Source organism: Camellia sinensis, chromosome 3 (assembly GCF_055761805.1).
Source record: "Camellia sinensis isolate YWXY chromosome 3, ASM5576180v1, whole genome shotgun sequence".
Taxonomy (NCBI): Eukaryota; Viridiplantae; Streptophyta; class Magnoliopsida; order Ericales; family Theaceae; genus Camellia; species Camellia sinensis.
Window position 1 is genome coordinate 187,407,669 of NC_138963.1, and position 69,832 is coordinate 187,477,500.

The window sequence follows — 69,832 nt, forward strand, 5'->3', positions numbered from 1 at the left end:
CTCTCCATGCTACTTGAGGATTTCCGGACTTTAGAGGCTCGGAACGCCATTTTTCATAAGTTGATAGGTCATGACGGACATGGATATTGTCGCACTTACGAGAGAACTGTTCCTCAGACCGTGTATAAAGATGGTGCTAGGCCATGACAGTCAACACCCTAGCCATCGACTATTGTTCAGATCACCCAGGAGGTTTGGGCAGAGCTAAGGGATGAGTTGAGGGAGGAGCTGAGAAAGGAGATGCGAGCAGAGTTTTATACACATTTATAGTAGATGAGAGCTGAGATGATGGCCATTGTGTCACAGGGGGCGAGTATGGATCTCAACAGACAGGTTTGATATAAATTAAATTGTTTGATAGTTAAATTTTCACACAACATATATATACATATATATAATAAAATTCTAATATGATTAACACATTATGTATGGATTGTCATAGATTCCTGATGCATCGAGTGGCCACCGGGTATTTAAGGAATCTGCAGGAGATGAGGCTCCAAATACACCACCACCAGAAGATCTAGTATAAAATGTATCTTTACATTCTAAGCTAAGAATAACCATACATTAACTGTATACAGCCCAAAAGGATAGAGGCTAATTATATAATTAGAAAGAAAGACAAAGGATTTTCCATTGTTAAGCTTCCCACTTAGAATCCGAGGTGTTGAAGTCCCAAAATCATTAAACGATGTCGGATAGCACGAAACTTGGCACACACGACCGCCTAGGCATGAGAGACTTGTGGGAGAATACGGGACTCAAATCGGGTTCCCGGTTTGGGAGTTAGAGTCGGGCTTCGGTCTAGGCAAACTAGTTCCTTAGGAAACTTAGAATTCGAGGTGTTGACGTCCCAAAATCACCAAACGGCGTCGGATTAGCATAAAACTTGGCACACACAACGGCCTAGGCACGAGAGACTTGTGGAAAAAAATAGGACTTGAATCTGGTTCCCAGTTTGAAAGTTAGAGTAGGATTTCGGTCTAAGCAAACTAGTTCCTTAAAAAACTTAGAATTCGCGGTGTTGACGCTCCAAAATCACAAAATGACGTCGGATTAGCACGAAACTTGGTAAACACGACTACCTAGGCACGAGAGACTTGTGGGAGAAAACAGGACTCGAATTAGGTTCACAGTTTGAGAGTTAGAGCCAGATTTCGATCTAGGCAAACTAGTTCCTTAAGAAATTCAGAATTCGAGGTGTTAACGCCCCAAAATCACCAAACGGCGTCGGATTAGGACGAAACTTGGCACACACGTCCGCCTAGGCATGAGAGACTTGTGGGAGAAGAAGGGACTCGAATCAGGTTCCTGGTTTGGGAGTTCGAGCTAAATTTTGGTCTAAACAAACTAATTCCTTAAGAAACTTAGAATTCGAGGTGTTGATGGCCCAAAATCACCAAATGGTATCGGATTAGCACGAAACTTGGCACACACGACCGCCTAGGCACGAGAGACTTGTGGGAGAAGACAAGACTCGAATCGGGTTCCCGGTTTGGGAGTTAGAGCCGGATTTCGGTCTAGATAAACTTATTTCTTAAGAAACTTAAAATTCGAGGTGTTGATGCCCCAAAATCACTAAATGGCATCGGACTAGCACAAAAATTGGCACACACGACCACCTAGGCCTGAGAGACTTGTGAGAGAAGACAGGACTCGAATCGGGATCCCGATTTGGGAGTTAGAGCCAAACTTCGGTCAAGGCAAACTAGTTCCTTAAGAAACTTAGAATTTGAGGTGTTGACGCCCCAAAATCACCAAACGGCGTCAGATTAGCACGAAACTTGGCACACACGACCGCAAAGGCACGAGAGACTTATGGGAGAAGACAGGACTCAAATCGAGTTTCCAATTTAGGAGTTAGAGCCAGATTTCGGTCTAGGCAAACTAGTTCCTTAAAAAACTTAGAATTCAAGGTGTTAACGCCGCAAAATCACCAAACGGCGTCGAATTAGCATGAAACTTGGCACACACGAATGCTTAGGCACGATGGACATGTAAGAGAAGACGTGACTCAAATCGGGTTCCCATTTTGGGAGCTAGAGTCGGATTTCGGTTAAGGCAAACTAGTTCCTTAATAAACTCAGAATTTGAGGTGTTGACGCCCCAAAATCACCAAACAGCGTCGGATTACCACAAAACTTGGCACACATGACCGCCTAGTCACAAGACACTTGTGGGAGAAGACGGAACTCGAATTAGGTTTCTGGTTTGGGAGCTAGAGCAGGATTTCGGTCTAGGCAAACTATTTCCTTAAGAAACTTAGAACTCGAGGTATTGACGCCCCAAAATCACCAAACGTCATCGGATTAGCATGAAACTTGGCACAAATGACCGCCTAGGCACGAGATACTTGTGGGAGAAGATGGGACTCGAATCAGGTTCCTAGTTTGGGAGTTAAAGCCGGATTTTGGTCTCGGCAAACTAATTCTTTAAGAAACTTAGAATTCGAGCTATTGACAGCCCAAAATCACCAAACAGCGTCGGATTAACATGAAACTTGGTACACACGACCACCTAGGCATGAAAGACTTATAGGAGAAGACGAGACTCAAATCGGGTTCCCGGTTTGGAAGTTAGAGCCGGATATCGGTCTAGGCAAACTGGTTCCTTAAAAAACTTAGAATTCGAGGTGTTGACGCCCCAAAATCACCAAACGATGTTGGATTAGCACGAACCTTAGCACACACGACCGCCTAGGCAAGAGAGACTTGTGGGAGAAAACAGAACTTGAATCTAGCTCCGGGTTTGGGAGTTAGAGTCGGATTTCAGTCTAGGAAAATTAGTTCCTTAAGAAATTTAGAATTCGAGGTGTTGACGCCCCAAAATCACCTAACGGCATCAGATTAGCACAAAACTTGGAACACATGACCGCCTAGGCATGAGAGACTTGTGGGAAAAGACGAGACTCGAATCGGGTTCTCGATTTGGGAGTATGTGCCGGATTTCGGTCTAAGCAAACTAATTTCTTAAGAAACTTTGAATTCGAGGTGTTGACGCCCCAAAATCACCAAACGGCCTCAGGTTAGCACAAACTTCGCATACACGACTGCCTAGGCATGAGAGACTTGTGGGAGAAGACGGGACTTGAATCAGGTTCCCAGTTCGGAAGTTAGAGCCGTATATCGGTCTAGGCAAACTAGTTCTTTAAAAAACTTAAAACTTGAGGTGTTGACGCCTCAAAATCACCTAACGGTGTCGGATTAGCATGAAACTTGGCACACACGACTGCCTAGGCATGAGAGACTTGTGAGAGAAAATGGGACTTGAACCGGGTTCCCAATTTGGGAGTTAGAGCCGGATTTCAGTCTAAGTAAACTAGTTCCTTAAGAAACTTAGAATTCGAGGTGTTGATGCCCCAAAATAACCAAACAGCGTCGGATTAGCACGAAATTTGGTACACATGACTGCCTAGGCATGACAGACTTATGGAAGAAGACGGAACTCGAATCGGGTTCCCGGTATGGGAGCGAGAGCCAGATTTCGGTCTAGGCAAACTAGTTCCTTAAGAAACTTAGAATTCGAGGTGTTGACGCCCCAAAATCACCAAACGGCGTCGGATTAGCATGAAACTTGGCACACATGACCACCTAGGCACGAGAGACTTGTGGGAGAAGACGAGACTCGAATCGGGTTCCTTGTTTAGGAGTTAGAGCCAGATTTTGGATTACGCAAACTAGTTTTTTTAAAAACTTAGAATTCGAGGTCTTTACGTCCCAAAATCACCAAATGGAGTTAGATTAGCACAAAAATTGGCACACATGACCGCCTAGTCACCAGAGACTTGTGGGAGAAGACTGGACTTGAATCGGGTTTTCTGTTTGGGAGCTATAGCTGGATTTCGGTCTAGGAAGACTAATTCCTTAAGAAATTTAAAATCCAAGGTGTTAACGCCTCAAAACCACCAAACGGCATCGGATCTGCACGAAACTTGGCACACACAACTGCCTTGGCACGAGAGACATGTGGGAGAATATGGGACTCAAATCGATTTTCCGATTTGGAAGTTAGAGCCGGATTTCGGTTTACGCAAAATTATTTACGTAATTATCTTTGTAATTGTATAGTAGTTAGATTTTTATGTTTTTTTGTAATTAACATATTAACACATAATTATATTGTCATTAATTTTTTTGTTTTTTGTTTTCAGATATTTTCCGAGTAGGAGTTTGCTTCTTTTGGAATGTATGCCTGTGAAGAATGCGACTAACTTTTTTTTTGTTACCCACAGAGAATGATGAGGAAAAATTTTATTTTTGGTTTATGTTATTTTTAATTGTAAACAACATTATGTATTTAAACATTATATATGTACTATTCAACATTATATAGTGGGGTAATTTTGCAGATGTGTATTTATGAATGCAAGAATATTTTTATTTTGGAGAAATTGTTATTTCTATACAAGATTTTTTTTTATTATGCAATTATTAGTTTCTTTTTCAATTTTTTTCGTTTAATACAGGTAATTTGAATATTTTTAATAATTTTATTGTAGTTTTTTTTTTAAGACGACACCACATCATCTCAAAAAACATTAGAGCTAAAAAAAAAAATTTTTGACGACACATGAAATGCCATCGCAAAAGAATTTTAGCAACAGAGATCATACCGTCGCAAAAAAAAAAAAAAAAAAAAAAACATATCGCGACAGCATTGTGTTGCCGTCTCAAATAAAACTTTTAGCGACGGTACAACATTGCCGTCACAAAAGGTCTCATTCTTTTACATATTATAAGCGACACTAAAATGTCGTCGCAAAAGACCAAATTTGTTGTGATCCCCCTTTTACCGTTGCTAAAAATTATTTGCCGTCACTAAAAGTTTTTTGAGACGGCATTAGGAGTATTAACGACGGCATTTTGCCATCACAAAAAACTGAAATTTTTGTAATGTTCTTCCTTTCCCCTCTCTTTTTCCTTCCTCTTCTTCCTCTCCTCTTTCTGAATCCAAATTCATAATCAAAATCATTTTTCTTTTTCTTTATGTTTTTCCCCTCCCTCTCTTCTTCCTCTTCTTCTTTCCCTCTCTCTTTTTCCTTTCTTCCTCTTCTTGGGTTAGTTTATTAGTTTAAATCAAACACAAACACAAACACAAACATATCATCACCACCAATTTCAAAATCAAACACAAACAAAAGATGTAAAATTAAAAAATCAACAATATTCATCCACAAGCATCTTATATCAGTAAAATCGCAACACATAAACCATCTAATTTTGACTTTTCAGAATCCCAACAATGAATTATATCATAAACACATTTCAATTTGAGGAAGAAGAAAAAAAATTGTGTCCACGAATAATCAATGACCATTTCTAAAACGAAGCACTACTTCCTTAAAAGAAAGAACTGTAATCGGTGGTTTCAACCCTCACTTTCTGTCGATCCTGATTAGATTCTCGATCCTCTACTTCCACCTTCACCAGCCAATGATCTCGATCAGAAAACCACCGATGAAGAGCTTTACAATCTGCAAATTGTAGATCAAGAATCGCCAACGAAGATTTGACAAAGAGCTTCTAAGATCTAGAATCTAGTTTCCAGAGCTCAGCCTCAGTGTCTTACTCTTCACGCATGAAATAAAAACATTGAGCGATGTCGAACTCGCAGTCAAGGTCTATTTCCACCACCGTGAATGTCTGCTCCATCGAATCCTTCATTCTTCATGGCAGAGGAGAAGATCGACGGAGGAGGAGGCTCAAACCCAAATCCGTTGAATGAGAGGAGAGAAGAGGAGAGGAAACAGATAGAGAGTAGAGAGAAAAATTTTCACTTTTCGGACCTCTCGGGCCTGAAAAAGTCGAGCTACGGCTCAAACCCAAATTTGATTTTTTTCATATTAATGCATCGTTGCAATATGGAGGTTGGAGTATTTTGCCCAACAATCGCGATTGGTAGCTCGAGATTTTTGGCTCAAAATTGGCTCGAAAAAGTGAGAGAGAAGAAGGAGGAGGGAGAGGCTGGAGGAGGGGCGGAGGAGGAGGAGGAGGAGAAGGAGGGACTGGAGGGGGCCAACATATCAAGGTGGAGGCGGAGGCGGAGGAGGGGCGGGGGCGGGGGCAGGGGCTGCGAGGCAGAGGCTGCGACGACGATCGGCAGATGCGGGGCTGCGACGATCGGGCAGAGGCGACGGGGGAGGGCTGCGACGGCGGGCGGAGGGCTACGACAGACGACCTGCCTCCTCTCTCCCTCTCTCTCTCTTTCTCTCTCCCCATCTCCATCTCCATCTCCCTCTCCTCTCCCTCTGTTTCAGACCAGCATGACGAAGAAGAAGAAGAAGAAGAAGAAAAAAAAAAAAAAGACAGCCTAAAACGACGTCATTTTGGGCTGTCGAGCCAAAATCGAGCCACAATTTCGAGCTACCAGTCATTTTTCTTTGCCCAGATAGAAAATCAACAGTAGCAAGTATTTGAGTATGCAATCTATTTAAGTTATTCATAATTTATTTATTCGATTATTAATTTGAAAATATATGTGTGTGTGTTAATTTCCGACTACACTGCCAAATTAGTACTTAGCTGGAGAGTACTGGCAGAATAGATTAGTCTCGAACGACCTGCAACAGAAAGAAGAGATTCCGGCGGTGGTTTGTCCACCCAGGGGCACTCCGATGATCAAGTCAGTTATCTCTCAAAGATAGCAAAAGTTCTTAACTCACTATTCAGAATATAAATTGCGTACTTTAGACCCATGGGGGTGCCTCCCTTTTATAGCCAATACAATCTTAGTCCCAATAGAAGCCTAGCTCTAGTGGACTTAGGTTTACTGCTAATCTTGGACTCTCAGTAGGATTGGGATAAACTCTCTAAGAGTCTTATCTTTACCCAAACTGAAATCTTCTCTCATTTTAGGACTCTTGTCCCTTATCCGCTTATCCCGGACTTCGATATCTTCGGAGATAACCTCGGCCTAGCCGAGATCACCTCGGCGTCATGACCAGGACACGTGGCACCTCCGCTAACACTTCGGCGTCACCTTGGCCATGTGTTGGCACTCAGAAAATATGTCCCCACAACTGCCCCCTAGGTTCTATTACCTCGACATCCTGAGGTGATGGAACCTATATCGTCATATCGGATAGGATGTCGACTATCTTGCTCTATCATCCATTACCGAGGTCATCATACGTCCGCTTCACATGACCAGGTCTTGTAGTCTGTCTCATCAAGGCTTTTAGAACCAATAACCTAGTTTATTCAAGTTATTTAGCCGAGATCTTCCTACCAGTCGAGGTCATTGCCTCATTAAACCAAAAACTCCAAGAGTTTTATCACGCGTATGAGCTATCACACACAATATTTCAACTGTTTCTACCACGCGTCTGTCCCCTACTGGACCGTGTCCGATACGCGCCACTAAGTCGCATTGCTCTCGCATGCGCCATCTGACACGCATGTCGTTTTAGGCACATTAATTGCCTTTTTGCCGCCGTTTTGTGTTTCAACAATACTTTCTTCCTCTCTCTTCGTCGTTTCACCTTTGCATCCTCATTCCCGTGCAAGCTCTCTCTCTCTTCGCTCTCCCAAATCTGCCTTTGATTCAAGCGTTCGAGCTCTGCAACTTGCTCCGTTCACCTCCTCCGGCGAGATTTTTACCTCTCTATCGCTTTTACAACCATCGTCTAACTTCGGCGATCCTCACATCACTTTCTCTGGTAAGCCACTGTTCCTCCTGGTTTCAGTTCTTGATTTACTTCAAACTTTGTCATATTTATGAACTTGCTCATGTCTCTGATCGTTTAATCTGTACCTTGATTTCCACCATGTGTTTGAGCATGTTCTACTTCATGATTCTGTTTTTTGCCTAATCCTTTCTTGAATACTCATATTGCTTACATATCTGTTGATTTTTGCCAATGTTCTTGGCTTCACACACTTGCACAAGCTTTACCACTGTGTTCTTTGATGATTCATCACTGTTCTTGACTCTGAATCGCATTCTTGTTTCTGTTTGCCATGTTTTTTTCCAAATTCTTGCCTTCAATCTTCACTTGCCTAGACTTAGGATTGGGATTTTGTCTATAGAACTTGCGAACCTTAGGAAAAACCGACACGAATTCCCTTTAGATCCATACAAACTCTTTCCATAGTACATTTTTAGGTTTTAGCCGAGGTCCCTCAAACCCTTCAAAAACACTTTCTTCTGAAATCCAACTCCTCCAATTAAGCCGACGTCATGGGTATGTGGAAGCATAGGGTAGACACCCCAACTAAGTTAGAGTACTTTAGGCAGGAGTTTTCCATTCTTGCCGACGTCCACCTCAGATTGGCAAGGGAGGAGGATTCCATTATGCCCGACGTGCACCTCATTTCTTTCCCAGTAGTGGCCTTTATCGAGTGTGGACTTAGGTTTCCATTTGACACCCTTTTCCGAGAAGTCCTCCACTTCTACAAATTGAACCCAATGCAACTTGCCATCAACTCTTATCGAGTTATCAATGATATAATCGCCTTAGCCAAGAAAGAAAATACTAGGGTTACACTTGCCGACATCTAGTACTACTACACCATGTGTCGCCTAAAATCGGAAAAAAGCCACATCTATTACCTCAAGCCGAGGTCCACGGAGTACAAGCTTATTGCCGACCTCCCAGACTCAAACAAGGGTGCTGGAGACGATTACTTCATCGTCTCGGGCAACTAGGAGTTTCAACCAAACGATGACCTCCACCTTTATCCCCTAAGCCGAATTGTTTTCAGGGAAGGGGATGGTAAGAGCCAGGTGTCACATTTCCTTGCTTTTTTTCCAAGTTTTCAATACTTTGTTCTAACGTCTGTGCTTTTTTTTTTTTTGCAGTTCTTCCACAACCACCAAAGGGCTTTCACAAGTCCTTCTTCCCCAGCAAGGACTTGAAGAAGCTACTAGATCTGTCAGTTCACAAGCGGAGAGCCCCTTTGCTACTCAACTTCATTCCCACTTACAAGTCAGTTCTTCCCGACGTTCCAAAGAAGAAGAAGAGTCAGTCTCCTCCGTCCGCCACTACTCCTCCCACAACTTCATCATCTCGGCCAGATTAGGGGTAAACCTCTGATCCAACAGAGCAGCCATCTACCTCGACTTCACAACTGATCCCACCATCTCAATGCGGTCGAAAAATGCCAAACTGTTTTCGCTGCTGAGATGGGCCGCAAGAAAACAGTCACTGAAGATCTCTTGGCCGATATCCCATACACCGTCGACGCCCAACTAATGCCATCCCAGCCTCCACCAAAGTCAAAGACAAAAAGATTGAAGAAGGCTCAGCCAAAGGCAACGATGACTCAGATTGACACTGAGAACACCTTGCCAATTTCAAAATTGGCTGAGAGTGAAAAGACCTCTCCAGCCGCTGAGAAGAGGCCCGCCGAGACCCAACCATCCGAATCTACTAGATCAAAAAGGCCGAGGTCGTCCTCTGCGACCACCTCGGGGCCATTAAAACATGATTCCCCCTGGGCCCCGCCAATCACAATCGATGACAAGCCAGTAAAGGCTGGTGATAGTGCCAACGACATTGAGGTCGGCGTTGCCCTCTCCACTGTCTTGCTTCTGCCCGAAGAACTTAATCGTAACGCTAAGATGAGCGAATACGAAAATTTTGCTCTAATGCTGCAGCATTCCGTTCAAGTAAGTTCTTTACACTTGGTATTTTTCTTTCTTTATTCTTTCATACTTTTAGAACTTCTACTAACTTTTGTTCTGTCCATTTTCTTTCAGGCAATCCAGCACGCCCACTCCTTCTCAATGCAAGCTTTTGAAAAGCTTTTGAAATGAGAAAGGAGTTGGCCGACAAGATTAGGGAGGTCTCTGGTTTGTAAAAGACCATCAAAAAGACTAAGGCCAAGATGAAAACTTTGTCCGATCAGGCCGCGGCGGCCATTAAAGCTAAGGATCAGGCCGAGGAAAAGGCTGATGCTGCCGAGGCCATTGCCAAGGTCCTTACGGCCGAAAAGATCGAGGCCGAAACAAAGATGGCCGAGGCCCAAAAAGAACTACAAGATGCCTTGGCCACAAAAGCTGCTGAGATCTAGGCCGTAGATGAAAAGTCATACAATGAGGGGGTGGCCGATGTCACGGCGGACTACAAGAGTCAGGTAAAGCAGGCATGCAACAAGGGTTTCACCCTTGGTTGGATGGCTGCTCTAAAAAAGCTTGACGTCCCCGAGGACTCCCCCCTCAAGAATGCCGACATCCTCTCCCTGCCATTCCCCCCTACTCCAAGCCAATCTGAAGACGATTCTGAGTCTGAAAGGGAAGCTTTGGTGAGGAAATCGAAGGACACTGTTGGGGCCAAGTCCCTACTCCAAATGAGCAAGTCCTAGACTTGACTCAAGATGGAGAATGTGAGGTTTCCAAAGACGCTCCTCCTGAGAAGGCAACATCGGACGCGCTTATTGCCGACAAGAGCCTCGACCAAACTCTTCAAGAAATTGATGCCGAGCTCGCGGCTGACAGGGCCGCCGAGATGTCTTCTCAGCTGTCTTCTCAGCTGTCTTCTGAACTCCAGACCCAACCAGCCATAGACGCCGAAGAGTCTTAGTTTTTTACTTTGTACTTAGTATTTTGTCTTACTTTTTGAATCAATGTAAGCTTGGATCTGGCTGAAGTGCCACTTTTGTAATTTCTGAACAACTACTCTTTTGGTAGGCCGAAGTGCCCTCTTCTTTTTGAACAGATTCTTCTGAATGCAAGTACAATTTCCTTTGTATGACTCTTGTATGATTCTGTACTTAGAATAATTTTGCATGCTTTCAAGCATACACCTTATCTGTGTAATTTCCTCGAGGTGATATACCTCAGTTATACAAACCAATGGTTTACCTTGGCAAGTACATAAGTACTTCTTTTAATACAACCTTAGTCTTAACTTGTTAAAATTTTTCTAAAAAATTTCAACAATTGTTTAGACCAATTTTCTTTTAGTCATAACATCGGTTTAACTTTAACTTGTAACTTCAACTTGTAAATTTTTTACAAATTTCAACAAGTGCTAAACATAACCTCAGTTTAACTTCAACTTGTAAACTTAAGATTTCAACAAGCGTTAAACATGACCTTAGTTTAACTTCAACTTGTAAACTTAAAATTTCAACAAGCGTTAAACATAACCTCGGTTTAACTTCAATTTGTAAACTTAAGTTTCAACAAGCATTAAACATGACCTCGTTTTAACTTCAACTTGTAAATTTAAAATTTCAACAAGCGTTAAACATGACCTCAGTTTAACTTCAACTTGTAAACTTAAGTTTCAACAAGCGTTAAACTAATTTTCGTTTGTAAATTCTACCTTTCCAGGAACCATTTCCCAACTCTCTGCCCCCTAATGTGAACTTAAGTTCCACTTGGGTTCTCATTATGCATATATTCCAAAGACATCGTCAAGTATCTTATCAGTCATAAGTGTAAAAAATCAAGCTAGAACTTTATTATTACTTTGGCTAATAAAAAAGAACAAGAAAGTCCAATGATAAAAAAAATTCCGATTGCAAGTATTCCAGGGCCTTGGTAGCTATTTGCCTTCGCAATCCTCAAGCTGATATGCCCCGTTGCCCAAGACCGAGATGATTCTATAGGGTCCTTCCCAATTTGGGCCAAGTTTACCTTCTCTGGTATCCTTCTTGTTGCCAACAACCTTTCTCAGGACAAAGTCACCAACTTGGAACTCTCGTGGGTTCACTTTTTTATTGTAAGCCCTGGCAAGCTGCTGCTGGTATGTCCCCAGCTGAATTACTGCTTTCTCCATTCTCTCTTCTAGAAGATCCAGATCTCAGGCTAATAATACATCATTAGTTCCATTCTCCACTGCCTGGGTTCTGATCCCTAGGATGCCGACCTCCAGCGGAATGACTGCTTCTGTGCCATAAGCCATGGCAAACGGGGATTCCCCCGTTGATCTTCTCGGCGTAATCCGATATGCCCAGAGTACACTGGGCAATTCATCTACCCACTTTCCCTTTACTGCTTGCAGCTTCTTCTTTATCCCATCTAAGATAACTTTGTTAGATGCTTCTGCTTGTCCATTGCTTTGAGGAAAACTTGAGGTCGAAAACTAATTCTTTATTTTGAACTTTACATAGAAGCTTTTGATTAGCTTACTGTCAAATTGTGTTCCATTGTCTACAACTATTGCTCTTGGAATCCCAAACCTAGTAATAATGTTCTTCCAGATGAAGTTCTTCACATCAATGTCTCGAATCTTGGCAAGGGGTTCAGCTTCTACCTACTTGGTGAAATAATCTGCTGCCACTAGTAAGTACTTCCTTTGTCCAGTTGCTTGAGGTAGTTTTTCGACAAGATCCATGCCCCATTGGGCATATGGCCAAGGAATGGATACTAGGTTCAAGTCAGCTGCTGGTTGATGTATCAAAGGTGCAAACCTTTGGCACTTCTCACACTTCTTCACATAAGCTTCGACATCTTTCTGCATATAGGGCCACCAGTACCCCTGAGTAATGGCCCTGTGGGCAAGTGACCTGCCCCCAGCGTGGCTTCCACATATTCCTTCATGTATCTCATACAGAAAATCTTTAACCTGTGCAAGATGCACACACCTCAAAAGGGGTCCAGTAAATGGTCTTCTGTAGAGGTGTCCTTCTGGGGTCAAACTGAATCTTGCCGACTTCAGTCTGATCTTGTGCGCTTCTTTTCGGTCATCGGGCAGCTTCCCGTCTTTAAGGAATGCTATTATTACATCTATCCAACTTGGTCTCATCTCCACACACATTGCTTCGCGCTCTGTGTTCAGTGGTTCTATGCTTGGACCGGGCAAGTAGTCAACCATTATCGTCCTTGCCTTTCCAGGTTATATTACACTAGTCAGGGTGGCCAGGGCACCAGCGTGACTGTTATCATCTTGGCTAACCTACTGTAGTTGGCAATTCTGAAATAAGGCCACCAATCTGCCGACCTCCTTTACATAGGCCAACATCCTTTCGTCTCGGGCTGCGAACTTGCCTGTTGTCTGGTTGACTATAAGCTGAGAGTCACAAAAGACTATCACCTTATCTGCTTCTATTGCTACTGCCAGTTTCAGGCCTGCAATCAGTGCTTCATACTCTGCTTCATTGTTTGAGGCCTTGAACCCCAAACGAATGGATTGTTCTAGCATCTGTCCATCTGGAGATACCAGTACTACTCCTGCCCCTGCTCCTTGTCGGTTTGAACTCCCATCGACAAACAGTCGAAAGGAGTCGCCGATGTAAATGCTACAGGGCCTGAGTTTTTCTTCCTTCTTTTGTTTTGTTGCCCTCGGCTGGGCTCCTCTTTGTTCGCTTGGACATCGTTCACCTCGGCTCAACGGAGCCCGATGTACAATGGCTCTTGGTGTGAACTTGGCCACAAGTCAGCCAAAACTTGGCCTTTGATTGCTATTCCGGGTCTGTATTCCAGGTCATACTGGCCCAAGGCCACTGTCCATCTAGCTATTCTACCTGTCATATCTCCCTACTGCAATAGGGACTTCAAAGGATATTCAGTTAGCACCACAATTTTGTGGGCTTGAAAGTAATGGTTTAGCTTCTTGGAAGCCATTACTAAAGCCAGCGTTAACTTTTCCAAGGGTAAATGCCTGGTTTCTATATCAGCAAGGGTTTTGCTTACGTAGTAAACAGCCCTTTGTTCCCCTTTTTCTTCTCGGATTACCACTGCACTTACCGCATGTTCCGAAACTGCTAAGTACATGAATAGCTCCTCTCTAGTTTCTGGATTTAAGAGAACTGGAGCCGTGGTCAAACACTTCTTTAAGTCGGCCAAGGCGATTTCGCACTCTTCTGTCCATAAGAAGTCTGTGGCCTTCTTCACTAAGCTGAAGAAGGGTTTGCATTTGTCAGAACTTCTACTTATGAACCTATTCAGGGTTGCAACCCTTCCAGTCAACATATGTACTTGTTTCTCCGATGTTGGCCTTTTCAGTTTTAGGATGGGCTTGATCTGATCTGGGCTAGCCTCAATGCTCCTTCTGGTCACCAAGTATCCCAAGAACTTACCAGATCCCACTCCAAATGCGTACTTTGATGCATTGAGTCAGAGCCGATATGTTTTAAGGATATCAAAGACTGTTGTTAGGTCGACCAGATGACCTTTAGGTTCTTTGGTCTTTACGACCATGTCATCGATGTAAACTTCCACTGTTTTGCCAATTAGATGTCTGAACATCTTGGTTACCAATCTCTGGTAAGTTGCTCCTGTGTTTTTCAATCCAAAAGGTATCACTTTGTAGCAATACAGCCCTTTTGAGGTGATAAACACAGTCTGGCGGGTACATAGCTATCTGATGGTACCCCCTGTAGGCATCCAGCAAGCTCATCCTTCCATGCCCTAAATTGGCATCCACCAATTGGTCAATCTTGGGTAAAGGAAAACTGTCTTTGGGACAGGCTTTATTTAGGCTGCTAAAGTCCATGCAGACCCTCCATTTACCATTCTTTTTCTTCACCACCACTGTATTCGATAGTCATGTCGGGTAATTTACCTCTCAAATGGCTTTGGCCTCCAAAAGTCTGTCTACTTTCTCTTTCACTGCCTCAACATGCATCAACGTCGGTCTTCTTGCTCGTTGGATTACAGGTGTGGCCGACCTGTCTACGTTCAATTTATGGCAAGTGACCTCGGGGTCAATGCCAGGCATTTCGTAAGGCGTCCAGGCAAACACCTCAATGTTTGCTCTCAAGAAAGCCTCCAGTTCTTTTTCCTCTTCTTCGGCTAAGCCCGAGCCAAGAAGGAAGAAGCGTTCCTCATCCCCTTGCTAGACAAGGATTTTCTTCAGGGCTTCTTCACTCTTTTCAGCTGGCTCTTTGCCAACGTCCTCTAGGACCTCCACGTCCTCGTCTTCGATCTCTACTGTCTCTGGTTCTCATATGCTGCAGGTGGATTTCATTGCTGCATGGAGCAGTTCTTTGCCTGCAGCTGATCCCCGCTGACCTCCTCTATCCCATGCTCTGTTGGGAACTACAATAGCTGATGTAACGTTGAGGGAATAGCCCCCATTGCATACAGCCATGGCCTTTCCAAGATAGCATTGTAGGGGGAGGGTGTGTCGATTATGGTGAATTTTGTTTTTATCTTTTTGGTGCCAACTTGCACCTCCAAGCTTGCTGCTCCCAGTGGCCACGTCGGCGTTCCATTGAACCCGACCATTGGGCTGTTGGACTGCTCTATGTCGTCTGGATGAAGGCCAAGCTCCTTGTAACACCTGACATACATGATGTCACAAGAGTTGCCATGGTCAATTAGGATGCGCTTCACTTGGCACTCCCCAACCTGGAGAGATACTACCAAGGCATCGTTGTGTGGATGCTGCACCATCTCAAGGTCAGCTTCAGTAAAGGACACTACTGGTCCCTGGTACTCATCGACCGAGGTCTTTTCTCCTGGACCTGGTACACATGCTACAAGTGCTTTACCTTGTGGGTCTCCCCCCGTATTTCATTTTCGTTGACCTTCGAGTGAATTACATTAATTACCCGAGGTCCACCTTCCTGCGGTTGCTGTGCTGGAGGAGGTGGAGCTGCTAGTGCCTGAGGCAGTCTTGCCTGCTCTTCCCTTGTCCTAGATTCATCTACAAGGTCCCTTAAATGGCCTTGCCTTACCAGGTCTTCCAGGTGTGCTTTCAGCACTACTACAAAAACAGATAAAGATCACACTTTTTTTGTGTGATGTATGTTATTTAATCACACCTTTTAAGTTTTATCAAAGTGTGATATTTGGGAGTGTGATTAAAAGGGGTCATTTTTAATCACACTTTTTAAGTGTGCTTAATAACATTTAGATCACACCTTTTAAGTGTGATTAAAAATATTTTGATCACACCTTTTAAGTGTGATCTTTGGAAGTGTGATTAAAAATTTTAAGTGTGATTAATAACATTTAGATTACATCTTTTAAGTGTAATTAAAAATATTTACATCACATCTTTTAAGTGTGATTAATAATATTTACATCACATCTTTTAAGTGTGATTAATAACTAATAAAATATGTGATAAAAAAAGGATTCGACATATTTGAAAAATAATCAATATTATTTTTGTATGCATATTTGAAGAATGTAATACACACTATATATTATATTTTGAATCATAACCACATATTGAATAGAATAACGTCATATATTTCATAAATGAAAATTAAATATTCAAAAGTATATACAAAAGAATTAAAAAAAAAATTAACTGTGTTTATATCTATTAAAAAATGAAAAAACTTAAAAAACTAAGTTCTTTAATTCTTGGACCATATTTTACATCTCTCCAAAAAAATTTCTGACTTGAAAAATAAAAACACAAATTAATCCAGAAACCACTGATGCATATGAATAAACTAAAAAGTTAATTCAGCAAACTAAAATAGGAACATTAATCATTTCTGTTTGATCTTAATCATTTTGGAAGTAACTTCCCTGTTAACAATTAGATGCCATAGCAGCTCAGTTTCAATGACATTGTAATTAGGAGGTCACTAATGAGCACAGTATTTAAAAATGATAAATCTCAATACAGCTTGTGCACGATCTTTTTCTAAATATATATTATTATTACTGTTGAACCGTAATTTTAGATACCCATAAATAAATAAATAAAAACTCAAGAAACCTTTGGTGCCTTGGGGGTTGCTTGAGCCTTTGAAAACACTATTCCTCCATCCCCCCTCCAGCCACTCCCTCACCCCCTTTAGCTACCCCTTCCCTTCCCGGCGACTACTTCACCCTTCCCGCAACTCACCAAACATGTTTTCTTATTTTTGTTAGTATTTGTTTGGAAAACATGTGTATATTAAACATGTTTTTAGTTTTTTCTTTTTTTTTTTTTTTTTGGGACAATATGTTTCCTGCTTTTTGTTTACAAAGAAGAAATAGAAAATTAGTTTGAGAGTAAAATATAATGTTAAATACTAATTACCAATGGATGTAATGAGAAAACAAAGATGGAGCAGAGTCACATAAAATACCATGGTCATCAAAGTCTCCTGCAGTCATGGTGGCTAACAAACTGTTGTTGACAAACTCAGAATCCTCAAGCTTGGAAAGAGATGTTCTTGCTGAGTTACTATTTGATCCATCTTTTTTCCTCTTATGCTGAGCAGCTGCCCCTATTAGCTTCATCCTCAATTTACTTGGAGATATTATACCACCCTACATTACCCATTTATTTATACCACCAAAAAAAATTTTAAAATCAAATACCACAATCAGGAAAAATACCCAAAAAGATTATAAAAAAAAAAGAAATTCAACATTGTAATAGAATCATTTGAACACTAAAGCCCCCCACTCAAGAATTTCATTCAAACACCATAATGGGTTCTCTAATCTTACTAATTCAAAATTTGAAAGATTTGTTTAAACAAAAATCAAATATTTGGGAAACCCATCAAGAATTTCTCTAAATTTCTTCTCTGCTGTTATTTAGGTCAAGAATTTCTTCTTCTTCTTTATCTAATAATGGATTGGATCACCTAATGACTAAAACTATATATTATTTTCTCTGCTGTTATTTTTCATAACTAATTTACTCTCTGTTAATTTTGTTAGCCTTAAAGCATTGTCACCTAGAGGTCAAGTTTGTGTGTTCTTTCTTGTGTGTTTGTTCTTCTTGTGTTTTGAGTCTTACCGATTATAGTTAGGCATTATGGATTGCTAACACCTTTGACATGTATGAACAAATTAAGTGGCTTTACTAAATGTGTCGATTCCCATCTCTTTCATTGATCATGGTAAACCTCATTCTTCTAGACTTGAGATGAAAGAGCTCAGCAACACTCAACAATCTCCAAAAATCATAGAATTAACATGTCATCTCTTATATCACACCTCTAAGTAGGATTAATCATTGATTGGATTCACCACAGAACTGTTACGGTTCTTGAATAAATGCAATTAAGAACACAATCCCAATCCTACTGCACTCAAGGAAGTGCAAGTGTGTTTCTTTTTCAGATATCTTTCAAATTACAATGATTTACTTTATGAAGTATAAACAAGTTTGTTCTTTCTATAAGAAAAAACACAAATAAATGAGTCAAAATGAAGAGAAAACCTCAAAAAATAAATAAACAAATAAAAGGGAAGGAAGAGAGCAGTTACCGAACTAGATGGTCTGGTCAGAAATATCTCACGAAGCTTTACTCATCCCGTTGAGAATTACTCATCCCTGTTGAGAATAACAATTGTTACAACAACGATAAAAAGAAACTTTGAAGTAGTCAAATGAAATGAATCTAGAACAACATTCGAAACAAGCAAAGGTAGAAATCTATGCATTAGAAAATAATGAACACTTAACTGATTCATACAATTGGAGTGTGATCTATTCAGTTTTACACCTGTACATATGTTCTCCCCTAACAAATTGAAACAAATGCTAGTTATGAAAACTATATAAGTGCTGCAGCCTGCAGGTGCTTTCCAATCCTCAATTAGTGCTACGTAATGTGAAGTTAAAATTGTAATTCAAACCATCAAATCCAAATAAACTTGGTGAAGAAACACACACACACACACTAATTAAATTATTGGTTTCTCCCAAATAATTTGTTGTGCTGTGCTCTAAGTAGCACTGACACGTGACAAGGGCACAGCTTTGACACAAGGCCACATTGATTTTCAAAAAATGCACGACACGATATGTCTGGAACATTTTTAAAAATTATACTTTTATAAATTTATTATATGTCAACTATGTGAATAGCTTATTCAGAGGTAATGAAAAAAAACAAAATAACACTAATTAAAATTAAAAGGTTATAAATTTCATAACCTAAAAACATCAATATATCAATCACATGACAATTAATTGCAATATAAAGAATGCAAAATAATTGTAGAATATAGAAATACAAATGATGAATTCATTTTATTAATATTTGAAAATATATTCAGGTTCCACACGTAAAGCCCCCATTTAGGTTCCACACACATGTTGTCAAAGTAATCGGGACACCATCCAGTGTACCAATTACACTAAAATAATATCCACGAACTGAAATTACAAGCGCATAACCACCAATCAAACATTTCGCAAATGCACTATAATTTAAACTATTCCTTGGCACTTTTAACTCAATATTTTAATTTAAAAATCAAAAAATCATTAAAAAAATAAAAAAAATCAACAACTTATAACAACTTTAAAAAAAAAAAAAGGTCAAATATTGTTTTTTCTCTATACTTTTTGTACATTTTTCTGTAAAAAGTCAACAAGTGATCCCAAATATAATTTTTTTACCTTATATTTTTGTCAAAAAATAAAAAAAAATTACTAAAATAGCATGTTAGGCAGAAAGTTACATATAACTCTAAAACAGGGAAAATTACTCCCTCTAGTGTTTTTGAAATTTTAAAAATTAGAGTTCTAAAAGGAACGAAATGCTCGAGGATTGCTTGCGCATATTTACATTATCTCCATATGGAAGAAACTGAAAAATAAAACAAAATAAATTGATGCATAAATAAATGTAATTTGGTGACACCTATAACAGAAAATTGTCGATCATATGTTGTATCACATCAGCTCCGGTGGAATTCACACAGTAAGTTTTTACCTACACGAACAGAACAAAAGAAAAAGGTCACTCATTAGAAATGTTGATACTACTATCTTTCCCAAACAAGAAGAGATGATAAACTACTTTCTTTCTCTTTTATCTCACTCTTATACTATCCAAACAAGAAGAAGATAAACTGGTACTACTATCATTTCTTTGTTTACTTCTCTCCTATTTTGCCAAATGGACTGAAATCTGATTGTGCTGACCCTCTTTTATCTGGAGGGGAATTCAAACTAGAGAGTTCCAATCCATTTCAAGAGGTTGACCTCCAAACCGCATTTTACTCATTGAGGTTATTATGTTTTTCCTTGATTATGTAGTTAAATTAAAGAGAAAGAAGAAACTTGCCTGAATAGTACTGTGCGCCAAAAGTCTTTGTTTAGTTCCACTGAAGTCAATATCAACCCTTTCCCAGCTCATTTTTGTGAGACCCCTGATCATTGCCTCTACAATTGGACGCAATGAGGAAAGAGTGTGAAAATTAGGGAATAATCAAGAATAAATATTTTACTTACATATAGAGCTCAGAATAATTGGACAATCTGAAATGATGGTAATGAAATCATATTGAACTTCAAATCCTCAAGAGCATAATGAAAATTTCATTTACTTGTATAAAGTTCTTCACCAAATAACTGTTCTAGAACTTCTAGTATTACCTCTTCAATTTCTCTTTTCCATTTTCTTTCCACTTGCTATAACAAATCAGGTTGTGTGTGTTGTGTGTGTGTGTGTGTGTTTTTCTTCCAATTTTGACTAAACCAAGACATGCTAGTTCGAAGCCCAACCTTGTTTCACACTGAAATTCATTTTCAGTTCTTTCATTCTTTTCACTAACTGGTATATGCTAGAACAGTCTGTATGCTTGGAAATTGAGCTAGCCCGATACACCTACAATAATCAGGTACAAACCAGAAAATTAACTGGAACTGTGTTGAGTCTCCATTATTCCAGTTTCCTATTAAAATGGTATGTACCAGCTGGTACAACATGGTGTTGAGCGGGATTCACAATATTGCCAGTAACTTTTTACTCTCTTTCACAATTCCAGAAAAACTAAATATACAAGTGAAATCTACATTTAAAATGAAGGAAAAACCTTTTTTATTTTAATTTTTAACTTGGTTTTTTAATGGGAAGTAATGGTTCTTGAATCTTGTAAGATTAGTGTTGTAGAACATGAATAACATTGACAAAAATTTGGTAACTAACCTTCCATATCAATGGTCTTGCATACATTGACTTGGCCCTCTAAAGACATTTCTTCTTGAGTATTCATAGGTTTTGCTAACTCCACATTTACGACATGCGGGTATTTGTCAATTCTTGACAGATTTTGACGCTGAAAAAAAAAAAAAAAAAAAAAGTAAGAAAATTTGGAAACACAATTCTAAAGCTCCATAAAGATTAAGAATTACCTTTGGGAGCTCACTTCAACGCCGCAGTGATGATGTACTCCATCCAACAAGATCTAAGAGGAAGTGTTAAGTTCTTCACATAAATTAGAGGATTTCAAAAAGAAGAAAATTGGAACAGCCTAACTAGTTTTTCATGTATTGCTTGAGCATATGTTTAAATGTCCTGACATTTTATCTCCAAATATTTTACTACATAAACAAGTAAAAAATAATAAACAAATGTATATAGTATGGTAGGATACGATCATATCGTGCATTAGCGTAGGCAACCCGACGCTTAAAGAACCATAGAGTAGATTTGCAGAGACAAGACAAGGAGTCAAGATAGGTTCTATATCATTTGTAGTCACAAAGAAACATTTGTTTGACTTCTGATCAGAATCTATTAAATTCACGAGGGCTCACATAAATGGAAGATCATCAGTATCGTTGGCCATCTGAAGTAAAATAAGAGGTTTTTCATTATCACCATCTCTCAAGAATAAATGTTTCCCTGTTCTTCCAAGCAATGATGATGCATGAGCAGCTGCTTTCTCTAGGGAATAAAAGCCGCAAAATGAAAATATATCCTAAAAGAAGAATGATATATATACATCCTAAAAAAATAAAAATAAAAATAGAAACTCGCGGTTCTCAGCATTTAACAAAATCCAAATGAATTACCAACACCAAATGAAGATTTATAAAAATAAAAACTAATGAAAAGAAAAATAGTGTTCTGCAATAAGGATTCAAAAACCAAATTCATAAATCTATTAGATGTCATGACTGCCACATTCAAATGCTCAGATCAAAATTGTCCACATTTATTTGTTTTTGTGAGAATCCAAATATTCAACACCATCAAATCTTGATAAGAAATAGAGAGAAAAATAATAAAGAGGAATTCAGGACTAATACAAAGCCCAATACAGTAATCATCTTCTGATATCAAGATCAAAACGTATGAACATCATAATCACCAGTTACAAACCTTCAAAAACAAAAACAAAAACAAAAATAGAAAATGATATTTTATAATTTGAGAGTGAAACAAATAAGACCATTAAGCAACTGACAGACTGACCATCCAATCTCTTACAATACAAAGAAGAAGAAACAGAAAACCCAATTGAGATTATTACCCAAATCTGATGAATCTTTAGGTCCAAAGAAGAGAAAAGAGTCAAAATCAAAAAGAAACCACTCAAAAGTTGATACTATTCAAATGAAAAAACAAAGACAACCCACAAAGAAAAAAAAGCCCCCAAAACATCCCAAGAATTTATAGACAGTTGATCTGGTGACTTGTGAGTCCACAAGATCCTCAATAGTAATTTCATTTTCCAAAACAGTAAACAAGATCCTCAATAGAAAAGTGAAAAAACTGAACCTTCTGAGCAATCTGAGATTGCTTGTGGACTTCACGAGCCTCTTTCTTTCGTTTGCGCTCGAAATGATCATGGCGATAGCCATTTCTCTTCCTGTGAAGCTCTATGTAATCTCCCTGAGGCTTAACAAATCTTAAGAGATTAGGGATTTTTGGTTTTGGGCCCCCGGGGGGGAGGGAATGGAAAAAAAAAAACGGGAATGAAAAAAAAAAGAGAGAGAGAGACGGGGGAGGATAAAAAAAAATTAAAATCTTTTTTTTGGAGGGGTCACAAATAAAATTTAAACAACAAAACAACGTCGTTTAACTCTCTTTTTTTTTTTTTGTGACGAGGGTTGCTGTCGCTAAAGAAATTTATTTTTTGTTAAAATAATTTTTTTTTTGTAGTTAATGAAAAAAATTTCATTTTTATTTTAATTAAAAAAATATTATTATTATTTTTTATTTGGTAGAAGTAGGGGTAATATTTTAATGAAAAATATTTTTCACTAAAATAAAAGTTAATTTTCTGTGGTCAATGAAAAATATTTTTCTACGGCCTATTTTTTTTGGTTACTAAAAATCATAAACTATTTTTTTGTGGTAGAGGAAATGGAGCGACATTAGTGGTGGAGGTGGTGGATAAGAGATGATGGTGGTGGTGGTAGTGATAGCGAAAGATATTAGTGGTGAAGTTGTGGTAGTGGTAGTGTAGATAGAGTGGCAGGGGTGAAGGAGAGGTAATGGTAGTACTAGTGGCAGTGGTGGTAGTGGAGTGGTGGCAATAGTAGTAGTAATGGTAGTCGTAGAAATGAAGTGGCGACAGTGGAAGTAGTGGTGGTGGTGGAATGACGTTTGCAGTAATGGTGAAGGTGGTAGAGGAGATGGGTGGTGAAAGAGAGAGATGAGTGAGAGACGGATAGAGAGAGAGAGAGAGAGAGAGAGAGAGAAACAGGGACAGAGTGATGAGCGAGAGAGAGACAAAGTGGTTGCTGAAAGTGCATTTTCTTGTAGTGGATCGATAAATCGAGAGGGAGCTCAGTAAATAGAGAAGACGGGAGGGAGAGAGTGAGCAACGCAAACACAGTGGGAGAGAGAGAGAAAGAGACAAAAAAAGAAAGAGATAGAGAGTGAGAGACAGAAAAGAGATAGAGATGAACGAGAGAGATAGAGAGAGACAGAGAGAGAAGAGAGATGAGCGAGAGAGACAGAGAGAGATGAGAGAGATAGAGAGAAGAGAGATGAGCGAAAGAGACAGAGAAAGAAAAGAAATGAGAGAAGAGATAGATGAGTGAGAGACACAGAGAGAGAGAGACAGATAGACAGAAAGAAAAGAGTGATGAGTGAGAGAGAGAAAGAGAAGAGAGAGAGGAATATGAAAAAATAGGTGAAAAGATATAGACTGAGAGAGAGAGAAAAAAAAAAAGAGCGAAAATAGATAAACGAGAGAGAGACAGAGAGAGATGAGCGAGAGAGATAAAGAGAAGAGAGATAGAGAAGAGAGACAGAGAGAGAAGAGAGACGAGAGAGATAGATAGAAGAGAGATGGACGAGAGACACAGAGAGAAAGAGAGAGACAGACAGACAGACAGAGAAGAGTGATGAGTAAGAGAGAGAAAAATAAGAGAAACAGAGACACAGAGAGAAAGAGACAGACAGACAAACAGAGAAGAGTGATGAGTAAGAGAGAGAAAAATAAGAGAAACAGAGACACAGAGAGAAAGAGACAGACAGACAGACAGAGAAGAGTAATGAGTGAGTAAGAGAGAGAAGAGAGACAGAGAGATAGAAAGATGAAAAAATGGGTGAAAAAGTTTCGTGTCTAAAGCCTCCTTTTCTAGTAGTGAGTCGTCTCTATCATTCATGGGTAGAATAGAGGTGCAGATTTGGGAATTGTATATTTTATATAAAAATCAAATTGAAATATTTTATACAATCACACCTATTTAGGAAGTGTGATTAAAAAGTAGTAATGTATATATAATCACACTTTAATTAGAATGTGTGGTTAAAAAAATATATATAATCACACCTATTTAAAAAGTGTGATTAAAAAGTAGTAGTGTATATATAATCACACTTTAATTAGAAGGTGTGATTAAAAAATATATAAATAATCACACTTTAATTAGAATGTGTGGTTAAAAATATATATATATATATATATAATCACACCTATTTAAAAAGTGTGATTAAAAAGTAGTAGTGTATATATAATCACACTTTAATTAGAAGGTGTGATTAAAAAATATATAAATAATCACACTTTAATTAGAATGTGTGATTAAAAAGTAGTAGTGTATATATAATCACACTTTAATTAGAAGGTGTGATTAAAAATATATATATATATATATATATAATCACACTTAATTGAAAAGTGACATAAAAAATAAATATTATCCCACTCAATCAAATTAAGTGTGATTAAAATATCAATCTAATTTTTTTTTATCACACTTCCAATAAAAGTGAGATCTTTTTTTTTTGTCAAAATGTGATCTTTAACTATTTTTGTAGTAGTGCAGGGCTTTGCAACCCTAAGTCAGATGCTTATCTTCATTGTGGTAAGCACAATGCTTACCAAGGTTTCTTCTCATAAACTCTCCTGGTACCCTTGTCGGTGCTCTGAAATAGGGCTGGGTTCGGATTTTCTCCAAGACTTTGTAAACCGGAATTCGAAATACGATTGTGACTGCCTGAGCAGCCCTTAATCCGATTTCTGGTTTGTTATAGCCACCATCACCTCGGCCTCACTTCGGCGAGCCGTTTTTCTTCTCTGGTTTCGGCGCCTTTATTCCCAGCGTATCCTCCTCGGCCCTGGCGTACTTTTCTATTTTGGCCATCAATTTCTTCATACTTTTTGGCAGTGTTTTTGCTAATGATTTTCAGAGCAGACAATTATCTTTTTGGTAGTTCTTAAATGATACAACCGCCACTTCTTGGTTGCATTCTGGCATCCGGTTGAATATCTCATAGTACCTTTTGGCATAGGCCCTCAGGCTTTCATCCTTGCCAATTTTCAGAGCCATCAGGGCATCCATCCTTAATGGCTGTAGTTTGTTCGTCACGAATCTGGCCACAAACAACTCGGCTAGGCCTTCCCAGGTTTTCACAGTTCCTTTCGGCAACTTGTGAAACCAATCTGATACAATTTCTCTGAAGGATGAGGGGAACACCTTGCAAAGCAATGGCTCGTTCCCGGTGTATAACGCCATCGAGTTCAGGTACAAACTGACGTGAAAGTTGGGGTCCGACTTCCCATCGTAGATCTGGAATCTCGGCATGCTAAACCTTTTCGGGGCTTCGAATTTGTCTAATTCTACCGAGAATGACATTCTCAGCTTGATCGGGGAGGTTACCTCAGCATCTTGTTGCCTCCTCTGTAAGTAATCCCTTAGGTCCTCCTTGGTCCGACCAGGAGCTCGGCTATCTCCTGACTTCAGCCTTTTAGGTGCACTGCTCTCAGCTTCATTGTGAACCCTCTTCGACCTTTCTCCATTAGTTGCGTCGAAGCACAACTCCTGCCTTTGAACATGCCGATGTTCTTTGGGGTCTGCTTCCTTGGTGCGATATGTCCTTCGAGATTCTTCCATTCTCGACTCTCCTCGCCCGACCTCCCTTGAAGGCCGGTGAAAGTGTTTTTCGCTCCTAGTGTGCTGGGGGACTGTAGGGACTGTTTTCTACCCATCTTGTCGGGCATCTTTCTTGGCCGCTGGAATCGGTGTATCTTGTAACGGGAACGGTGGCTGCATGACGTTGTTCTGCATCATGAAATTGACGACCGTTTGCAGGTGCGCCAATTTGTTCGCCATTCCCTTTACCTCATCGTCCCTCCGTAGGCATCTATCCTTCCATACCTGAAGGTCGTCCTCGTTATAATACCCGCTTTGGTCCGTTTTCTTTGGTACGTCGCCTTCCTGGCCGACGTCATTTCCTCCGTGATTCTGATCACGAGTCTCTTCGTTGCAGTTGTCTCCTTCGACGTCAAGGTCTACAGGTTTCCCACTCCCAGTAGGGGTGTCATCCCCAACCTTCTCTTTCTGTTCGTCGTTGGCCATTTATTCTCATTTCTTTCCCACAGACGGCGCCAAATTGTGAGTGTCAATTTCCGACCACACTGCCAAATTAGTACTTAGCTGGAGAGCACTGGCATAATAGATTAGTCCCGAATGACCTGCAACAGAAAAAAGAGATTCCGGCTGTGGTTCGTCCACCCGGGGGCACTCCGATGATCAAGTCAGTTATCTCCCAAAGATAGCAAAAGTGATTAACTCACTATTCAGAATATAAATTGCGTACCATAGACCCATGGGGGTGCCTCCCTTTTATAGCCAATACAATCCTAGTCCCAATAGAAGCCTAGCTCTAGTGGACTTAGGTTTACTGCTAATCTTGGACTCCCAGTAGGATTGGGATAAACTCTTTAAAAGTCTTATCTTTACCCAAATTGAAGTCTTCTCTCATTTTAGGATTCTTGTCCCTTATTCGCTTATCCCAGACTCTGATATCTTCGGAGATAACCTCGGCCTAGCCGAGATCACCTCGGCGTCATGACCAGAACGCGTGGCACCTCGGCTGACACTTCGGCGTCAACTTGGCCACGTGTTGGCACTCAGAAAATATGTCTCCACAATATGTATGAGTGTATGCTTTATTATTATGCTTGAGGGGTAGTTTAATTAGCTAGAAGGCATACTCACCACGTGCTCCAGAATATTTTTTATTTTATTTTTAAAATAAAGGTGCTCAAGGAAAAATTATTCAATATTCTTGGAACGTTACATGTTCATACTCTTTCGCTTATCATTATATATTATGTCTCCTTATATTTCGTAATCACCCAATACAAAATCACAAATTCTACGTTTTCTACAATCACAATACCTTAAAGCACCAGTACTTCACGAGCACCCAATAACCATTCGGTGCTCAAGACTCTTGTGCCTCGGGTTATTGAATTTTTTTTTAAAAAAATACTCCTTATAAATTGTGTTTTATTATTACAAATCAGATTATATCCATTCTATAGTCTTATTTTGATGATTTAAATTTTTCATTTTGTAAACTAATATAGATCATTCATGTAAAAAATTATAATAGTAACCATGTTAATTTATTACATTTGTCTCTCAAAAAATAAATAATTTAGTTTACAAATAATATTTATGAAATATCATAAACTAACCTATCTGGATAGAAATTTTTTAATAAAATTATTTAAATATTGTAATTTATAAAATAAATCATTTAAATTATCAAAATAAACTCATGATGGTCGACGGCCAAATTGCACAATCCAGTTTCGCTTGGGAAATACTAGTGACCTTAGAAATAGTTTTGTCTTACATCCGAACCGAGCGCAGGATACATGCGTCGAAGAGTACGTTCCAAACCGAAAGCAACCTTGGCTCTTTCACAGTCTCAAACGATAACCAGTGAAGCTTATGTTTTTTATTTTTATTTTTATTTTTATGATGGTGTTTGGATCAATTTATGCATACCCAGATAAGACCCATGCAGAGTCTTCCTCACTTATACATATATTAGCGGCTAATGATTAAGAAAAATGCACGTGTAATATGTATTGTTCAAGTAGTAAGGATTTATTTTGTCAAACTTATAATCTTGGTTTCAAGTCTAGTCTTTCTTTATTTCGCATAAATATCAACAACCGGTGTTTTGAAAAAATCTAAAATATGAAACACAAATGTGTTATCACCCCCAACAACCTTCACCTTATGGATTAGAATAGATAGATAAGTATAAGTACAGGAAAATTTTAATATACACCATATAAAGCGGATGTATCATATACACCACTAATTATGTTTGTTTTTTTTTACAATTATGATCAATTTTTTCTTTAATTACGAAATTATTTTAATTATAATTCATAAATTTGTTAGTTATATCCCATTAGTTATGACATTTTTTTCTTTTTTAATTATGCCTCGGATAATGTGGTGGATATAGTGTTTCCTGTAAGTATAGGTATACGCACAAGAATTTCTCAACACTGAGACGAAAACATCAACACTTCACACACCGCATACTGGAGCTAGCCCATCTCGTCTCACTCCTTGCCGATTAATGCCGCCTGTTGACTAGCCAAAAGCTACCAACAACAACGGAGCTCAACGACTCTGCTTCAAATTGAGTCGGTCGATGCCACAAGGTTTCAATTTTTGAGATTCGCAAACATCTTTCGAGGTTTGATTTTCATGTATTTTTTAACTTGTTTTGGATGCCATACATTCCCAATTGAATGTCCTAGCAAACACTAGTATCAAAGTAATAGGATGGATTAGTATGATTGTAAAAATTTACTAGGAAATGTTGAATTGTGGTTGAAAATGAGAGACCATTGTGAAATTTTGACTGGAGGAAATGAGAATTCATGATTGAAAATGAAAAGGGATTGCAAAATGAAATAAAGGGGGAAATTTCTTCAATTAGCATCAGCCACTACAAGAGGAAGAGCAAGAATTAACACAGATTTTTTTTTTTATTGAATTATTATTAATAAATACAGATTGGGTTATGAGAAAAGAGCAAGAACATATGATTTGGAAAGGGATTAGGCCATATTGAGCTGAATGTACCTGACAGTCAGTAAATAATTTATAACCATGAGAACATGAATTATTACTATTCATCTTTGTTCAACCTTGAGCTCCCTTGCTTATTTTGATCGTAGATTTTATGGGTTTAACATTACTAACTGTTCTTTTTAGTTTGCCTACTGTGGCCAAAAATCAAGAGTTTTCATATCAAACATACTTGACCAATTTCCTGCAGTTTTTTGTCAGATTATTAAGTTAATGCTTTACTTTGATGTTTTAGAGTTGTGTTCTATATGATCATAAATTTCTATGTTAATTGCACTAATTACTTGAACACTTTGAAGTAAAACTTTTTCCTTTTAATTCCAGATCTTTTACTGCCTAATTTCAGTAAGAAGCAGTCAATTTCTATCAAGAAAAATCTGCTGAATAGGGTGATGATTCGACCGTAATCTTTGTTCTTTTCTTTCTCTTTCCTTTCTTCAACTTCTTTGACCACCACCCATTTAGTACATATTAACGTGTGTTTAGGAGAGAAAAGATTAGGTACACACGTAAGTTTTGACATATTGTATAAAGTGATTGTTCCGTGACTTGAACCCATAACGTTAAGGGTGTTAGGCTTTTTTACGACCACCCATTAGGCAATTCAACTATATCTTTCAATTTCAATAACTTCTTCCTAGGTACCCTTTTCTTGAACATTTCCTCTGATTTTCGCCAAATCTCTCTCTCGATTAGCTCTTGAGCTGGTTGCTGATGATGCTCAGATGACTTTGTAAGGCCTTTGGACTTGGACAGAAACATTGTAGCATGGGCTTAAGCTATCTGAAGCATGGGTCAAAGAGTGTTCAACCAAACAAAGATGTAGGTTGCGTTTGGTAGAGTTTTGTAAATATCATTTGAGAGTATGAGCTGTATTTTAAATTTGTGAGTTGTGAAATTATGATTTGAGTGTAGAAAATTTGTTTAGTTATGATTTTTTAATAGAGATTTGAATTGAGTGTGGAATTGAGTTTTGAAAGTTTGATTTGACATGTAAAGCAAGAAAATTTGTTTGGTTACGAGTTTTGGAAAGAGTTTTCAAAACTTAATTCAAATTATTATAACTCATGACAAAACACACTACTTTCACACTATTAAAAATTCTGATCAACAGTCATAACCAAACTCTTTTTAAAATTTAATTAAAAAAAGTTATTATTAACAGAAAATAACATTAAATAATTTCTTAATTGAAAATACTACAAAGGAAATAATTTTTTTAAAAAATAAATATTCAAAAAAAATTAAATCATAAATATTTAAATAATTTAAATAATCTAAAAAATTTAATAAGTAAAAAATTAAAATAAATATTCAAAAAATTTAAATCGTAAAAATTTAAATAATTTAAAATGTTAATATTTTAAATTTAAAAACAACTCTACACTCAAATCGTAACCAAACACATAAAACAAAACTCAATTAAGAAATTATTTTTAACACTCATAACCAAACACATAATTCGAAACTTCATACTACTTTCACAACTCTACACTCAAATTGTAACCAAATACATAACAAAAAAATTAAAATATTTAAAAATATTTTTATAAAATAGAGTTTGAATTTATTTTTATATTATATTTTAAAATGTAAAAAATTAAAATCGTAATATTTTGAAATTAAAATATTTAAAAATATTCAAAAAATTAAAAAAATCGTAACATATTTAAATATTTAAAATCTTAACAAAATTAAAATATTTTTTAAATATTTAAATATTTTAAAAATTAAAATATTGATTTGAATTGAGTTTTGAAAAGAGTTTTGAATTATATGTTTGGTTATGAGTTTTGAAAAGTAATGATTATATTTTGAATTGAATTTTGAAAAATGAATATAGAATTATGATTTAAAAATTTTAAATAAATAACACACTCAAATCAATAGATAAAACTATATTTGAAGATACTTACCAAACGGAGCCGTACATGTAGGCTCTTATTATTCAACTCCATTTGAAAGTCCAAATTGGACCCACCCTCCAATTGAAGACTAGAGCCATTAGACTCAAGCCCCAAGTCTTGAGAGCGAAATTGTTGATCACCCTCCTCCTACTCATTGATACGAACATGGAGACGGCCCAAAACATAAACAAAAAAATGAAGAGGACACTCCTCCTGCTCAGCGCCATCCTCCTCACCATCGGCCACTGCGGTGGCCCACTGATGCGCCTTTACTTCATTCATGGCGGCAAGAGAATATGGCTCTCAAGCTGGTTGGAAACTGGCGGTTGGCCCCTCAATTTCATCCCTCTAATCATCACCTACCTCCACCGCCGCTCCAAAAGAGGCTCCAGAGCCGAGCTCTTCTTCATGAAGCCTCCGCTCTTCCTCGGCGCCAGTGTCATCGGTGTCCTCACTGGTGCCGATGACTACCTCTATGCCTATGGGGTTGCGCGCCTCTCCATATCCACTGCGGCTCTGATCATTGCCTCCCAGTTGGGTTTCACTGCACTTTTTGCATACCTTCTTGTGAAGCAAAAGTTCACTTCGTACTCAATCAACGCGGTGTTTTTGCTCACCGTTGGAGCTGGAATTTTGGCTCTTCACACGAGCAGTGACCATCCAAAGGGAGAGTCTAACAGAGAGTATTTTGTGGGGTTCTTCATGACAGTTGCAGCCGCAGCTTTGTACGGGTTCATCTTGCCATTGGTGGAGTGGACATACAAGAAGGCAAGACAGGCCATTAGCTACACGCTGTTGATAGAGTTTCAGCTGGTGATGTGTTTCTTTGCTACTGTTGTCTGCACTATTGGGATGATTATCAATAATGACTTCAAGGTAGCTCTCTCTCTCTCTCACCAACAAACACATCCGAAATAAATTTAATTTTGAAATATTTTTTATATATACATAATATTATTGTTATAGCTACTATAAACAAAAGTAGGAATGTATTTTTTCTAAAGGAAAATTCTAAACATAACTGGTTATTGATTTACTTGTTTTTATAGCATTGTTGCCACATAAATGGTTTGTAAGTAAACAAGTGGATAGTAGGCCTTTTTGTCCTATTTGATTGATAGAAAGTAGAAGTATCAGATATGCATAGACCATACATTTCTTATCGGAGAGATAGTGGCATTCTGTCCATAAAAACATCAAGAGAAAGTAGCCACAAATTGAAGTTCTCACAAGAAAAACTTAATTGATATTTAAGTCTAGTTAAAAATTTAGTAGGGTGAACTTATTTAGTTTGGAGGTAATTAATAGCTAAACCTAGTGTAGTAAAAAAGATTTTTCAAATCATAAAATGGGGATCATCCCTGCTTGCCACCCCTAAATTCATTCTTGAGTCGAATTTTCAAATAGATATATATAGATCATACATTTTTTAATGTGGAGAGATATCAGCATTCAATCTAAAACATTAAGCAGAAGTAGCCATGAACTATAATTCACACAAAAAATGCTAAACAAAAATTGAAATAAGACTCACTTCAATAATACATAATAATGTCACATGAGTAAGTAAAAAGGAAATTTGGCTATAAACCCCTTTTACCTTCCTTTTATTGTTAGAAGGACTAAGAAAAAAATTATACTTTCTAAACCCCCCCATAATTATAAAATCTTACATAAATGACAAAATTTATTATTTAAATATTTTATCAGACTATTATACCCTCACATATACACAATCCAGATACAAAATTTATCTTCTCTCACTTCTAACCCTAGCTTCCTCCATGGCCAGAGCTGTGTCATTCCTAAGCTCCGACGATCTCTCTCTGCATCTTCTCAACTCTCCTCCTTCAACTCTCCTTCAACTGTTCATCTTCTATCTCGTCTCTCTCTTCTAATCCTAGCTTCCTCCATGGCCGGAGCTGTGGAGAACTTGCAAATCGCGTTGATACATATATATATATGTGTGTGTGTGTGTGTGTGTGTGTTTGTACGTTTTGATATTTGAATTCGAATATATATGTGTTTTGAGATTTGAATTCGAATATATATATATCTACATATTCCAATCTGTAATATATATATATATATATATATGTGTGTGTGTGTGTGTTTGTGTGTTTTGATATTTAAATTCGAATATATAGATTTTTGAAAGCTCAAAATTTTAATAATCTGAAAATTTTGTAAAATCTGAAAAATCTGAAGAACCGGGGTATGAAAATTTGAGATTTCTCTAAAATTTTCAGATTATAGGCCTGATTCAAGGATTATAGGCATGATTCAATGTTTTTCAAAGTAAACATTGATTGATTCAAGGATTATAGGCCTGATTCAAAGCTCAAAACTCAAAATTCCATCGATTTTTCAGAGTAAATTTCAAATATCAAATTTCATTTGATAGAACCAGAGTAAAATTTTACTCTGGTTCTATTGCTCTGTTTTTTTCATTTGACAGAACCAGAGTAAAATTTTACTTTTAGCTTCAGAGTCTTACAGTTTACTTATTTTTCAGAGTAAAATTTTACTTTTAGTTTCAGAGTGTAAAATTTTACTCTCATTCAGAGTAAAATTTTACTTTCATACAGAGTAAAATTTTACTTTTAGTTTCAGAGTGTAAAATTTACTCTCATTCATTGTAAAATTTTACTTTTATACAGAGTAAAATTTTACTCTGAAATACATAGTGAAAATGTCTTAATAGGAGAGCTGATAGATATGAGGGTAATATAATAAAAGAAATAAGTTTTAAAATATCAGGGGGTTTTGAAAGTACTTATATAATTCTTGTCCTTTTGAAAGAGAAATTAGATAGCGAGGGGGTTATGACCAAATTCCCTAAGTAAAAATGTTTGTTAAATTTATTAATTGGTGTAGTAATTTTTTATTTTTTTAAACGAACCAACCACGTGAGTTTGTGACAACACTTATTGTGTGAAAGTGGTTTTTTAAGAGTGATTGGATCCAACAGGGAACTTTGAGATTCTATTTAAATAATTATAATGTTTTTTTTACTATATTTTGAATTCCTAGGATACTTACCAAGAGAGAGAAAAGTCTACCAAGAAGTGGAGTTTCAAACCCATGAAACAGATTTACCACCAAACACAAGACCACATGTACACAACACTAAAAATCGGAATTACGACCAATAATTTTTTTGGTTTTAAATGAATGAATATAATGTATTGCATTATTTTTCATAAATTTTGTATTATTATTTTTGGATCGTATATCATTACATTATTACGTGACAAATCTATACTATATATATAATAGAATGTCGTGCTGTTTTAAAAGGCTTCAAAATGACATTTTAAAATTCTCATAAATTTGAAAAATACGTGGCACCTCTCTTTTGAGTTTATAGCTCTTTTCCTTCCCTCCCAAAGACTTTTATAACAATAAAAACTCATATTCTTCCACCTTTCTCTCCTATTCTACGTTTGTCCTTCACACTCAAAGACTTTCACTTCCACTCTTCCACTATCCACAACTCCTATCCATAAAAAGTTGTCAACAAAAAAAAAAAAAAAAAAAAAAAAAACACATATCCAAACAAATCTGTTACTCTCCTACCTCAAACAAATCTCTCCTACCCTCAAATACTTTCAATCCCACTCTCTTACTATCCTACAACAAATTGATATATATATATATATATATATATATAAAACAACCCATCTATCCATATCCCCTTAAACCATTACTTCTAACAATCCACTACTGCAAATATATATACTTCATCAACTTCCTTCATCAGCAATGAATGCCAGCAGTCCGCAATCTGCCATCGAATGCAAGTCTCGGTTTTTCTTTTTCTTTTTCTTCAAGAATTTATTTTTTATTCCAAGCATTTGAGATTTTGTATTTTGACTACAAAGATTGCAGAAAATTGTAATCTCCGAATTTAATCTTTCATGTTTTATTTTGTTTTACAAAATCCAAAATATATATGTACATACTTTGCTTGAAAAACGGAAATATTATGTTTTGAAATGAAAATTCTATCATATTAAACATGATTTCAATTCTTTTGTTTTTCTTTATAGTTTTTAATTTAAGATTAAAATTTAATTATTTTCATTACTTCTTTAATTTCTTAGATTGCAATAATCTATTAAATTTAATACTATATTTTGTTCATAATTTTAGTGGATAAATAATTCAATAAAAAATAAAGTTTAAGATGGTTAAAAGTATATTTTGATAGGCATTTGTAGTGTTCCACCAATAAGATAATGCAAGTTTACCATTATATTAACTATACATGTTAGTTTTATTTTTATTTTTATTTTATGTTATGAAAAATAAAATCAATAATTTTACACATAATACAACTAAATTTATTTATTTATTTTTTTTGGTGAATTTTTTTTTAAAAAAAAAATTATATAAATATTATACTTTTTTAGTGTATCTGGATTAGGTATATCTAATTTTTTTTTTTTTTAAACTATGTAAAATATTAAAAAAATTACTAAAAAATAAAAACTTAAATTTCTAAAAAGTGAGTTAAATCAAATGTTTTATGTAAGAGAAACAAAATGATTAAAAAAAAAAATAAGTATAACATTAGGGTTTGCAGAGGGTGGAAAAAAATAAGAGGATGATAGAAGAATAAAGAGGGAATGTGGTGATTGAACATCAAGGAAGATGGAAGAGGGGATGAAAAGAAATTGTTGGCAATGAATTAGGTTTGCCAGAAGCAAGAAAAAAAATAGAAAAAAATAAAATAAAATATAGAGAAGGTGGAAGTAAACTAGAGGACAATCATATATATTTTTTTCCAAGATGGAGAAAAACCAACCCGCTCTGAATTGGGTGTGTGTTTCTAACTCACAAGTAATCTACTTATCAATCCTCCTTGGGGTGAATCGTTGTGGACAATCCTTCTTAGTGTCCTAACTTACTTGATATAATCATTTTACTTAGTAGGAATAATGAATCCAAAATAACCATACCTTGTAAAGGTTCCACAATGGCTCCCAAAAAAAAACTTCTTCAAGACCTATGAAGCACGGATACTTCAAAAGGGGTGACGTATCCGTATCGGATACTTATCGGATACCGATACTCCTCGGATACTCGCGGATACGTATCAGATACTTCTTAAAAGTATCAGATACTTCTTAATTAATTTTTTATTAATTTTGAAGTATCGGATACTTAATTTTGAAGTATCGGATACTCGAAGTTATATATTACTTATAATATTTTGTTTAGTTCTTTGATAAGAGGAATATAGTGAGAGTTAAAGTAATAGAATTTATCCTTGTTGTCTCTCTCACTTCTCTCTCAATTTTTCACTCTCTCACGTTTCTTCTCTCTGCTCTCATTCTTTTTTTGGTGTTGGCATGTAAGGATGATGTTTAATTTGCATTTGCATTTGCTTTTGCTTTTGCTTTTAGTTTTGGATGTTTTATGAATGTTTGAGCACTTTTAGGTTAATAGGAATCCCTCTCCTTATTTATTAATTTACTTTAAGTTTTATTTTCATGCATATTACATTATTAAAATTATATAAAAAAAAAATTATGAATGTATCCCCGTTGTACCGTATCGTAGTTTTTCAAATTTTGACATATCGCCATATTCACATCCCCATATCACCATATTCGTATCCGTGTTTCCTAGGCTATCATTGATGACTTAAAAAAGTATATTTGCTGAAATTTTTATTTAAGAATGGTTTTTTGACTTTAGCTAAGGTCTTGTGATATTCAATGATGAAGGGGTACAAGTTGAAGCTATTGACCTTGAAGACTCTTAGTTTTATAGGAATCTTTCTTCTTTATCAAGTTGTCTTTTGCTTTAGGTTTTATTTTTATGCATACTGCATTACTAAAAATTGTTAAAATAATATTTTTTACGAACGTATCCCCGCCGTACCCGTATCCTAGTTTTTCAAATTTTATCGTATCGCCGTATCCGTATCGTATCGTATCCGTATCCCGTATCCGTATCCGTGCTTCCTAGTTCAAGACTAAAGCAAGGTTTTCAAAACTTGTGTTTGAAACAAGAAAAGTAAGAAAATGACATACCTAACCTTGTAATGAATTGAAACCAACTTACACCTCTATATATTGTAGGCAATTCCGAAGGAGGCAAGAGAATTTGAACTTGGGGAAACAGCATATTATGTGGTGCTGGTATGCAGTGGCATAATTTGGCAGTGTTTTTATCTGGGCGCAATTGGAGTCATCTTCTTTGCCTCATCTCTGCTCACTGCAATTATAATAGCGGTTCTCCTCCCCGTGACTGAAATCTCAGCCGTTATTTTATACCACGAAAAGTTTCAGGCAGAGAAAGGGGTCTCTCTTGTTCTCTCCCTTTGGGGATTTGTTTCCTACCTCTATGGTGAGCGAAAAGATAGCAACAAGAAGACTGGAACTCTGAATCCCGAAACAGAGTTGCCACAGACTATTACCGCTCCATGATGAACGTATATAAACAATACTGAGCATAGCACTTAAATAATCCACTTGTGTTCTCCTTCCCGTCTATATAATGCATATACTACAGCTTAATTTGTTGAGCTGGTTCCATGGCTTTGCTGGTTTTGATATGTGATCCGTGGATTTTTTGTTAGATCTATTTGGGTGGACATACAGCCAACGTACATGTACATAGCAAAGATTCCAGGTACGTGTGTCCCACTTTAAATTGATTAGGGAAAGGGAACTTTTAAGAGATCAAACATAACATAATGCCTGTTTAAAAAAAGGGAATTATCTGTCAGTGGGTTAAAAAAAAATTATAAATTAGTGATAAAATTTATACACACTTTAATAATTAAAATATTATACTTTTTATTTTGTAATCTTTTCTCACTGTACCACGGTACAGTTTTTTTTCCTTTTAAAAAAAAGGAGAATTACTTGACAATGTAACAAAACATATATATATATATATATATATATACACAAACACAAACATGGAGTAAAAAGGGAAACTTACACCTCCACAACTTTTCATTTGCACCTCACCATCCCATGTGTTTATAAAAAATTAAAAAAAATCTACTCTACTATTTGTTTTGTAATCTTTTTTCACTGTACCACTGTACAGTTATTTTCCCTTTTAAAAAAAGGAGAATTACTTGACAATATAACAATATATATATATATATACAAACACAAACATGGAGCAAAAAGTGAGACTTGCACCTCCACAACTTTTCATTTGCACCTCACCATCCCATGTGCTTATAAAAAATTAAAAAAATTCTACTCTACTGTTGTTAGGAAATTTGGGAATTAATTACATGCACAATATCATTAAAAAAACAGCCACAGATAGACCAAAAACAGAGCACAAACACAGCTATCAACAATCTGAATTTGCTGCGCAGATTTTCAGCTTCAAGCAAACAACTTTCAGCACAAATAATCAGAAAAACAAAAGCATCAGTAAACACTTATCTGGGTATCAAAAATTTGCACTTTTTCACTAAAAATCAATTTTACAAAGCTTTCTCCTCCACGTTGTAAAGCTTTCTCCTCCAGCTTTAAAAAACCCTTCTCTTTTCACACGTTTTTCTCCTCTTTCTGAGTATTTTTGTCTCTATTTTTTTTTTTTAATTTAAAAATTAAAATGTTCTAAAAGCACATTTTACTTACAAGTACAAAAGTATAAAAATTTTACAAAAAGGCCTAATACACATGTAACCAAACACCCCAAAATGGGTTTACAATATCTAACATTCCCCCTTAAACCCAATTTTCAAAAGTCTTCATACCAAGCATCATCTTCAATCTATTGAATACATCATGCTTCAAAGGCTTTGTGAAAATGCCAGCAATTTGATCATAAGACTTGCAATGAACTAGCTCCACTTCGTTTTACTTCACATGTTCCCGAATAAAATGATAACGAGTGTCAATGTGCTTACTCCTTTCATGATACACCGGATTCTTTGCCAAGGCTATCGTCGATCTATTATTAACAAAAATCTCTGTGGGACTCTCTTGTGGAAATCCCAAGTACTTCAACAGGTTCCTTAACCATATAGCATGACAAACAATGGCATTAGCCGCTACATACTCTGCTTCACAAGTAGACAAAGTGACAATTGCTTGCTTTTTAAGTGATCAAGTGAATGCAGCATTTCCCAAGTAGAAAGCAAAACTTGAAGTACTCTTTCTTTCATCCAAATCTCTTCCCCAATCACTATCGGAGTATCCAACAAGTGTAAAATCATTAGTCCATGAATAAAATAAACCATCATTGAGTGTACCTTTGATATAATTGTACGGGGGCGAAATATCCTCTGCTTTCCGTACTCCTTGTACTCTGAGCTTCTCTTGACGACGTCTACCTGGCAACACAAAAACGGTGAGCTGCCCGGCGGTGGTGTGCCGGATAGACCCTCCGACGATCAAGTCAGTTCACTTGAGGAAGAGGAAGAAGATTGAGAAAGAGAGAGTGTTCTCTTTTTGGGAAGAAGTTGCATACCTCCAACGTTCGCCCTCCTCCCTATTTCAAGGCTGGCTATGCAGCCTCAAGATTATGCGCGCACTACCTCTGCTGTCCTTCCCAAGATAGGTGGCAGTACTCGCCTCTCACCACCTTACGCGTGTAAAGGCTTAGTCCTCCCAACAGTACACGCAGAACTGCCTAACGGTATTGAAGCATATGTGGAGCAGATGTCCCTTCCTTCGTGCCATTGGCCCAGGTGGCACACCTGACCGTAGTACCACGACCGGCCTATTTCCCAAGAAGAACTATTGCTACAGGCGCTCAACCGCGCTATGCCCCACCAAACTGCCCCTTGGCAAGGGGGCGGCGGGGGGACACCCATGGACCGGGCTGGAGTTGACCGGTTCGTTGTGGCATACCGGTCGCGAGGCATGCCGGCCCCCGTCCGTTCTACCTTCATCCGAGGTTATATTGAATCTTCCCATCTCGGCTTACCGGTCAGAGACACGTCATCCCTCCCTTGTCCACAGTTTAGCCCGAGCTATCCGTAGCTCGGTCTCGCCTCTTAGCCGTGCGCACCGCCGAATATTTGCTAGTCGCAGCTCGGCCAGGCTTGGTTTCCTCCCGGTCAGTCGATCCTCGAGACCGAGCAAAACAGACCCGTCCAATCCCTGCTCGGCCGTACTAATGGCGCAAATCTCCCCTCTCAATTGCCCCTTAACCCCATCCGACCTGGTAGTGACTGGGGTTACCGAGCTAACGGATTGAGTCACTCCATCAACAAGCCGAGCATGATTGGGGGCAAATCTGTCGCCGAGCTGTCCTGCTTGGTCGGCCATTTCCTCTCCAGTCTCATCAAGGGTCGTACAACCGTACTGACAGCCGCATTTTCAGTGCCACGTGGCTTCACGCCACTAGGTTATACAGCCAGCTGCTCTGCACGCGCAAAATTCAAACGGCGCAGCCGTTTGGGCTCCTTCCCCCCTCTTTTGTATTCCAACGAAGGGCCTAAACCCTTCACTTTTCCTTCTCCTCCACACAAGCCCTAAACCTTAGCCTTTCATATTCTCTGAGAGCTTCCCCTTACTGCCGCTGCGTCTCGCCTGCCTCCGCTTCCATTCTTAAAGCCACAGCCAAGTTCGAGAGGCCCTGCCCTCGCAACCTGTATTTGGTAAGTCCTCCCACCCTTTCTTCAAGCTCTTGTACTTGAGTTCTTCTACTTTTTCACCTTTTTATGCTTCGTGTTCTCCATGTTTATTTTTGTTTATTTTCGGGGCCATTAGAGTTTCATTTCCTTGCTTAGATCTCGCACACCCTAGGGCAAACAAGAACAGTAAGGAAGGATGGGGCTTTCATGCCCCCTGTTCCTCCTAGGTTCGAACGAGTTCTTCCTATTTCTGGGATGAACAGTTTGAATCTGGGTAGAACAGAGCAAAATGCTCGTTTAGATCCATAAATGACGCACCGGCCGAGCAAAAACTGGTTTGTGACTTCTCGTAGAGGTTGTAGCCGAGCCAAACTACCGATTAAAACTTGGTAATAGTACTGAACCGGGCGAAAACTTGAGCTCGTTACTTAAGCCTTGATCGGGTTAACTCGTCAAGTAGAAACGACCGAGCTATAACTTTAACCGAGCCAGCTTCGGAGAATTAGAACCGAACTAGGAAATCGACCAAGTAGAATACCCGAGGTAGGGGTCGAACCGACCAAACACCAATAATCCCTTCACTGAGCCAATTCCCATAGGGGCCGTGCAATTTATGCCGTGCTAACCCTTAGAATTATTTTTTAACAATGCAGAACAAATAGGACCGACCAAGCCAGTCCAGCATTAACTGGTGGAGCTCAGAGTCCGATCAGACCCACAAAAATTTTTAACCGAGATACACTTTATCAAATAAGACCGAGATAGATGGGGAAGTACCGCTATATGGTAAGCTCGCCCAGTGCGATGGCCGAATTTCGCAGGGATTACAACATCCCAGATGACGTCATCCTAAAGCTCGCCAAAAAGGGAGACACCCCTTGGGGAGATCTAGACCGGTGTCCCTTTACGGTCGTGTCAATAGTAGAGGGAGGGCTCCGCTTCTCGGTCCAGCCTTTGATCTGTGAGTTTTTGAGGCAGACAAGGATTTGCCCGACCCAAGTTTCAAATAACACTTATAAAATAATAAACGGGGTCGCCGAACTGAACCGGATGCTCGGGCTCAATCTCGGTCTGGCTGAAATTTTTCATCAATATAGCCTTAGTAGGAATAAGAGCGGGTTCTGCTGGTACCTCAAAGTGAAGAAGGGCCGAGAAAAATTAATAGAGGGTAACCCGGACAAGGAGACAAACGACGACGACTTCCTGTGGGTGTCCGGTCGCTATGAAGACACCGAGGCACCCATTCCAGGATGGTATATTAGAAAGGATTTTGGTAGTGCGGGTGAGTTGCTCGGCTGACCGCGCTATTTTCTTTATGTAGCAATTATTTTTCGTGCCAATCTAACACTCGTCTTCTTTTGCAGATAAGCACCTAGCAGCAGACTACTACCGGGCCAACCAAGAGGCCATCAAAGTCCTGCTGTGCCATCCTGCCGAAGAGAGGGAAGCTTCGAAATTGCTCGGCTTCGATCAGACCTACCATTACACCGCACCACGCAGGAGCCGGGTTACCGATTTTCTGCGCGCGCCAACTCTGGAACCGGATCCAAACCTTCCACCAATCAGGCTTATTCCACTAACCGCCGAGCAAGAAATGGCGAAAATCAGGGCCATCAAGTCCTTGATCACCGGGGAAGAAGACGAGCCCCAGAACGTAGAGGCAACCGGTGGGACATCCTTCGCACCCGCCGTGCAGAGAGATGGGGCAATGCTGGCATTTGCCAGCGAGCAGCCAGCTGGTCAGTCCAAGAAGCGGCCGAGGAACGAGAAAACCGGGCCGCGTCTGGCGGATGAAGACTCCACCGATCACATCTCTACCGAGCTCAGGGACCAGACCGAGCAACCACGGGCCAGCAAATCCAAGGGCCCAGCCCCCCCGGTCTGGGCACCCGAGTTCAAATACCAGGGCCGAGCAATTTCTGCTGAAGACTCTGTGTATGCGGACAAGGACTACTCGCTTGGTTTCAATTTGACCAAGGGGTTTATCTTGCCCGCCGACATGAAAAAACATGATGAGCTGTCTGACGTCAAGGTCCTCCGCTCAGCGGCGAAATTCATAGTGCTAGTAAGTTCTCCATTTTTTACGTCAAACTGTTTGCTCGGTTTTTTGCGCGGTTTTTCGAATACTAACGATCTTTCACTTGTTTTCAGGCCGCGCAAAAGAACTACTTGGCCCACGACCGGATGATCAAAGTCCGGCAGAGCCTGCGGGATGTCATAGCCAAGAATAAGGCTCAAAAGAAGGAGATAGCGAAGCTCAAAGCAGCGCAGGAAGCAGTCGAGGTCAAGCGAGATATCCTGAGCCAGAAGGTTGACTGAGCTAACGAGGATAAGCTTCGAGCCGTGAAGTCGACGAAGGCTCGGTATCTCGCCGAGCTGAGAAAACTGCGTGATGCGCACAAAGTCGAGAGGGACAAGGCCGTAGATGACGCAGAAGACCGGGGATATGCACAGGGCGAGAAGACCTACGAACGGCAGGTCCAAGCGACCAAGGACATCTTTTTCCAGTGCGGCTAGAAGGCTGCCGTGGAGAAAGTCGGTCTTGGTTAGGATTCTGACATGTTCATCAATCCACCTGCTGCCTACATCCCGGTCTACATGCAGGCGTACTCCAAGGCCACCCAAAACCGGCTCATCACGGATGCAAGGAAAGAGGCCGAGGAAGAAGCCGCCGCCGCGAAACTAGCCGAACAAAATCCTCCCGAAGCATCTCCAGGTGCAGAGGAAGAGGCTGATCGAGATGTTGTCGTGGTGGAAAGAACTGACGATGACGCCGAGGAAATCCTGTCGGAGCAAAACGTGGAAGAGGCTGAGCAAACAGTGCAAGTCTCCGAGCAAACTGTCGACACAGATTTGGATTGATCCCTTTTTTTTTTTTTTTTATGTAACCGGGCTATGTTCCCCCCGTTTTGTACTTAAATTTCCATTATCAATGAAGACTTTCTACTTATTGCTCGCTCATCTTCTATTTCTGTTCGGTTTGCATCTTCGTGGATTCCTTGATTTAATTTTTGACAATTCACAACTCCCAGGTCGGCTGCGCTGTACAGCATGCCGAGCTAAAGTCACCTCAAACGTTCTCTAATCAGAGCTAGTAGTTTGGTTCAATGAACTTTAAAATGAACTGACGTTTTAACTATTCCGAGCGAAATCTGCTCGGCCTTAATTAGTTTGTAAATTTCATGCAATTTCGACCTGGCCGAGCAAATTCAGTTCGTCTTTTAAGTTGAGCAGGCCGCCAACATTTCTTTTAGGCCGAGCAATTTCAGCTCGGCTTCTTATCGATCGGACAAAATTCCAACATTCCGAATTCTGCCAAGCAAACTCCGCTCATTTTCCATATTGGGCAAGACGCCAATATATCCACTGGGCCGAGCAAAATCAGCTCGGTCCTTACACTGGGCAAAACACCAATGCTTCAGTTGAGTTGGTGATGACGCCAACATTCCAACCGGGCGAGCTAAACCATCTCGGCCCTATTGCGAATGGATCCTTACGCCAATTGCATCGTTTGACAATGCAAACTGTTTGTGTTGTTCACGTTCATTCCGGTGAGGGGGAATCAGGCCGGTCTCCTGCCCCTGGTGTTCATAATTGCCTTGCGTCCTTGCGAGTCCATTGTACAAAGAGGTAATTCCAAACAACAAGAGGGCTATTTTTCATTACAAAAGCATTGTTATCCTTTACACTAAGTGCCAAAGGGCTAAAGGTCTAAAAAAGCTAAAAAAACACAAGCAAATTACATCATAAAAGTAAAAGACCTTAAGGTTGGCCGTATTCCATGGTCTAGGGACAACCTTGCCATTTATATCTTCCAGGTGGTATGTCCCTTTACCGGCAAGACCAATCACTTTGTATGGTCCTTCCCAATTTGCACCGAGCTTTCCCTCACCAGGGACCACTGTGTTGCCAAGCACCTTTCTTAATACCCAGTCCCCAATCTTGAACATCCTGGGGTGCATAGCCTTGTTATACTTTTTGGAGAGTTCTTGTTGGTAAGCTGCTACGTGGATCAATGCTCGCTCCCTCCTTTCTTCAGCAAGGTCCAACTCCAATGCCAACGTTTCACTATTCAGATCTGGCTGGAAACCTTCAGAGTGGATGGTTGGCATGCCAATTTCCAACGGGATGACGGCCTCCATGCCGTAGGCCAAAGCAAAAGGTGTTTCTCCGGTTGACCGCCTTAAGGTAGTGCGGTATGCCCAGAGCACATTAGGGAGTTCTTCAGCCCATTTGCCCTTAGCCTTCTCAAGCCGCTTCTTCAGCCCGTCCAGGATGGTCTTGTTTGAAGCCTCTGCTTGACCATTTGACTGGGGATAGGCTGGCGTCGAATTGTAGAACTCGATCTTCAACTCCTCGCAAAATCCGCGAAAGAGTTTACCATCGAATTGAGCGCCATTATCCGAGATGAGGGCCTTGGGCATGCCGAAACGGGTGATCACGTTTTGCCATACAAACTTCTTCACGTCCTTTTCCCTTATGGTCGCTAGTGGCTCGGCCTCAACCCACTTGGTGAAATAGTCGGTGGCGGCGATGAAGAACTTACGGTTTCCCGGTGCAGCTGGGAGTGGCCCAACAATGTCCAACCCCCAAAGCGTGAACGGCCAAGGACTTGTGAGGGGGAGCAAATCTCTAGCCGGCTGGTGGATCTGGTCGGCGAACTTCTGACACTTCTCGCACCTGCGCACATATTTTTGCGCATCTGCCTGCATGCGCGGCCACCAATAACCGTGAGAGATTGCCCGGTAAGCCAAGGATCTGCCCCCAGTATGGCTGCCACAGACGCCTTCATGTATCTCATAGAGGAAAGCCTCCACCTTGGTGGGGTGGACACATTTCAAATACGGGCCGGTGAAAGACTTCTTGTACAAGGCCCTGGACGGGGAGAGCCAAAACCGCTCTGAGTTTGCCCGGATCTTGTGTGCTGCCTTCTTGTCTTCCGGTAGAATTCTATCCTTCAGGAAGGCTATGATAGGATCCATCCAAGAAGGGCCCAAGTCGGCGCAGAGTACCTCGGCTGATTCTGGTTCCTCAATGCTTGGCCGGGGTAGAAACTCTATCATCAAGGGGTTAGGAAAAGTTGTCTGGGCAGAAGCCAGTCCGGCCAATTCATCAGCCGCGCCGTTGTCCTCGCGGTCGATTTGTTCCAACCTTATTGCGGTGAACTTCTTGATCTCTGCCCGTACCAACGCCTGATACTTGGCCATTCTTTCATCCTTTGCTTCACACTCCCCTGAGACCTGATTGACCACCAACTTAGAATCACTAAATACCATAAGGGCTGTGGCTTTCATTCTCAGCGCGCTTCTCAGTCCGGCAAGGAGAGCTTCATACTCAGCCTCGTTGTTGGATGCTAGGAAGCCGAGTGTAATTGCCTGTTCGATGATCAGCCCGTCTAGCGAGTTCAGCACGATGCCTAGCCCGGCCCCATGTCTGTTAGACGCCCCATCAACGAAGAGCTTCCACATTTCGCCAATAAATAGCCTCCAGCAATCAGAGGGGTTCTGGGAGCTTCTCATTTCCAAGTCTCTGATCGATTCATTCTGGTCTCTTTCCTTGTCTTGGTTGGGTTCATCGTTGTCGGACTTTGTTAGTCCGGTCATGCTTGTCCCTTTTCCTACTTGCGAACCAATACTCGCTTCTGCTGCCAAAATCATGGGTTGTGCTAAATCCGCACCAACCAAATCAAATGGGCATACTGGATGCATCCCAGGGGCAAATTCTGCCACAAAATCGGCAAGTGCTTGAGCCTTGATTGCGGTGCGCGGTCGGAACTTGATGTCGTATTGTCCTAATTCCACGACCCATTTCAAAATTCTTCCAGTGAAGTCTGCCTTTTCAAAAAGCACTTTAAGCGGGAACTCGGTTAACACAACTATCGTGTGGGCATGAAAATAGTGTGCCAGTTTTCTTGACGCCATCATTAGGGCCAACGCCAATTTTTCCAAGGGAAGATACCTCGTTTCGGCTGGGAGAAGAGTCTTGCTTACATAAAAGATCGGCAAGTGTTGGATGCCTTCAGCACGCACCAATACCGCGCTGACTGCATGTTGAGAGACAGCCAAATAGAGGTACAACTCTTCGCCTAGCTGAGGCATGACCAAAATAGGGGCCGAAGAGAGATATGCTTTCAGGTCTACTAGTGCGTGGTCGCACTCGTCATCCCAGAAGAACTTGGACTTCAGAGTTTTAAAGAAGGGCCTGCAACGATCAGAAGACCGGCTGATAAATCTGTTCAACGCGGCTGCCATCCCGGCAAGATGTTGCACGTCCTTCGTGGAGTTGGGACGCTCTAGGTCTTGTATGGCCTTGATCTATGATGGGTCAGCTTCAATCCCTCGATTTGTGACCAGAAAACCCAAAAACTTTTCGGTGCCAACTCCAAAGGCGCACTTTGTGGCGTTCAAGCGAAGCTTGTGGAGCTTAAGTATGGCGAACATCTCTGCAAGGTCGGCGAGGTGTTGAGACTTCTCCTTACTCTTCACAACCATGTCATCGATATAGGCCTCCATTGTTCGGCCCAGAAGAGGAGCGAACATCTTCGTTACCATCCTCTGAAAAGTTGCCCCGGCGTTCTTTAGTCCAAACGGCATGACTTTGTAGCAATATAAGCCTCTGGGGGTTGTGAACGATGTGATCTCTCTATCCGGCTTATACATGGCTATCTGGCGGTAGCCGCGATATGCGTCCAGGAAGCTAAATCTCTGATGGCCAGCGGTTAAGTCCACCAGCTGGTCAATTCGTGGGAAGGGAAAGCTATCCTTGGGGCAAGCTCGGTTGACAGTCTTGTAATCAACGCAGACTCGCCACTTGCCGTTCTTCTTCGGGACAACCACCGTGTTGGATATCCACCGGGGGTACTGCACCTCCTCTATGGCACCAGCTTCCAACAATTTTTTCACTTCTTCGCGACCACTTCAGCATGGTGCAAGGCTGAGCGGCGCATCCTTTGAATGACTGGCCGTGCATTAGGGAAGACATTCAACTGATGACAAATGAAGCTCAGGTCGATGCCGGGCATGTCGTAAGGCGTCCAGGAAAAGGCCTCCAAATTGGAAACCAAGAAGTTTACATAATCCATCCACTCGGCGCTAGACAAGGATGATCCCAAGAGGAAGAACTTAGTGGGATCGTTCTCGTCAATTCGCACTTCTACCAAATCTTTGACCGACTTTTCCTCGGCCTTTCTTCCTACGTCTTCAAGGACTTCTTTACCCTCGGGCCCTTCAATCATTTGGACGAACCCTTTACCCGCTCGACTGCCATTTACCACAACGAAGCATTGTTTCGCCATCACCTAGTCCCCCCACACTTCCTCTATTTGTCCGCTCGGTGCCGGAAAGCGCATGACTTGGTGGAAGGTCGAAGCAACTGCTTGCATGGCGTGCAGCCAACCCCTCCCTAAGATCAAGTTGTAAGTTGATGGAACTTTAAGCACCCAGAATTCTACTTGCTTTACGACCAATCCCGCTTTGACCGGCAAAATAATCTTTCCGATTGGCCATTCTGGCTGTAAGTTGAAGCCGACCAAAGGGGACGTTGCGGGGGCCAAGTCCTTGTCTTCCAACTTCATTTGTTTAAACGCGTCATAATACATAATTTCTACCAAACTCCCCTGGTCGATCAAGATTCTCTTGATGTCAAAGTCCTTGACGCGAAGAGTGACTACTAAGGCATCATTGTGAGGCATCTGAACTCTTTCCAAGTCCTTGGTTGAGAATGAAGGATGTCCCTTTCTTCGGTCTTTCCTTTCTTCACAGCAGGCTGAACAGAGAGCACTTCCCTCATGTGCTCGGCCTTCTTGATCATCCCCCTCAGCTCGCAAACCCTAGCCGGTTCAATGATTCCGTGGATGACGTTGATTACACCTTGCGGGGGCGCTTCTAGGGCAACCAGGCCATTTGGCTCAACTTGGTCTGCTGGCGTGGCCTTGATGCCCCCATCTATGTATTTGTCAAGATGCCCTGCCGCCACCAATTCTTCTAAGTGTTGTTTGAGCGGCAAGCAGTCCTCTGTGCGGTGCCCCCGTTCTTCATGAAAGGTGCAGCGATATTTTGAATTGAAGCCCCTCGGCGCGCTCCCCAACTTGGCCGGCCAACGGACAAAGGGTTCACCTCGAATCTCGCTCAAAATGCGGTAGATAGGGATTTTAAATACTGTGGTGATCCCAGTCCGTGCCTTCAATTTTCTTTTGGCATCCTCCGCCGCATCACGGGGAGGGTCAGCCCGGTCGTTTCGGCGGCCCTTGTTTCTGTCATCACGGTTTGGACCATAGCGCTGGTCTTTCGACCGGTTGTTTGGACGGTTATCCTCCTACCCAACCGAGTGAACTTTCCCCGCAACCCTCCTGTCCGCCGCGACCGGATTAACCTTCTCGGTCGCAGAGGCGGCATCATCCTCCACACGAATGTGCTCATTGATCCGCTGCATCAATGACTCCATGGTTGTAGGTTGATGCATCGTGAGTGAATCTCGCAGCCTATGTCCGACTGGGAGACCCCGTTTGTACTGAGTGATTGCCAGATTGGTGGGGCAGTCAAGGATCTCATTGTATGTTTCCCAATATTTCGCATTGTATGCCTTCAACGAACATCCAAACTCCATCTTGACGCCCAGGAGATGGTCAACCTCCTTCGGCGTTCGTGTGTTGGTCTTGAATCTAGTGACGAAGGCTTCCGCTAGTTGCTGCCACCCCTCAATACTCCCCTCCAGGAGCCTTTCGAACCACTTCAAACCCAGCTCTCCCAAGCTTGCTGGGAATATGAGGCACATCAAGGCGTCATTCCGCCGGTGTCCAGCCATTACTTGCCGGTAATGGCTCACATGCATGTATGAATCCGTCTTGCCGTCGTACAAAGTGAACTTTGGCTGGTGGAATCCGGCGGGGAGCGGCGTACTCTCAATCTCTGGAGACAGTGGTGTGGCTGTAAGTCGCGCCAGTTCTTTGTCCACCAGTGCAGGGGCCATCACTTTGGGGGCTGGCATCGCCACTTCCTCACTGTAACGAGCTGGAACGCTTAACCTCTGGAATGCCGGCACTCTCCTAGCCTCCCGACGGCGCGCCCTCTCCTCCAATACATCCCTCAAGTCCCTGGAACATGTGGAGAAAGAGGATCCGGACGTCGGTGTCGGGTGTGAGGGGCGGTAGGTGTTGTCGCGAGAGAGGGACCTGTCCTCCCCTTGGTTGGAACCTCCAACCCCATAGTTCCTAGTGATGGAGAGAGAAGGAGTCCTTCCCTGGCGGCGACTGCTACAACGAGAGGACGGGGTGCACTCACTGAGGTTGCCCTCTCCAGCAACACCCTTCCCTTTAATCTGGCGTTTCAGCAGCTCCATCTCCGCCGCCATCTTGCGAATGACGGCGTCTTGGTCCTTGAGTTTGTGCTCCAGGCGCTGCGCATGGGACTCCCCCCGGCGTCTGCGGCCCCCAGGACTCTGCGAGCGATCAGCACTCCTTCCGCATTTGTCTCGCGCACTTCGCGAAGGAGTCTCTAGGCCCGCCATGGCTGGGATATTCAGAGGACCTTCTCTCAAGAGGACGTACTCAGGTGTGACGCCATCGACGACGGACAGTGGGGCTTCGCCGTTGTTAGCCATGGAAATGGTCGAAGAAGCTCTGAGAACAAGGGTTGAGTATCAAAAAACTTCCCACAGACGGCGCCAATTGTACGGGGGCGAAATATCCTCTGCTTTCCGTACTCCTTGTACTCTGAGCTTCTCTTGACGGCGTCTACCTGGCAACACAGAAACGGTGAGCTGCCCGGCGGTGGTGTGCCGGATAGACCCTCCGACGATCAAGTCAGTTCACTTGAGGAAGAGGAAGAAGATTGAGAGAGAGAGTGTGTTCTCTTTTTGGGAAGAAGTTGCATACCTCCAACGTTCGCCCTCCTCCCTATTTCAAGGCTGGCCATGCAGCCTCAAGATTATGCGCGCACTACCTCTGCTGTCCTTCCCAAGACAGGTGGCAGTACTCGCCTCTCACCACCTTACGCGTGTAAAGGCTTAGTCCTCCCAACAGTACACGCAGAACTGCCTAACAGTATTGAAGCACATGTGGAGCAGATGTCCCTTCCTTCGTGCCATTGGCCCAGGTGGCACACCTGACCGCAGTACCACGACCGGCCTATTTCCCAAGAAGGACTATTGCTACAGGCGCTCAACCGCGCTATGCCCCACCGGACTGCCCCTTGGCAAGGGGGCGGCGGGGGGACGCCCATGGACCGGGCTGGAGTTTACCGGTTCGTCGTGGCATACCGGTCGCGAGGCATGCCGGCCCCCGTCCGTTCTACCTTCATCCGAGGTTATATTGAATCTTCCCATCTCGGCTCACCGGTCAAAGACGCGTCATCCCTCCCTTGTCCACAGTTTAGCCCGAGCTATCCGTAGCTCGGTCTCGCCTCTTAGCCGTGCGCACCGCCGAATATTTGCTAGTCGCAGCTCGGCCAGGCTTGGTTTCCGCCCGGTCAGCCGATCCTCGAGACCGAGCAAAACAGACCCGTCCAATCCCTGCTCGGCCGTACTAACGGCGCAAATCTCCCCTCTCAATAATGAAGAATCTTCTTTGCCGCATTGAGATGTGATTGATCTGGTGCTTCCATGTATCTACTAATCAGCCCAACTCCAAAAAGTATGTATGATCTAGTGCAAGTAAGGTACCGGAGACTCCCAACCAAACTTTTAAAGTAGGTTGGATCAATATTGCCACCATTGGTGCTCTTCCTTAGCTCTAACCAATCTCTACCGGAGTGTTTACCGGATTACAAGACTCAATCCCAAATCTTTTGAGTAGCTCCTTTGCATAGCCACTTTGAGAAATGAAAATTCCATCTTTCCTTTGCACAACTTCAATGCCAAGAAAATGAGACATCAAATCAACATCTGTCATTTCAAACCCCTAAATCATACTCATCTTGAATTCCTTGAATATCTAAGGATTGTTTCCCGTGAAAATCAAATCATCAACATAAAGGCCCACAAGTAATACATTTCCATTGGCATCCGTCTTCATATACAAAGCATGCTCATAAAGACATTTTTCAAATCCCTTCTCATAAAAATACTTGTCAATTCTAGCATTCCATACGCGTGGTGCTTGTTTTAACCCATAAAGGGCTTTTTTCAACTTATACACCTTATCTTCATGCCCAACTTTGACATACCCAAGGGTTGTTCAACATAAATTTCTTCTTCAAGAAAGCCAATTAAAAACGCTGATTTCACATCAAGTTGATAAATACTCTATTTATGATAGAAGGCAAGAGAAATCATCAATCGAATAATTTCTAAACGAGCCACAAGAGCAAATATTTCACCATAATCAATTCCGGGTCTTTGCTTGTAGCCTTTGGCAACCAATCTTGCCTTGCATCTTTGCACTTCACCACTTGCATTCCTCTTTGTTTTATAGACCCATTTCACACCAATTGCTTTGTGGCCTTGTGGTAAGCTAATGAGCACCCATGTGTCATTTTTCTCAATTGCCTTGATTTCTTCATTCATAGTTTTCTTCTATTTCTCTTCTTGGATGGCTTCTTCATAGCTAAGTGGATCACAATCTATGAAAAAACAAAACAAGTTCAAGTGTCTTCATCAATTTCAGCAACTTCATAAATCTCTCGTAAGCTTCCTGTCTTCCTTGGCCTTTCACTTAAACTAGCCTCCAATGATGATGATGATGGTGATGGGGAAACACCTCTATAAGATGAGGGGACCCATGTGGAGGAGTTTGTGGCTCTCTTTCAACTTCATTTGGATTTTCAACCTCTTCTTCTTCAAGCATAAGTTCAATATCCTTAAGGGCTTCTTTTTGCTTCCAATCCCACATTTCCTCTTCTTCAAAGATGACATCTCTACTCATGATCACTTTCTTAGTGATAAGGTTATACAACTTGTACCCTATTGTTCTATCACCATAGCCAAGAAAAAAACATTTTTCACCTTTGTCATCAAGTTTTGTTCTTCTAGCTTCCGGAATTTTAGCATAGGCAATGCACCCAAATACTCTTAGATGAGCAACACTTGGCTTAAATAAACTCCAAGCCTCTTCCGGTGTCTTCAAGTTAACACTTTTTGTTGGACATCTATTCAACAAGTAAACAACACATACAACGGCTTCAACCCAAAACTCTCTAGGCACACATTTCCCTTTCAACATGCTATATCCAAGCTTGTTTTATTCTTCCTCTCAGTAACTCTATTCAATTGTGGTGTATATGATGGTGTTACTTGATGCATAATTCCATGCTCTTTGCAATAATTTTCAAAAGCATCGGATGTATACTCACCGCCTTGGTCAAATCTCAACACCTTGATGTAGTAGCCACTTTGCTTCTCAACTAGTGTCTTGAACTCCTTGAAAACATCAAACACCTCGAACTTCCTCTTTAGAAAGTATACCCATGTCTTTCGGCTATAGTCATCAATAAAAGTGAGGAAGTACATATTCTTTCCATTTGACATAGGCTTCAAAGGTCTACATACATCGGTCTGCAAAAGCTCCAAGGGCTTTGATGCTATCCACCTCACTTGTTTTGCAAAGCTCGATCTATGATGCTTACTAAGAATACACCCTTCACAAACTTCATTCGGATGATCAATATTTGGCAAACCTCTCACCATGTTCTTACTTGATAAAAGCTTCAAGCCACCAAAGTTGAGATGTCCAAACCTCAAGTTCTATAACCAAGCCTTGTCTTTGACAATAGCATTCAAGCATTTTATAGCATCATGTTGAATATTCAAAGAAAACATTCTATTCTTGGACATTTTCACATTAGCAATCAAATTACCATAAGCATCTTTAATAGTAAGGTAAAGACTTTTCAAGCTATTATCATAATCCTTCTCTAAAAGTAGGCCCAAACTCAAAATATTATTCTTTATATTCGAAACATAATAAACATTAGAAATAAAATCATGATTTTCATTCTTGAGTTTGATTAGAATTTTACCTTTGCCTTTCACCGGAATTTTGGAGGAGTCACCAAATGTAACATGGCCTTGCACTGCTTCATCAAGTTCAACAAACATATGCTTCTTGCCACACATATGATTGCTAGCCCCGGTATCAAGAAACCACACATTGTTTTGATCATTTTCAGACCCATTATAAGCTAACAACAAAGTAGGCCCCACTTCATTGCTCTCTTTTTCAACATAGTTCACTTGCTCACCAACTTTATTGCTTTGATCATTGCTTTGATCATTTTCAGACCGATTATAAGCTAGCAACAAAGTAGGCCCCATTTCATTGCTCTCTTTTTCAACATAGTTCATTTGCTCACCAACTTTATTGCTTGACTTTGCTCTACATTCATAGCTATAGTGCCCAAAGTTATGACAATTGTAGCATTCTACATTTCTCTTGTCATAGCCATGCCTATTGAATGAACGGTTGTAATTTCCTCCTCCTCTTTCTCTTCCTTTTCCTATTGGAGCATATGAATTTTGGCCTCTTCCACCTCCAATAGTGTTTCTTCCACCTCTACATCTACTTCCACGACCTTTACCATGGCTCTCATAGCCTCTTCCGCGATTTCCATAACCTCTACCACGACCGTCATAGCCTCTTCCGCTTCCTCTTTGGGATGTGCCCTGCTCCTTTTCTTCCTTGAAAGAAAGCTTGGATTGGAGAGCTTGCTTAAGGGAACTAGAGCCTTTTTTGTTTATCTTTTGCTTATGTATTTCAAGTGTGGCCATCAATTGATCAACTGTCATGGTATTAAGATCCTTCTATTCTTCAATGGCAACAACTACATGCTCAAATTTGGAACTTAGTGACCATAGAACCTTCTCTATCACACGCACACCATCAAGATTTTCACCATACCCAAAGTTCGGATGTACACAACCCTTAAAACTGAAACGGACTCATTCTCATTTATATTTAACGACTCAAACTCAACCCTTAAAACTTGAAGCTGCACTCGTACCGTTTTATCAATGCCTTTATGTGAATTCCTAAGAATTTCCCAAGCTTCTTTAGAAGTTGTGGCGGAGGAGAGCTTCTCAAAAGTTGACTCGTCAATGCACTGGTAGAGTAGAAAAAATGCTTTCTTGCCTCTTTTTCTACAACCTTTTAGTGCATTCTTCTGATTTTCTAACAATTTGTCTGCATCTTCTTATGAGTTGGGTTCTTCATACCCTTTTTTCAATTAAATCCCACAAATCTTGAGAGGCCAACGATACTCTCATTTGGATACTCTATTTCTCATAATTGTCTTTGCCCAATCTAGGAAATTGGGATTGAAAGAAATTGATAGTAAAATCCATCACAACTTAAGCAACAACAAATATCAATACAAGCCCTAATTTCACCACAGTATTCAAGCAACACACCCAAGGCTCGGATACTAGAATTTGTTGGGAAAATTTGGGAACTAATTACATGCACAATATCATTAAAAAAAACAACCACGAATGGACTAAAAACAGAGCACAAACATAGCTATCAACAATCTGAATTTTTTGCACAGATTTTTAGCTTCAAGCAAACAACTTTCAACACAAATAATCAGAAAAACAAAAGCATAAGTAAACACTTTTATGGGCATCAAAAATCTATGCTTTTTCACTAAAAATCAGCTTTACAAAGCTTTCTCCTCCACCTTATACATAGCAACACACACACACACACACACAACAACAACAACAACAACAACAAAAAACTTCTCTTTTCTCATGTTTTTCTCCTCTTTCTGAGTGTGTTTGTCTCTGTTTTTTTTTTTTTTAATTTAAAAACTAAAATGTTCTAGAAGCACATTTTACTTACAAATAAAAGTATAAAAATTTTACAAAAAGGCCCAATACACATGTAACCAAACACCCCAAAATGGATTTACAATACACTGTTAAGTAATTCTCTTTTAAAAAAAATGTTATAACCACAAGGTCAAATATATTTAGTATGCTTCTTCACTCTCCATGATTAAATGTTATAAACAGATTGAAAGTTCCCTAGCTTCAAGGGATAAGAATAAAAAGAAAATATAAAGTTCACAAGTTGATGAGATAGAAAGTTTCTTGAAATATAATAAGAGAAATGAAAAAATGAGAGATTTTCTTTGTATCGTTCTTTGCGTATCAAACTTATCTATAGTTGTCGTTTTTGAATTTTGTTATTAGAATATTAAATATATTAATTTAAATTTTTTAAAAATATATACAATTTTTTACAATAAATTATTTTCTAAGAATATATAATTATTTTGAAAACACTCTGGGTGCGTTTGTTTAGATAGACTAGATAAAGGAGGATTAAAATCTATCGAATTGTTAGTCCTAGGATACATTTGTCCCCGGACTATTTGGTTGGACTAGATTGGACTATTCTATTAAATCCTATGTTTGTTTAGGATATTATGGAGAAGGATAAATGCATCATTTTCAATTATTTACTAAGTAATAGTAATATTAAACATATTTTTGATATCTTAATTATTTTTAGCTAGATTAAATAAAAATTTATTTTATTTTATTTTTTACACAATTAAATAAATTTATTTTAAAAAAAATTAAATATCAATAAAATAGAGCAAATTGTCAACGCCCCCTCGAGATTTGATTAAAATACGGATTCCTCCTTAGATTTGGAAAATTGCAAATTACCTCCTAAGGTTTATATTTGCATAACAAATGAGGGGACAATTTGTTATGCAAATATAAACTTCAGTGGACAATTTGTTATGTAAATATAAATCTCAGGGGACGAGATGTAATTTCTCAAACTCAGGCGAATCTGTATTTTAGTCAAATCTCGAGGGATATTGATAATTTGCCCATAAAAATATTTTTTTTTTTAATTTTAAATAAATTTATTTAAAAAATAATAATAATTAAATAATGAAATTAAATAAAACATCTATTAAAATTTAAATAATAAAATTAAATAAAATATAAATAAAATTTTAAAATAAAATATCTATAAAAAATTATTTTAAAAAATTAAATAAATAAAACATCAATAAAAATTACATAAAATTATTTTATTTTTAAATTGAGACATTTAAATTTTATTAAATTTTACTCAATATAATACATAATTGTATAATAGAGGATCAAAATGATCATTAATCCCATATCCCCTACCCATAAGATACAATAATCTAACATATTTGAACTAATAGTCCATAAAGATTAAGGGGTAGTTTGACATCCCCTAAATAATTTATCTTTTTATCTTTTTTTCATCACATTACCTCTCTATTTTTCTGCACATCTTTTTATAAAAAGATAAAAAATCCCAAACAATCCCTAATAATCCGGACCAATAATTTTAAATCAAACAGCAAACTATTAATCTTGAGTGACTATTAATCCATTCAAATGCCTCAATCCCTCTCAAAATAAACACCACTTCTCAGTCAACAAAATTCATGTTTTATTTTGTTTATAAAACAAAATCATGGCGATGAGCTAGTTTTTTCTCGCATCCAAACAGAGTACTGAAATCTGCGTCCCAGAAGATTACCTTGGAGTTTCCTATCGCCAACCATGGCGACACGTTCGCTGTTTCACAATCTCAGACGGTAAGCAGCAAATCTTCCTTCACTTTCTCTCTCTTCGCATATATGTATATGATGTATAGGCACAAGAATTTCTCATCACTGAGACGAAAATGCAGCATCAACACTTCACACACCGCAAGCTGGTGGATGCACATCTCGTATCGCGCCTCGCCGATTGATTTCGCCGGTGAATCTGCTCCGTCGAGCGAAAAGGGCCACCGCAACGACGACCTCAAGAATAGGGTTTTAGGGCTTGTATTCCCACGACGGAGCGCAACGATTGTGCTTCAGAATTGGGTCGATGAAGGCCACAAGGTTTCGATTTTCGAGCTTCGTCGCATCTCCACACAACTCATGAAATTCCAGCGTTATAAGCACGCTCTCGAGGTTTGATTTTCATTGTTTTTTTCTTTTTTTTCCCAACTTCGATTTGTGGATACAATACAATGTATTGCTATTGGCTATAACCCCCAACCCAGATGAAGTTAGGGTTTGATCCCAAGTTTCACACCAAGAAATTTTAATAGCTAAGCTAACCTTAACTGTTGATTTCTTGAATGGCTACTCTCTTATGAAAACAAAACAAAATTTGTTTTTTGGCAATGGCTTCATAGTATTCAATTGAATGCGTCATTGGTCATTGGTTGTGGTTCAATTTGCTAGGCTAACTTATTTGTTGGCTTTGAAATTTCAATTTATGAAATTAAAGTAAGCAGTAATATCAAATTAGTATCATAGAGTGATATGATTGTGAAAAAATATTAGGAAATGTTATTGAAAATGAGAAACTATGATTGAAAATGAAAAGAGATTTACCGATTTCCTGCAATTTGCTCATCAGATTATTAAGTTAATGCTGTACTTTGATGCTGTAAAATTGTTGCGGTCTAACTACTTCTAACTGGTATAAGACCATCTATTTCTATATTAACCCATTATGCACTAACTACCGAAATACTGTGAGCTAAAAACTTCTTGTTTTTAATCCCAGATCTTTTACTGCTCTCTGTTTCTCCTCCTACTCCTTTGTTTTGTTTTGTTTTTTTTTTTGTTTTTGCATTTTTCTGTTATTTTAGAGGGGGAGTTAAAAATTCAAGTTAGTCTGCCGATGCAGAACGGTGGTTTGAAAATCATGCCATTTGTATACAGATCTTTACATGGATGGAAGCTCGGAATGGCTATCGCATTTCACCTGCTGATCATGCAATCAGGTTGGAATTGATTATCAAAGTCCATGATTTAAGGGAAGGTGAAGAATATTTTGCAAGTTTACCTAACACGGCTTCACAGAAAGCAGCCAGCCTAACTCTTCTTCATTCTTATGTTAAAGAAAGGGCCACTGAGAAAGCTGAGGCTCTCATGGTAAAAATGAATAGCTTGGGGCTGACTGTGAGTCCTCATCCATTTAATGAGATGATGAAGCTTTATATGGCCACATCTCATTTTGTGAAAGTGCCATCTGTAATCCTTCAAATGAAGCAAAACAATATACCCCGAAATGTCCTCTCCTACAACCTTTGGATGGGTGCGTGTGGTGAGGTATCTGGGGTTGCATCAGCTGAGATGGTTTACAAAGAAATGGTGAACGACAAGGATGTGGAAGTAGGATGGAGCACTCTATCTACTTTGGCCAATATCTATCTAAAATCCGGATTTCATGACAAGGCCACTTTGGCCCTTCAATATGCAGAAAAAAAGCTATCCACTACTAACCGCCTTGGTTATTTCTTCCTCATTACACTCTATGCCTCTTTAAACAATAAAGATGGTGTTCTTCGGCTTTGGGATTCCTGTAAAGCAGTGAAAGGGAGAGTTACTTGTTCCAATTATATGTGTATCTTGTTATGTTTGGTAAAACTTGGTGATATAGAAAAAGCTGAGAAGATTTTCAAGGAATATGAATCAGGGTGTAGAAAATATGACATTAGAGTTTCCAATGTGCTTCTAGGTGCATACATGAGGAATGGATTAATGGAGAAAGCAGAGTCATTGCATCTTCGCACATTGGAGAGAGGTGGATGTCCGAATTACAAGACATGGGAGATACTCATGGAAGGATGGGTGACAAGCCAGGACATGGATAAAGCTGTAAATGCCATGAAAAAAGGCTTCGCTATGTTGAAACATTGTGACTGGAGGCCATCACCTGCCCTTGTGGTGGCCATTGCAGAGTTCTTTGAGAAGAGTGGAAATTTTGAAGATGCAAAGTGGTATCTCAAGGTTATTAGGCGATTGGGCCTTGCAAGTTTGCCAGTTTATAAATCATTGCTTAGAGTGCATGCATCCGCTCAACAGCCAGCTCAAGAAATTTTTGAAATGATGAAGAAAGATGAAATTGATATCGACGATGAGGCTTCAGCACTTCAAGTTTTGAAGGCATAAGCAACAACAATGCTATGGGGTCAGTGTTGGTGGCTTCTAAGAACATTTGAGACTTCAGTTTGCCTTGTTCTTGGTGTGGAAGGGTAGTGGCTAGTAAAACTACGGATAATGAGTACTATGTAGAAAGCATGCTTGTTTCAAGTAGTAAGTATTTGTTTTGACAAGAGCAACCTACCCTGATTGTTGATCATGCAGATGAGATGATGACAAATGGATTTCGCTTAGATCCGTTGCTTCCTTGCATATATGACGAGCAGCAAATACGATTTTCTGGTTTGTTTTATGAAAATTGCTCTCATCTTCTGAATTAGGGTTCAAAATGCAATATACATAGGAAACTTGCGGCTTTTTTTTTTGGATTGCAAGACCTTCTTCCCCATACAGTAGTGATCTGTCCATACTAGAGTTATATAATTGTGTTGAATACAAATATGCAATTTAGAGGATAATTGTGAACTCGTCTAATTTATTTATTTATTCTTTTTGTGCTTCTATTTTTTTTTTTTTTTCTTTCCTATTTGTGGAGTACATTTTATTTAAGTTAATACTATCCCACTAATCATGCATAAATATGCAGGTACTCAAAAGAATGCACATTCATAGCTGTAGTGTTGAAGCAGCTATTAACACCTTCATAATTTATCTCAAGGTGCCAATATTATTTAATAATGGAGACTTTTTAGGACATCTTCGAACCACAAATTGAGCAAATGAATATTCTCTTCATCTATCAGGTTTATCTCCACAATTGCTTCAATGATCCAAGCCCAGTATCCAACGGACCAGCGGTAATGTGCACAAAAACTAAAATTTCACTTTCAACGGATTTGCTACCTCAAACGCCACACTTTACAGGATCTTCAGATTCTTTTGCTGCTTTGTCCTTATCTTCTCCTACCCGTGGTGTGTAGCCATAGATCACTGGCATAACTGGAGAAGATCACAGGCATGGGCTGAGTAGGAAGCGAGGATTGCTTCAAGACTCAGATAAATGGGTGCAGGAGATGATTTTGGGGCTCCAGATTGTCTCATACATGTAATTTCTCTACTGTTTAAAGTAGATTTATCTTGTGCTCGTGGACATAGGAAGATTTGTGTGAAACCACATAAATTTTGTATTCTCTTTGGATTGTGGGTGTGACAGTGAATTTTTCTCTCGCACAATCACATAAAATTTCTGTACTGTTTTTCTTATTGGATTGTGCGTGTTATTGTGGATGAACTTCTGTCCATGTGCATGTAGAAGGCTGGAGGTGGATTACCTAGTAACAGTTAAGCTATCAAACAGAGATGGTAAAGGCTTGTTGTCATACCTGTCATCCAGAAATTTGGCCCAGAAACATGCCCTGATTACACAAGCTCTCCATCATCTTCATCACATAGAGAAATGCCGCAACAACTTAATCTTCCTTCATCAATCTTGAAAGCCAACTGAAGTTGCACACAACTTCAGTTTGTCAATGGTGACTGTCTTGGTCAACATATCTGCTGGATTCTTATTGCCTTGGATCTTCTCAAGAGACAAGGCTCCATCATCTATAAGTGAACGAATGAAATGGTATCGCAGCTGAATGTGTTTCGTCCTAAAATGAAAAGCCAGATTCTTTGCAAGATGAATAGCACTTTGACTGTCATTATGCAAAATACTCATCTCTTGCGTCTTACCCAACTCTGCCAGGAAATTCTATAACCAAGTCATCTCCTTCCCAACTTCAGTAATAGCAACATACTCGGTCTCTGTTATAGAAAGGACCACAAATCTTCTGTAACTGTGAAATCTAACTCACTGCTGTACCACCTAATGTGTAAACATAACCAGTAGTACTCTTTCTGTTATCCATATCACCAGCCAAGTCTGCATCAACATAACCATGTAACCTAATGCTGGTTCGTCTGAAACAAAGTGTCATGTCCGTAGTACCACTCAAGTATCTAAGGATCCACTTCACTGTCTCTCAATGTTGTTTGCCTGAATTACCCATGTACTTACTAACCATTCTCACTGCATGTGCAATGTTTGGTCTAGTACAAACCATAGCATACATTATGCTACCGATAGCTTAAGCATATGGAACATGTTTCGTATAAGCCTGTTCTTCTTCAGTCTTCGAAGACTGCTCTTTGGTAAGTCTGAAGTGGCTAGCCAATGGAGTGCTCACTAGTTTTGCACCATCCATAAACCTCTTGAGAACTTTCTTGACATACTAAGCCTGTGACAACTTCAAAGTACTATTTGCCTTGTCCCTGTGAATCCTCATACCAAGGATTTTGTTTGCAACTCTAAGATCCTTCATCTCAAATTGGTTAGACAAAAGTTTCTTCAATCTTTTTATCTCTTCAATGCTAGATCCTATATCATCAACATATAAGAGCAAAATAATATAACTTTTGTCAAACCTCTTGAAATAACAACAATGATCCGCTTGACATCTTGTAAAACCGCTGCTACACATAAACCCATCAAACTTCTTGTGGTTACTTCATGTAAATTTCCTCCTCTAAATCACCATGGAGAAAAGCCGTCTTCACATCCATCTGCTCAAGATGCAAATCTTCAGCAACCACAATTCCCAGCACCAATCTGATAGTGGTCAACTTCACAACTAGAAAGAAAATTTTAGTGGAGTCAACCCCTTCTTTTTGCTGAAATCTCTTTGCAACCAATCTGGCCTTGTAGCGTTTACTTCCATCATGTTCCTGTTTGACCCTGTAAACCCACTTGTTGTGCAAAGCTTTCTTACCCACTGGTAATTTAGTCAATTCCACATGTCTAGTTAGCCATGAGTAAATCCATTTCATCTTGTATAACTGACTCCCACTTGATTGAATCATCAACCTGCAAAGCTTCATCATAACTTTCGGGTTCACCACCATCAGACAACAACAAATAATATGAAGATGGAGACCAACGATGTGTAGGTTTAGACTCTTTTTCTGACCGTTTCAGCTTAGGAGTAGGAGTATGTGACTCAGTTTGTGGAATAAGATTTTCAGGATTATTCTGAATCCTACTATTCAAATCATTCTCACTAATTTCCTCTAACTCAACATGCTCATGACAAGTAACAGATTCAAATTCAGATTTAGATGCAGATTTATCCCTATCTTTATACATTACTTTCTCATTAAATATGACATCTCTACTTCTGATTATTTTTCAATTTTTATCATTCCAAAACTGATAATCAAATTGATCAATGCCATACCCAATAAAAATACATTTAACCAATTTTTTGATCAAGTTTACTTCTATCAGCAAAATCTGTATGCATGTATAAAACACAGCCAAATACCTTCAAAAAAGAAATATTTACCTATTTACCGCTCCAAGCTTCTTCTGGTAGCTCTCCATCCAATGGAACAAATGGACCACAGTTAATCAAATATGCTGTAATGTTAACTGCATCTACCCGAAACATCCTTGGTAATCTGGCATGTATCCTCATATTTTTAGCACGTTCATTCAGAGTTCTATTCATGCGTTCTGCAACGCCATTCTGTTAAGGTGTCTTTCGAACAGTCTTCTCCATTCTAATTCTACTTTCTGCACAATATTTCTTGAACTCATTGTCCTCATATTCTCCTTCATTATCTGATCTCAAGCACTTAGTTTGCAAACATGTTTCAGTCTCTACCAAGGCTTTCCTCTTCTTAAAAGTAGTATAAACTTCAGATTTATGTTTTAAAAAATAAACTCATACCTTTATCGTTGAGTCGTCGATAAGGTAACATAGTATGATGATCCTTCAAGAGATGAAACTGGTGCAGGTCCCTACATATCTGTATGAACCAACTGCAGTTTTTTTGACTTCGATTTCCAGTCATCCTTTGAAAAACTAACCCTCTTTTGTTTGCCGAACACGCAATCCTCACAAAAGTCAATGTCCACCGATTTCAAATCTGACAGCTTCCCCTTAGATGCAAGTACCTTCATCCCTTTTTGACTCATATGCCCAAGCCTTTAGTGCCACAGATTTGAGTCTTCCTTCTCACCAGCAACTGCCACTGCATCTCTATTGTTCGTAGTCATGTAAAGGGTACCTTCTTTTTTACCACGAGCAACAACCATGGCTCCATTGGTGATTTTTCGCAAACCACCCATGAAGATTACAACATGACCTTCATCATCAAGTTGTCCAACAGAAATCAAGTTTCTTTTCAAACTAAGCACATGTCTGACATTCTGTATCTTCCAAACAGATCCGTTTGGCAACTTGATTATTACATCCTCTTTACCCACAATCTTCAAAAGTTCATCATCAGCCAGATAAACCTTCCCGAAATCACCACCAATGTAATTGTCCATGATTTCCCTCTGTGAAGTAGAATGGAATGATGCCCCAAAATCTAAAATCCAATATTCAAAAGGGTTGTCAATACTCAAGATCAAAGCATCATAAATCTCCTCCGTTGCAGCATTAGCAGACTTCTGATTTTGATCATTTTTGTTCTTATTCTATGTCGGGCAATCTCCCCTTAGATGTCATTTCTTTTCATAGTTCCAACAATTCTGTCCTTCTCCAGTTCTTGGCTTTGCTTCTGTGTTTGGATTTTGATCTGTTGCAGTTCGGGTTTTTTCCTGCTAATCTTCCTCTGGCTTCTGTATTGAGGGCAGAACATGATGTTTTCCCTAATTTCCCCTTTGAATTTCTTCACTCAGAATTAAATCTCGAATATCATTGTAATTTAACTTTTCTTTTCCTGAAAAGCCATTCCAGCTTTCTGGCAAACTAGATAGAAAGATCAAAGCCCTAACCTCATCATCAAATTCGATAGATATATAACTCAATTGTGTTACCATAATATTGAATTCATTCAGATGCTCAGCCACCGAAACACCAACTATCATCATCAAATTAAACAATCTACACATCAAATAAACTTTATTTGAGGCAGAGGGTTTTTTGTATATGTTTGAGAGTGTCGCCATGAAACCTGTTGTAGTCTTCTCCTTTGCTGTGTTAAACGCATCGTTACGAGACAACGTTAGCCGACTAATACCTAGCGCTTGGCGATCAAGAAGAGTCCACTCATCATGTTTCATCTTTTTTGGTTTCGTCCTTGAAAGGGGCTCATACAGTTTTTCTGATATAGATAGTCTTCAATCTGCATGTGTGCCATTGAATTTATTGATTCTAACCTTTTCGTCTGTACTCATCGCTCCCACTCGAACCAATGCTCTGATACCAGTTGTTAAGAATTGACCCTTCCTAACCAAAATCAGTGAGACACGAAATAACAAATAAGAAAAAAATTAACGAATCAAACAAATTGTTAACTGCATAGGAATTGACTCTTCCTAACCAACATCGATGAGACACGAAATAACAAACAAGAAAGAAATCAATGAATCAAACAAATCACACACATAAAAACACAAGGATTTATGCGATTCACCCCAGAATAAGGTTATGTCCACGACTGCTACAGTTTTCATTATGATCAGAAAAATACAACTCTCTTTTTACTTAAAAAAGACGCTCCCTCATCTATTTATAAATATAGAACTAAGGTTACACGGAAGCACATAGAATTTACAAAAATACCCAAACCCAACCCCCCCCCCCCCCAATTGGACCCAATGTTTAAGTGAACAGTATTTATCACGGTCCACCGACCCAACACTTCAATAGTTTTCCTTAACTGCAATAGCATCGGGTTCTTGTTTGGGAGATCTCCTTCCATGTATTCATATTCAATCTGTTGGCCCACTTAACCCTTAGGGCAAATGGGAACTGCCAAATAGCTGCGCAACTTCACTCCTCCAGCCATTCTGGGTTCTTGCAGTAAGGTGTGGATTAGACAAGTTAATTTAAATAAACAAACAAACAAATAAAAAAGAGAGAGGGGGGAGGGAGGAGGTAACTATTTCCTGCCGAAACACTAGTTTGGCTGGTTTAAAATGAGAGAAATGATAAGAGGGAGAGAAACAAAGCTGGAGAAAGAAGAAATGTGTTCAGTAATGACTTATTTTGCCCCTAAAAAAAATTGAAAGAAAGTGGCTTTAATTGTTCACCTTTTCTTTTTTTTTAATTCTCTCATTCAATTTTTTGAGCAGTTATTCATTGCCACACACAGCAATGCCACACGCTATAATATGTATCTCGGGGGGTTCACAAAGATCAAGTTAGCAAGGGTATGTGATCGAGACAGCAAATAGTAAATGCATTGGCAAGGGCATGTGAGAAGAATTGTGGTTAAGATTCTGTTTGGGGATGAGAGCTCATGAATTGGCAAGGGTATGTGATCGAGACAGCAAATCAACAATGAGTGATGAAAGTTCAAAACATATCCTAACAAAGCATTGTGTCTTTTGACATCAACTACAAACAGCTAGACACGAAAATGAAAATCTAGTAACAAAGCATTTTAAAAAAAAAAAAAAAAAAAAAAAAAAAAAAAAAGAGCCATAAGCAACATCATCTGCAAAATAATCATCACGAAAAGCAAAAAAAACTAAATACTAACAAAGCATTGTAAACCTCGGCAAGTTTCAGAATAATCTGGGTTTTTTTTTTTTTTTCTTTTTTTTTTGTTAAGACAGAATAATCTGGTTTAGTTAACACCCCCACAAGCTATGGCCCAGAGCCATGGATTTTGAAGAGGTCGTTGCAACATCAAGGGCAATTCCTGTGAAAGTGTGGACCCTGATGCTATCCCAAAGGCCTAAATGCCCATCTTTATATGGACCAAATTTGGGTTGATCTTCTCACAACAATATCAGCATAACACATGATGAGTCAATATAGTTCAGACTTCAATTGAATTACTGTAGAGATGACAGTGCCATTGAAACATTTCGTGAGATCCGATCATGTATAGGATCCTGCATATGAGGAAACCAGTATCACATCCCCAATAGTTGCAGTTTCACAATATTAGCATCTTATGCCTTCCATCAAAATAACAGCAGTCATAATAAGGTGTGTTGTGTCAAGTCTTTTACCTCTGTCACTGGTATATCAAATTTTGACTTCGTTATCGTCTCAAACAAGAAAATGTATCTATCATTCAAGAGAAATATCAGTATTAACAAGTAGGCTCTATACTATCGTTGAATGCAAAGGGACACAACAGTTTCACAATAATAATAATAATAATAATAATAATAATAAACTACAAAAGAATCTCATCAAGAGAATTCTAAAGTTAAACACAGACTTGCCGCTGAAAATAGTAAATGCATTGCCTAGCCCAAAGGCAAAAATTTGCAAGCCGGCAACAAAATCTAGATTATAAAGAAATTTACAACACAAATCAATATTTCAAAAGATGACAATTACAGACGTTGCAATTATAATAGTTGCAATCGGGATGCCATGACAACACTGTTATGATTTCATACCACAATAGTTACAAGGGAGCATACAACACAGGATTAATTTTAAAAGAAAACCCTATTTCCAGACATAAATTCTTATTGAACTATACAATGCAGCTAACTATCAAAGCATTTTGACACAGAACAAAAAATTTCTTATGAGGATCAAACACCAATGACAAACTCAAAAGACGACCCTTTCGTTTTTTTGGCAAGACTAATAAGCAAGTTGCCTATCTGTTGTGGTTGCTCTAAGTTGACATACAAATGAGGTGTTATGAGAAGAAGAAAAACAAATTGTGGAAAAACAGCCCCCTTGAAATTTCCTGCTAATAATCAGACAAATGTAAGATTATAAAATAAACATTTGAAGAATTCTCGTAGAGGCACAAATCCAGTGAATGACTAAAATGAAGGGAACATGGCATCAATGCAAAGGGAATTCACCAAATGTTTTTTGCAATTTTAATATTCATTTTTCAAACGTATGACCTTTGAAAAATGCAAAATCACATCGAAGACATACCGCCAAGCCAATTCAGAAACAAGTTCTTCAGGAGCATCCGGAAGGACCTGAACATTTATATCACAATGTTATGACTTGATATATAGACTTTCAAACAGCAGTGAAACACAATCAAACATTTTAATGTGGCTTACCTCATCCTCGTATGGATTGCAATTATCTTTGAACCACAACCTTAGAAACTCCTAAAAAGGTTTCAATTACTCTGGTAGTCAGCAAATTTCCAATTGTACAAACTATAATTCTTGCACTATGAAAAAAAAAAATGCAACATGTGAAACATGACACCAAAATGCATGCACACCACAAAAGGGACATGCTGACATAAGGTTGGCACCCTACCCGCACTCTTTTTAATACTAACACAAAATCAATGCATAAGCAAACATAGAGAAGAACAACCGAACATCAACAGAACACTGATGGACCTTGTCAACATTTTCAGGTTCAAGACCGTTCTGAAATCGATCCTCATAGGAATGGGCAATCCAATATCTGCTCGAGTCAGGTGTATGTACCTAGAATTCACAGACAGGAAATCAAATCTCATAGTGATACTATAAATGGATGCTCGATCGAGAGAGAGCAATGGATGTTTTAGTGAGAATGACAAGCAATGGATGCTTTAGTGATATTACAACTTACCTCGTCAATTAAAAGCACCGTACCATCACAACCCTTTCCAAATTCATATTTTGTGTCTACCAATATCAGGCCATGTTCTGAAGCCACACGCTGCAATACATAACAGCCAGTAAACAAGACCAACATAAGTTACAGAAGTTTGCTTAGCAACAGTACCCGTAAGGGCACAATGTAAGCAAATGAGTCCTTGCCTACTACTAAAATTTAAGTTATACATGCTTCCCAATGGCTAAAGTCCATGACTAGTGATAACCAAAAACAAACAAGTCAACCTTTGAAAAGATAAACTAAGAATATGTCCACCTTTTAGTTAAAAAGCAGTGTCATGTGTGGTGATAAATGTATTAAAAACAGAATTCTTATTTAACTATCACATAGAAATGAACGCAGAGCAATGGGGAAGGACAGAGGCTAAGAATACAGGCAACATTTCAAGCATCATTCCTCTCTTTTTTATTTCTTTTCAAAGCCTACTCAAGTGGAACATCACTTTTTTAATCTTTTTGCTCTAATGGCCCATTGAAACAGAATTGATGCTGGTAGTCAAAATGCTAATTTAAAACTTCCCAATATTGATTGATGTGGTCCAGTAATTGTCCTACAATCTTTTACACTACAATGGAAGCATTTATAAAGCAAGAAAAGATAAATCCCATCACCTGCCCATATTCAAATAAGCTTAATGCTTTCCTACTTGCTTCATCATAATCAGCCTGAGTCATCAGCCCACATTGAACTATCTGAAAGGCAAAATCAATCATATGAAAAACATGCAGCACACGGTGACAAGAGATCAAAACAACATCCGAACAGATTTGCTGAAATTCCCTGACACGCAAATATTCATGTTTTAAGTCAAAAAAGTGGTTATTCATCATCAATTCTTTACCTTTCAAATTTTTGGGGTCATGAATGGTTAGGGAGTAACTATAAATCTACATATACAAAATAACAAAAATTCCAAATTATACATATACCCTATTGTGGTTGGGAAAAAGGACCTTTTCTACAAAATCTTGCACCGAAGAATTAATAGCATCAAAGGAGAACAATGCCCTTATAGTCCATTTATACAATCAATTTCATTAACAATCTCCTGTTCAATTCATTCACTCATTGGTATTATCCTCCTTTTTCTTCTTATATATGACAGATTAAAACTATACTGCAATAAACTTCTTGATGAGAATTGAAGGCAGGATTATTCAAAACAATAAATTCAGTTAGAACCCTAAAAGAAAGAAAAAGGAACAAAGCAAAAAGTAATTTAAATAGATAAAAATCAAAACAATATAACCAAACCTCTTCTGGAGTTACAGGAACATCATGATCTGCAGCCTTAGTCGTTGGTGTGAGTATATTTGCAGGTAGCCTTTGGTTTTTCACCATGCCTATTACATATTAATATAGACCATTATATAGAAAAAAAATATATAAACAACATTAGGGAATTTATGCATTGCTTACAAAACGCACCATCGGGGAGGGCATTGCCACAGTAATTTCGGATACCCTTATTGTAGACTGTCCACAGAGAAGTATCAGTACTTCCAGTCACATAACCTCTGACTACACAAGAGCACGTAATTAGCATCCATTAAAGATATGATGCCCAGAACAACCAGAATAACTCTCATCTTCATGTAAGTTAGAAATTTAAAACATCATATGCTTTCACACTGCAATAAGATCTATTTGAATAAACATGTGTAGAAATAATATTTATCTTTTCATTTGACCACAAAAAATCCAATCAACCACCATTAACAATAATTTAACTCATCACAAGGAACTTGGAATTTATTTATTTATTTTGATAAATAATCACAAGGAACTCATTAGCTAGTTGACTATAATTAGTGAACAGCACAGCATAGATGACATCTTTCAAAATATAGATACTAAATTTCTTATAAAATATTCACCCAAAAAAAATTCTTATAAAATAAAAACAAATGAGTATATGTGAATATTGCCTACTTACTCGACTCAACAGGCCCTAATCCGGATCAATTGGGTTAGCTACATGGATCACTTTCTTTGGTTGGTTCTACCCATATTAACCTTTTAGGATC

The 69,832-nt window shown here is 39.3% G+C and overlaps 4 protein-coding genes and 2 long non-coding RNA genes across 10 annotated transcripts in view; 2 read left to right on the top strand and 4 right to left on the bottom strand.

Moving 5' to 3' along the window:
- Positions 1-19,850: 19,850 nt before the first annotated feature.
- On the bottom strand, positions 19,851-22,461 carry LOC145822992 (uncharacterized). 2 transcript variants are annotated; one of them, XR_014365001.1, is made up of 5 exons: positions 21,350-22,461; positions 21,187-21,220; positions 20,945-20,997; positions 20,739-20,868; positions 19,851-19,972 (listed from the first exon to the last, which is right to left on the bottom strand). It is a non-coding gene; the product is annotated as an uncharacterized LOC145822992 (long non-coding RNA). The 2 variants fall into 2 exon arrangements; XR_014365000.1 differs by having other exon boundaries at positions 21,187-22,459.
- A 6,769-nt stretch (positions 22,462-29,230) lies between these two features.
- LOC145822993 (uncharacterized) lies at positions 29,231-30,958 on the bottom strand. Its single transcript, XR_014365002.1, has 2 exons — positions 30,820-30,958; positions 29,231-29,686 (listed from the first exon to the last, which is right to left on the bottom strand). It is a non-coding gene; the product is annotated as an uncharacterized LOC145822993 (long non-coding RNA).
- On the top strand, positions 30,840-37,417 carry LOC114280234 (purine permease 3). Its single transcript, XM_028222580.2, has 2 exons — positions 30,840-31,686; positions 36,903-37,417. Exons 1-2 carry the CDS (start codon positions 30,976-30,978, stop codon positions 37,248-37,250), a joined length of 1,059 nt encoding a protein of 352 aa, XP_028078381.2. The 5' UTR covers positions 30,840-30,975; the 3' UTR covers positions 37,251-37,417.
- Positions 37,418-53,053: 15,636 nt separating this feature from the next.
- LOC145822102 (uncharacterized) lies at positions 53,054-54,094 on the bottom strand. Its single transcript, XM_082918695.1, has one exon. The coding sequence runs from the start codon at positions 54,092-54,094 to the stop codon at positions 53,054-53,056; it is 1,041 nt and encodes a 346-aa protein (XP_082774821.1).
- Positions 54,095-56,717: 2,623 nt separating this feature from the next.
- On the top strand, positions 56,718-60,459 carry LOC114280232 (Tetratricopeptide repeat (TPR)-like superfamily protein). Of its 4 annotated transcripts, XR_003635490.2 has the most exons (6): positions 56,718-56,904; positions 57,000-57,270; positions 58,033-59,538; positions 59,843-59,914; positions 60,000-60,053; positions 60,177-60,459. XR_003635490.2 is itself a non-coding variant. In XM_028222579.2 (3 exons), exons 1-3 carry the CDS (start codon positions 56,870-56,872, stop codon positions 59,263-59,265), a joined length of 1,539 nt encoding a protein of 512 aa, XP_028078380.2. In that variant the 5' UTR covers positions 56,718-56,869; the 3' UTR covers positions 59,266-59,757. The 4 variants fall into 4 exon arrangements, 1 of the variants encoding a protein (XP_028078380.2); XR_003635488.2 differs by having other exon boundaries at positions 60,000-60,459; XR_014365003.1 differs by having other exon boundaries at positions 58,033-59,409; positions 60,000-60,459.
- Positions 60,460-65,539: 5,080 nt separating this feature from the next.
- Positions 65,540-69,832, bottom strand: part of PUR7 (purin 7) — a 7,814-nt gene continuing 3,521 nt past the window's right edge. The window contains exons 4-12 of the mRNA XM_028222577.2: positions 69,234-69,326; positions 69,060-69,148; positions 68,417-68,497; positions 67,758-67,847; positions 67,541-67,630; positions 67,247-67,297; positions 67,113-67,159; positions 66,212-66,269; positions 65,540-66,091 (exon numbers count right to left, since the gene is read on the bottom strand). Of these exons, the coding sequence (XP_028078378.2) occupies positions 66,032-66,091; positions 66,212-66,269; positions 67,113-67,159; positions 67,247-67,297; positions 67,541-67,630; positions 67,758-67,847; positions 68,417-68,497; positions 69,060-69,148; positions 69,234-69,326 (659 nt within the window). The 3' untranslated portion in view covers positions 65,540-66,031. The remainder of the gene's footprint in view (positions 66,092-66,211; positions 66,270-67,112; positions 67,160-67,246; positions 67,298-67,540; positions 67,631-67,757; positions 67,848-68,416; positions 68,498-69,059; positions 69,149-69,233; positions 69,327-69,832) is intronic.

Bases quoted from the DNA above. Each gene is read 5' to 3' on its own strand.
- LOC145822102 (XM_082918695.1), bottom strand. From the start codon at position 54,094: ATGACAGTTGATCAATTGATGGCCACACTTGAAATACATAAGCAAAAG.
- LOC114280232 (XM_028222579.2), top strand. From the start codon at position 56,870: ATGGCGACACGTTCGCTGTTTCACAATCTCAGACG. The intron at 56,905-56,999 runs GTAAGCAGCAAA...ACGAAAATGCAG, and splicing joins CTGTTTCACAATCTCAGACG to CATCAACACTTCACACACCG. The intron at 57,271-58,032 runs GTTTGATTTTCA...ATTTGTATACAG, and splicing joins GTTATAAGCACGCTCTCGAG to ATCTTTACATGGATGGAAGC.
- LOC114280234 (XM_028222580.2), top strand. From the start codon at position 30,976: ATGGAGACGGCCCAAAACATAAACAAAAAAATGAAGAGGACACTCCTC. The intron at 31,687-36,902 runs GTAGCTCTCTCT...TATATATTGTAG, and splicing joins TTATCAATAATGACTTCAAG to GCAATTCCGAAGGAGGCAAG.